This window comes from Lycium barbarum, chromosome 5, assembly GCF_019175385.1.
Source record: "Lycium barbarum isolate Lr01 chromosome 5, ASM1917538v2, whole genome shotgun sequence".
Lineage (NCBI taxonomy): Eukaryota > Viridiplantae > Streptophyta > Magnoliopsida > Solanales > Solanaceae > Lycium > Lycium barbarum.
The window spans coordinates 6,754,534-6,826,622 of record NC_083341.1 but is presented as its reverse complement, the minus strand read 5'-3'; the positions used below and the strand labels follow the sequence as shown (position 1 = coordinate 6,826,622).

The following is a 72,089-nucleotide window of genomic DNA, read 5'->3' as shown; positions in this document are numbered from 1 at the left end:
TGCCACAAGAATGTACTTGTTACTGTAGGAGCTTACAAATGGACCCATAAAATCAATTCCCCATACATAGAACAATTCAACTTCGAGAATCGATGTCATTGGTAGCTCATGCCTTCTTGATATGACCTCATGCCTCCGACATTGAATACAAGCTTTTACAAAGTCATGAGCATCTTGATAGATTGTCGGCCAATAGAAATCACTTTGAAAAACCTTGGCTGTCATTCTTGAGCTACTATGATGTCCACAACCGGTGATGAGTGACAAGCTTCGATGATGGGCATCATTTCTACTTCGGGTATGCACCTCCTTATGATATTTTCGGCGCAAACCCTGAATAGATATGGCTCATCCCAATAGAATTTTCGAGCATCACTCAAAAACTTCTTCTTTTGGTGGAAGTTCAAATCCACCGGCAAAATGTCACTTGCATGGAAGTTCGCAAAATTGGCATACCAAGGGATCATGTCATGCGACCCCACCATTACTTGGTCATCCGGAAATGACAGATTGATTTATAGGCCATCCAATGGACGCCCACCCTATTCAAGACGAGAAAAGTGGCCCGCCACTTGATTTTCACACCCCTTTCTATCTTTAACTTCAAAGTCAAACTCTTGCAAGAGAAGGACCCAACATATCAACCTCGGTTTTGCATCTTTATTTGTCATGAGGTAACGTAGAGCTGCATGATCGATGTGAACAATCACATGGGTACCCAAGAAATAAGCCCGAAACTTCTCGAAAGCAAACACAATAGCCAGCAACTCTTGTTCCGTGACAGTGTAATTTAATTGGGCACCGTTCAGAGTTTTGCTTGTGTAGTAAATTGGGTGGAAGATCTTATCACACTTTTGTCCAAGAACAACCCCCATAGCAAATCCACTAGCATCGCACATTAACTCAAAGGGTTGAGACCAATCCGGGGCAATGATGATAGGAGCCGATGTGAGTCTCTCGTTTAAAACCTCAAATGCCTTTAAACAAGCATAATCAAATACTAACTTCGACTCCTTCTCCAACAATTTGCATAGAGGGTTGGCTATTTTCGAGAAATCCTTGACGAATTTTCTATAAAACCCAGCATGCCGAGGAAACTACGAACACCTTTAACAGAAATTGGAGGGGGAAGCTTAATAATAACCTCAATTTTGACTTGATCAACCTCAAGCCCCTTTTCCGAAATCTTGTGTCCTAAGATGATGCCTTCTCTAACCATGAAGAGGCACTTCTCCCAGTTTAGAACCAAATTTGTCTCTTTACATCATTTCAATACTTGGGCAAGATTCTCCAAACATTCATCAAAGGAATCCCCAACCACGGAAAAGTCATCCATGAAGATTTCAATGGACGCCTCTACCATATCGGAGAAAATAGACATCATGCAACGTTGAAATGTCGCGGGTGCATTACATAACCCAAAAGGCATTCTCTTGAAAGCAAAGGTCCCATAAGGACAATGAAGGTAGTTTTCTCTTGATCCTCGGGAGCAATGGTGATTTGGTTGTACCCGGAATACCCATCAGGGAAACAATAATAATCTCTTCCCGCAAGCCTATCAAGAATTTAATCCATGAATGGCATTGGGAAGTGGTCCTTTTTGGTCCACTTATTCAGCTTACGATAATCCATGCAAACCCGCCATCCGGTAACCTTACGAGTGGGGATTAACTCATTTTTATCATTCGCAATCACGGTGATCCCACCCTTATTGGGCACGCATTAAACCGGACACACCCATGAGCTATCCGAAATGGGGTACACAACCCCGATATCCGACCATTTGATTATCTCAACCTTGACAACCTCTTACATAGGAGGATTTAACCTCCTTTGATGTTCAACTCTTGGCTCACAGTCTTCATCAAGATGAATTTTATGAGTAAAAATACCGGGTAGAATACCATGAATATCCACAATACTCCACCCAATAGCTTTTTATATCTTCTCAAGATCACTATCACCCTCTCTCTTTGATTATTCGTCAACCGAGCAGATATAATCACGGGCAATGTGTTGTTGGGTCCAAGAAACTCATACCTCAACTGTGAATGAAGGGGTTTGAGTTCCAAAGTAGGAGGCTCAATAATTGAAGGTTTTACAGGAGGATTTGCTCAATTTTCCAAGTCAAGATCGAGTCTATTTGGATTGAGGTGGTAAGCCCCATTCCAATCAATGCATTGACGGTCTCCTCAAATTCTTTTTCATCGTCCCGTTCATAGTTCATTATCATCGGAACTAACATATCACCTATATGCACATGTTCTATGGTTGTCTCAATTGCTTCATCAATTCTGTCAATAACCGACACAACACTCATATCCGCCGGTTGTTTCATCGACTTGGAGTTATGGAACGTGATCTCTTCATCATTCATTCTAAATTTTAGATCACCTATTTCCACATCTACGAGGACACGCCCTGTTGCTAAGAATGGTCTTCCCAAGATTATGGGAACTTCAAAGTCAACTTCACAATCCAAGATTACAAAATCGGTTGGAAAAATTAAATTGATCCACTCTCACTAGCACATCATAAAGAATACCAATAGGCCTCTTTACAGTTCTATCTGCCATAAGTAATCTCATCGTGGTAGGGCGGAGGGTGCCCAATCCCAACTTGTTGAATATAGAAAGCGGCATCAAATTGATGTTTGCTCCAAGATAACATAAAGCTTTGGCAAACTTGTATTTACCTATGGTACATTGAATTGTGAATGCTCCGGGGTCTTCTTTTTTGTGCACCAAAGCTTTGGTGACTATTGCACTATAATGTTGAGTGCCCCCCAATGTGTCAATGCCAGGACTCCTTCTTTTAGTCATGAGATCTTTCATGAACTTTGCATAACCGGGCATTTGTTCAAGTGCCTCAACCAATGGAATATTTATTGAGAGATCATTTAGTCGTTCAATAAACTTGAGGAACTTTTCATCTTCCGCTTTCTTTGTCAATCGTTGGGGAAAATTAGGGGGAGGCCTCATAACGGGCGGTGAAGCACTTGGTACCTCCTCCGTCGCTTCCTTGCTTTCCGAGGCATCATTGATTTCCGGAAAGTCCTTGTTAACAATGGGCTTTTCAATACCAGCCCGCATATTCTTTGGGTTCGCTTTTTCTTCAATAACCATGGGTTTTTCAACCATTTTATCTTCATCACCCAACGCATCCTCTTTCACCAACTCATTTTCCCCAATTGTTTTCCCACTCCTAGTAGTAATTGCATTGCATTTATGATCACCATCATTCCTTGGATTTGCAACTGTGTCACTAAGGAGTGAGCCTTTCTGCCTTTGGTTTAGGATTGCCGAGATTTGGCCAAGTTGAGACTCCAATTGTTTAATGGAGGTGGAGTGTGAACTTACAACTTGACCCATGGATTTGACCTCATCTTTAGTCTCCTTGCAAAAGGTGTCGGTGGACTCCACTTACCTCAATACCCTTGATAACATATCTTTGAACTAGTGGGGTCTCTATTGGGCGGTTGAACAGAGCTTGGTTGATTTCCCTTTGGAGGGACATACGTATTTATGCTCCGATGATTGTTGTAATTGCTATTGTAACCCCCTTGATTGTTGTCACGATTATCTCTCCAATTAGAGTGACATTTCTCTTTGTTCCAACCTTGATTCCCTTTACCTTGCCGCCAAGATCCTTTACTCGGACCTTGGTATTTCGGACGGGAGCCTTTCCTTAGATTGTCGACATAACTCGCTTCCTCATCAAACATTTGGAAACATTGTTCGTCCGGAGGACTCCCTTCACAGAATTCTACCGCGTTTACCTTTTTGCTTCCGCCACCCATGACATGTTTTGTCAGAAGGTCCATTTGGGTGACAAGTTTGGCCGTGGACTCATCTCTCTCTTCCTCCTTCTTAATCATCTCACGAGTGAGCACATGTTTGGAGGAACTTCCTCCACCCACTTCTGAATTCCTAGTGTGCCATGCCTCATTAGTCTCGGCCAATTTATCCAATAATTCACAAACGGTGGCATAAGAATTATCCATAATATACCCCTCTGCAATGTTGTTCGCCACTGATTTGTTGACCGAATCCAGAGACCTATAAAATGTTTGTAGAAGCACACCATCGGGCAACCCATGCTTGGGACACCTTTTGACTTTCTTTTTAAAACGACTCTAAGTTTCATGGAAAACATCATCAGGAAGTTGACGAAAGTTGTTGATTTTATCACGGAGTTGTAACATCCGCGATGGAGGGAAGAACTTCTTGAGGAATGATTCGGTCAATTCCTCCCAAGTAGTGATGGACCCGGATGGAAGATCATCTAACCAAGCTGTGGCTTCCTTCGTTAAGGAGTACGGGAAGAGTCATAACTTGACTGCTTCAGTTGAGACGCCCGGGTACACATTGGTGGAGCAGACCCCAAGAAAGTTCCTAAGGTGCCTATTCGGGTCATCTTTAGGTAGACCACCCAATAGGCCCTTAGTGTTGACCAGGTGCAACATTGTGTTGTTTATATGGAAACTCGAGTTTCCAATCAGAGGCGGGGCTAAATTGCGGCTGCATAGCCTGCCCCCGCAGCTTCTTCACCAACCGCTGCTGGTGGATTTTGGACAGGGATACCATCTTCCTCCATATTTCCTGCACAACACACAACAACAAAAGGAAATAAGAAAAGAAATAAAGACTAAAATTAAAGTTTTACACTAGTTAGTAACTTTCTAAACCGTATTCCCCGACAATGGTGCCAAAATTTGATACGCCCAAATTACACCTTTAATATCAGGAGTAAGCAGTCGTTGTCAAATATAGAATCCAACGAGGTTGGGGTCGAATCCCACAGAGAATACAATGAATAAATATACTTAATAAGTGCAACACCCGACTATTAGTCTATATTTCAAGGGAAAGGGGAATATAATAAGTGGTTTGATTGTTGTTTGTTCATTAAGGACTAAGAATGGTTATAAGATGTAAACTATTGGTGAATGAACTAAGGTTGTGGTTCCAATGGAAAGTACTGCGATTGGGTATCAATTCAACTTATTTATATGCCTAAGTGCATTAAACCAAGGGTCACGCGAATCTTGCCAAAAGTTTTCCAATCAATTAGCAAATTTCATCCTAGGCTTTTCCAAGCCCTAGAATGTTTTGTAAGAGAACTCTCATGTAGCCTCAACTAGCTTTCATATTCCTAGCTCAAGCTATTAAACGGATTTAATGACCCAAATTGTTGCTATTAACTCTTTTCCTAACCTCTACTTTCTTTTCCAAGCAAAGTAATGGTATTAAGGCACAAGTAATGTTGTACACCATCACAAGACATTAATGTTTGAAGAGTTAATAGAAAAAACCATTAGCATATAAATGTACTATGATTATGAAACCCAATCACATAACTAACACATTTGGTCCCACAACCTTAGCTAAAAAGATTAGCTACTAATATTCATTAAAGGTAAAGCAATAAAATAAAGTGTATTCATAAAGCTTACAAAAGTATTGAATGGAGAAGATGACAAAAGCCAAAGGAATCTTAAAAGCTTCACCAACCAATAATAAATGAGCTCCACAAAAATCTAGGCTAAAAAACTGTAGAATAATGAGTCCATAACCTTAGAAAATCTATTTATAAAATGTCCAAAACGGAAATAATTTTCAGACAAAAATGCCCCTGCACATCTGGTGCGAATCGCACCTGGTGTCGCATGTGCAACCTGCGAGTCGCAGGTTGCACCAAAGCATCGCAGGTGTAGCACCTTCAATCATCTGTGGAGCAGCATCTGCGACATAGGATGCGATTCGCATGTTCCACCTGCGACTCGCATGTGGTGTCTCATGTGGTGCCACATGTCCTGTCTTCTTTTGGCCATCTCTGTCAACAGATGTTGCACCACCTGCGACTCGCAGTTGATGTCGCATGTGGTGCCGCATGTCCTGTCTTCTTTTGGCCATCACTGTTAGCAAATGCTGCACCACCTGCGACTCGCAGGCATGACCTGCTATTCGCAGGTGATGCCCTGGTTCAGCTCAACTGGATTTTTTCTTTATTTGCTTCAAGTAGCTTCCGGCACATGTTATTCTACAAATTGACACAAAAACACGAGAAACGACATCAAAAGTACTTGGGGATTTACAAAAGACTCAGTAGTTGGCGTCGAATGTGCTGTAATTTCACGACTCATCAGTCATAAGAAGGAATATCTTTTTTTGATGAAGATAAGAAAGAAAATCTAGAAAACCTTAGAAAAATTGCTTATGAACTCTTTAAATCAAAACCCAACTAGGCCAGTCAACAAAAGATTACTTACTAGGAAAATGTTGTCTTAGGAGCGATTTGGACATGGTTTCATATCATGATTGCTTATGAACTCTTTAAATCAAAACCCAACTAGGCCAGTCAACAAAAGATTACTTACTAGGAAAATGTTGTCTTAGGAGCGATTTGGACATGGTTTCATATCATGATTGGTTTGAAGCCATGCGATGAATTCATGATTTGAAATTATATTTGGACATGCAATTTGAATTTCTTAAGTTATATTTTTTCTATATTTTAAGGATATTTTTACGGCTAAAACAGTAAGTAAAATAATTGCGAATTTAAACGAAAGTACAAACAAAAGTTGAAGACGTTTTATTCAAACATTGAAATCACACATGGAATTTTACAGAGAAGAAAGGGGAAAAGGCTATTTCGAAGTCGGGGGTGATTTTCGAATGCCTTTCTAGTTACAATTTGAGAGTCTTATATAGACCTCGAAAATAATTAACATCTCCTGGATGGTTACAAGTGGACAGCTATCTTTAAATATGCCTTCTACTTTTGCTTTTGAAAAGCTGGACGGCAAAGTTGTCAGCCACTTTTCTGTTGTAAAGTTTGGACGACTACTTTTGAAAAGTTGTCGTCCATCTGTTTCTACCTCTTTATTTTCCGAAGGGATAAATACCTTTTATCCTGATTCTTGATAATGAAGATATGCTTGGGTCATTCCTTGTGGGTCCACCATGTCGCCATTATCTTCTGCTGATGAAGATGTCGTATCCAGTAGTTCTTGGACATCATCAATATTGTTTAGAGCTTCTAGGAGCTTCTTTTTTAATTCTGCCTTGGATTCGATTAATCCCGTCCTGCTGCTGGATGGCTTTGGATTCTTGATTTTCAAATTCTTATACTCCGGTGTCCATCCTTTGATTTTGATGGTTTAAACTAAGTATTTAATTCTTGATATTTCAGCTATGTCAAAAGACCAACTGGTGATGTAAGAAATTCTTTTTCTTATGTAATATTGACATAATTTAATATGATCCGGTAAGGTGGAAATCTCTTGTTCCTTCTGGAATATTTTGTAATGAATTTTGAAGCTTTTAGGCATTGTTGCCTCATTACCTCCAAATCTTTCCCACCAAGTGTAGAACCATCTAGGGATTATTGACTTATACATTTGTTCGCTGTATTTTATGAACCATGTGTGAGAAATAGGTCGTACATGCAGAAAATTGTACCATGCCCATTCATAATCATAGTAATTATAGGTCTGAGGCCTATGTTGTTTTGATAATACGATTGGAGTATGTAGATGATCTACTTTCCAATCAAAGGGACTAATAATCTTGTTTATGGTGAACTTTGAATATGCAAGACCGTTTTGGCCGTACTTATTACTCAAAGTGTGTTCAATAGTTATTGACCCTGTGTCTGTCAGGATAAATTCGCAATATCTCCTACTCTTGATAGGATCATTGGTTTCAATATAGTCAAAATTGGTATAGCAAGGTTTTAGTAGATCTTCAACCTTCCAGTCTGAATAATATTTATCTAATGCCATAACAGAGAGCATGAACTCTTCAGTGGTTGCCTGCTGTTTATCTTCCTTCTTTGAGGGAGTGTTGGGATTAACTGCTTGAGCGAAAGACTCTGGGGTCTTCATTTCATAGCAATCACTGGTTTGGATTTTCCCTTTACCTGTTGCTGAGCTGGTAGAGGGTTGTTGCATCCTTTGGAATGGTGATGATGGTTCTGTTTGGGGAATAGAACCAAGAATGGTTAATTTTTTGTTTTGGATTGGAAATGTGAGCCTCATGGGCCTGGTTAAGTTTGGGAATTCAGCTAAGGCTAAATACCTGTTATCATTCGGTTTTTATTAGGTTTTTTCTAGAAAGGGGAGGTTGGGGCTCTTGGCCTCATGGTTACCCTGTAAAAATTCCCTTGTCAGAAAATCTGGTAAAGAGTTTAAATCTCCTTTTATAAATTCGATTTCAAAATCAAAAATTGATAGTAAGGCTTGACATCTGGCACAAATTTGTTTAGAAACAAGATTTTTAACATCTTTTTGTAAAATCTCTTTTGCTGATTATCAATCAACTCTTAATAAAAATTTCTTATTTATCAAATCATCTTGGAATTTCGTAATACATAGTACTATAGATAAAATCTCTTTTTGAACAATACTATAATTCTTTTGTGCAGGATTCCAGATCCCTGACGTAAAACGAACTAGTTGTTCTATAGACTCTGGGGAAGTTCTTTGTTTAAGAATTCCACCGTATCCTTCGTTAGAAGCATCAGTTTCTACTATCATGAAAGCATCTGGGTTTAGAATACCTATACATGGAAGTTTTTTGACAATAGTCTTGATTTTTCTAACTGTTTCTGTTTATTTTAGACTCCATGGGACTGAATTCTTCCTAAGACTTTTGTAGAGAGGTTCACAAATTTTTCTAATATTAGGGTTAAAGTCTGCAACATAATTAAGACTTCCTAAAAACCTTTGTAACTGGGTTTTGTCCGGAATTTCATCTGAAAATTTAGAAGAGAACTCTATGGCTCTACAAATGGGTTTATAAGTACCTTGGTATAAGTCGTGTCCTAAAAATCTAATTGTTGTTTGAAACAATTTAATCTTTTTAGCACTTACTACTAAACCTAACAATCTTAAATAAAGTATTCAGATGTTTAAAGTGAGAGTCTATGTCTTCAGAAAATATTAATACATCATCTATATAGACAATAGACATATTGCTATAGGGATTAAAAATATTATTCATAATATTTTCAGACGGGACATTTTTTAACCCAAAAGTCATAACATTCCATTCATATTGTCCAAAAGGGACATTGAATGTAGTTTTGTATTTATCTTTTTCAGCAACTTGTATTTGCCAGAATCTTGATTTCATATCAAACTTACTATAGATGTTCGCTTTGTAAGTTCTTTTTAAATAAATATCTTTTATTAGGTATCGGGCACCTAATCCATTGTAGCACCTTGTTTAAAGGTTTGTAGTTTATAACTAATCTCGGAGATCCTCTTTCTTTTTCGGCATTTTTATTTACATAAAATGCCGAACAACTCCAAGGGGATCTAGAGGGTCTTATTATCCTTTTTTGTAAAAGGTCAATGATTTCATTTTTGCAAGTTTCCATTAACTCGTGGTTCATTTGGATAGGCCTTGCCTTTGTGGGGATGACCTGTTCATTGAATCCATCAATATATAGTAACTCAACAGTGTATCACTTTCTTTCCCCAAAAGCGTTTCGTAATTATGAACAAACTTCATGTTCAAGTTTTCTTGAAAGTTTGCTATTTTTCTTTCTATCTTAATTGTATTTAACATATTACTTTTAGGTATAAGATCTAATTAATCTAAACTATAACTATTAAATATAATTACCTACTACTAGTTTGCTGTTTATGTAATAGATTCTTTTATTTACTCCTTTCAGATTAAAAAAGAGTGTTCACTTAGCTTTTTTCTTAGCTAAAAAAGAACGTTTACTTATCAAATTAAGAAAGAATTAACCTTAATTTTTAAGATTTGCCCTGTTAAGTGCTATCATCAAATTTCAATACTTATTTAATTAGAGATAATTTAATTAAATTACTTATCTTTTTTAGAAGTTAATATTTTTTTAATAAAATATGTAAATAGTTAATTGAGCATTTTTTTTTGGCTTAATACCTAGATGGACCCTTAAACTTGGCATGTTTTGTAAGATAGGCATATAAACTTATAAGGTGGCCAGATAGACACTTAAACTTACTCAAAGTGTATTTTTCAAGTTTTTCAGTTGTTTTGAAAACAAAAACTATATTTTTCAAACACTCACAATTTTCATGGCCAAACAAGCCCTAAATATATCACAAAATATTTTTTTTAAAATGCAAAAATAAGGCAAACGCATATACATGAGATTATAAATGTGCACTTAAACCAATAAATACTCGCTAATCGCAATTTTGCAGCTTTCAATTAACTCGGATTTTTTTTTACACTTGAATAATTAAAAAACAATAACTTTAACCAATAAAAATCCTTAAAAAAGGAAATTTCAAATTAAGAAATTTCTAAGTTCATTATTTCAAGTGTAAAAGAAATTTCAAATTAAGAAAACTGTAAAGCCGAGAAGAAAATCCTTAAAAAAAAAGAAATTTCTTAATTTGAAATTCTTTTTTTAAGGATTTTTATTGGTTAAAGTTATTGTTTTTTAATTATTCAAGTGTAAAAAAAAACCGAGTTAATTGAAAGCTGCAAAATTGCGATTAGCGAGTATTTATTGGTTTAAGTGCACATTTATAGTCTCATGTATATGCGTTTGCCTTATTTTTGCATTTTAAAAAAAAATATTTTGTGATATATTTAGGGCTTGTTTGGCCATGAAAATTGTGAGTGTTTGAAAAATATAGTTTTTGTTTTCAAAACAACTGAAAAATTTGAAAAATACACTTTGAGTAAGTTTAAGTGTCTATCTGGTCACCTTATAAGTTTATATGCTAAGTTTATATGCCTATCTTACAAAACATGCCAAATTTAAGGGTCCATCTGGATATTAAGCTTTTTTTTTATATGAATCTGTGTCTTTTACTACTAAATTTTTATCTTTGTTGACTGTGTCGACTACTTTAAGTTAGATGGAGATGCAGGCCTCGAAATGTGCAGCACTTTAATTTGGATAGTATTTAAGCTTTTCGGGGAAGCTAATACGAGCAAGCAACAACAAAATTATGAAAGGACCATTTATTTACGTTGCACGACACTGAACTTGACCATCCTTTGCTATTTACACATTGATTCTTCATTTTTAAGTTACCTCGTTTTGTCTTTTTTGTTTTTCTATTCTTCCTTATGGCCCTAGTAGGTCAAAATAGTACGTCTAGACTCGTGAAAGGAAGACAATTTATTAGGGGTTTGTTTTACTAAATTATATTTTGAAAATCTAAATTTTACTATTAATATTTTATGTAGTTACTTAATAATAATGATAACATTGAAAGAAATAATTAATCTCGCTTGATTTGTTAAAATGAATCAGTAAAAAAACAATTCTAATACAAGGAACAAGTAAAGAAAAAGGGAGTAGCTAAGTAACTGAGTTTTTTAAAGCAAAAGATTGTTGTCATGAAAGGAGCATGAAAGTCTTATTCTATACGAAAGAAGGAAAAAGTAAACTGAAAAGTGAAAATATTACTACTACTAATATTATCTTTTGTACGGGAAAAAGAAAGAAAAATGAAAGTGAACAAGATCAACAAAGATGTCGCTTTAATGACAATGCTTCAACGTTGTTTCAAAAAAGTTGGGTGGAATATGGGTCCCATATAGCAAGAGAGAATATCATAATTACTCACTCAACTATTTACGCGTTTTTAAAAAAAAATATTAGGTAAAAATAAATAATTTAACTAAATTACTTCTAATTAAATAGATATTTATATTTAATCACTTAACATTTAATAAGTGTAAATTTAAAAATATAAAATTAATTATTTCTTAATTTGAAAATAAGCACTCTTTTTTAACAAAAAAATAAAGGCTTATGAAACAGGAAAAGTTTATTATGTGGCTCACACAACCAACATTAGTTGTGTGAGGCTCTTTTTTGTGAGACAAAAAAGTGGATCTACATCTTACACTTTTGAGTTCATAAATTTTAGGTTCACTTTTTTATTTCACAAGGAGAAATCTCACATAACTAATGTCAATGGTGTGACACACATATTAAATAACTAAGATCAGTTGTGTGAGACATGTAGTAAATTTTTTCATTTGGACTACTTTTGGGGTGAAAAAACCATAGGTCTTTTCTTTTCACCTTATTAAAAACCACTTAAGTACTACTCCAATGGATTCAATCAATTGGAATCCTTCCCCATCAGCTTTAGCTAAATAATTGTGTTTTTAAAGCTTTCATCTATCTAAGAGACTATGAAAGTCTTCTTATGAAAGAATATATAATATGAAAATTAAGAAAAAGTAAATTTGTAATGCACTAAATTAAAGCTGTCGCTTTAACCAATAGTTAAGTTTGTTCCATGTGGAAGATGGACCCCAGAAATTTCACTAACCGGAATATTTTTTTTGATGAAGATAAGAAAGAAAATCAAGAAAACCTTAGAAAAATTGCTTATGAACGCTTTAAATCAAAACCCAACTAGGCCAGTCAACAAAAGATTACTTACTAGGAAAGAGTTGTCCTAGGAGCGATTTGGACATGGTTTCAAATCATGATTGGTTTGAAGCCATGTGATGAATTCATAATTTGAAATTATATTTGGACATGTAATTTGAATTTCTTAAATTATATTTTTTCTTATAGACATAGAAACCCCATAAGTTGTGAAAACTATTAAATGTTCTCAATTTTTATACAATCTTATCAAATGAGCAAGTCATGATTCATAACAAAATTAATTCGCTACTAGAGAGTCTTTCTAAAAAATACAACATCAATTGATCAAATGTTAGTTCAATAAAAAAGGAAATTTAACATTAATAATAATGTAACTATTCTTTAATATAATCCCCCCACATGGTAGACATAAATAAAGGTTGATAACTAGTTGGTGGGAGTAATTGTCTAAATAAAGGTTGATAAATAGTTGGTGGGAGTAATTGTTAAAAACATCTACCAATTTATAAGTTTTTTTTAATACAAAATATAAACTTATGGGTCAAGTTTTATGTTTAAAAACTTTGAAACTATGGTTTGAAATTTCAAATCATCCAAAAAGGCATGATTTGGGGTTTCAAACCATGGTTTAAAACCATGAGATGAAATACATGTCCAAACGCTGATTTCATCTCATGATTTCAAACCGTGGTTTCAAATCATATGTCCAAGCGCCTACTTAGGAGCCGTTTGAACGTGGTTTGAAATCATGGATTCAAACCATGATTTGAAATCATGTTTGGACATGTAATTTGGATGTCTTAAGTTATATTTTCTCTTATAAACATAAAAATCCACAAGTTGTGAAAACTATCAAAACATTCTTAATTCTTATATAATCTTACCAAATGACCAAGTCATAGTTCATAACAAAACTAATAAGCTACAAGAAGGCCTTTCTAAAAAATACAACATCAATTGATCAAATTTTAGTTCAATGAAAACGAAAATTTAACATGAATAGTAATGTAACTACTCTTTAATATAATCCTCCCACATTGTAGACATAAATAAAGGTTGGTGAAAGTTAATGAGGTTAGTAAATGGTTGATGGGAGTAATTGTTAAAAATATTTACTAACTTATAGGTCTTTTTTTTTTATAAAATATAAACTTATGGGTCAAGTTTTATATTTAAATTTTTTGAAACCATAAGATGAAATGCATGTCCAATCGCTGGTTTCGTCTCATGATTTCAATTCATGGTTCCAAACCGCATGTTCAAACGTCTACTTAGGTCCCCCCCCCCCCCCCCCCCCCGCGCCCCTCTATGTATGGACTCTGAATTTGAATAGTTCAGATCTCAACTCGTTATAATTTCTTTGTAACCATTTACTTGATCTAGTTCAAATTATTAAGATATTTTTTTCCCAAACATATGTAGTTCATTTAAAGATTTTTATAAATTTAATATTTAGTCTCCATTTATTCTATTATTATGCACAATCACTACCTCCGATCACCACCAATAACTATCTCATGGCACATTATTAACACCAATAACCACCTTATAACTATCATTTCTAACCATCATCATCACCACAAGCTACAACAACTACTAGTAACTCTTGTGTATAAAGAAATAACATTTTAACATCTTATATTTTTAGGTCTACAAATTTTAGGTCCACTTTTTATCTCACAAAATGAAGTCTCACATGACTAATGTCAATTGTATGAGACACATATTAAACAATTAAAGTCAATTGTGTGAGGCACGTAAAGAAACTTAATCCAAAGTTCTTTTCTTTTCACCTTATTAAAAAGGCCACCTGTCAAATTAGGCGCACTTTATTGTCACATAAGGGTAGGAAGAAAAAATAGTAAATAAACATAAGGCAACTTAACGATGAAGAATCAACGTGTAAATAGCAACAAGAGTCAAGCTCAATGTCATGTATGTAAACGAATGGCCCCAACTTCTGGTCCTTTCACAAGTGGAACATTGGAGTCATGGCACAATTGTCACTGTATGATTTATAGATCACGAATTCAAATCGTAAAACCAATAACTAATGTATGTGTCAGGATAAAATTAAGCCTATATAAATACGGAATGCTTCCTGCATCTAACAATTCTTTTTCCCGATCCTTTCATAGTTTTCTTGTTGCTTCTTGGTTTGGATTTCCAAAAAGCTCTACACATTCTCAGAACAAGAGTGCTGCACATTTCCAGACTTACATATACGTCTCACTTAAAGTAATAGACCTCTCAGTCAACAGAGATAAATATAAGAAGTAATGCCTTGTGCCAGCTTGTTACGATTAATTGAAACTAGTAGAAAAGGATTAATCCCTCCAATTAAAAAAGAATGTCCGCTTAATTATTTGGACATTTTTAGAAATTATTAATTCCTAAGCAAAAATAGGCAATTTGACTAAATTATTCATAATTAATAGGTATTAGAATTTGATCACTTAACACTTAATAAAGACAAATTTAAAAATATAAGATTAATTTTTTCTTAATTTAGTAAATGAACACTCTTTTTGAATAAAAAGAAAATAAAAGCTAAGTGAACATTCTTTTTAAATCGAAAAGAATAACTATGAAAAGCAGAGATGGATGGAGCACTATAACTTGGGGTTCAATTGAACCCCAAACATTTAATGCGGAGTATAAATTTATATGTAAAAATTTATTAAAATTATAATAAATAATAGATATGAACTCATAATTTTAGAAATATAATGATTTAGTGCTAAAAATTTAACATATTGAACTATTAAAATTAAACTTTTAGATCTGTGTATGATGAGAGGAGAACTCATTAATCTTTTCAAACCGAAGAAAATAACTTTGAAACGAGAACTCATTAAATAGTCATTCAAAAAGGAAACGCCCGCATTCGTCAACTCATTAAATAATCTTTGGAACTAACTACATTGCTGTGCAAAACGAGGTGAGCTTTGACCAATACTTAAAATATCAAAATGTCCTAATTGATTTAACTTCGAAGACTAATTAAATTAACTCTCATAAAAGGAAAAAAAATAATACTATCTATTTTGAGAAGGAGGGAGTCACAATTATTGCATTGTGAGAAAAATAAATTGTATTTTTGAGCTTCGTCATATTTTTACTTTGTTAACCCGCAAGGGTAGTTCAGTTGGTTGAGCATGATGCTTCCGTAATGGAGGTTTTAAGTATTTAAAGGATTTTTTTTTTGGGTCGAGTCAGCATGAATTAGCCTATACGCACCCGAAGGATGAAACTAATCCCTTTTTTCATATATTAAGGACTATTTCGATTATCTTTTATATTTGAAGAACTAAAAAAAATGAATATTTTTTCATACATTAAGGACAATTTCGATTACGTGGTATATATGAAGGACGAAACTGATCACTTTTTTTATATATACATTAAGGATTATTTTGGTTATACCTAGTATATATGAAAGATTCAAATAGTCCAACCCCCATATATTAAGGACCATTTTGGTCATTTTCTCAAGTATGGATGGAGGGAGTACTAGGTGACATGGTTCGGGTAACACCAAATTTTCCTATGTAAGGAGCATCCACAAGTTAACTAAAGTTATGCCGGACCCGACATACTTATGCCTTATGAGGCAGACTTTTAGTTTAAGACATAAATAAAAGTCTGCCTTATAAGGCAGAACTTTTCCTTAAGGCATAGTATAGTTATGCCCGATGAGGAAGACTTTTAGTTAAGGCATAACCAAAAGTTGTCCCATAAGGCAAGACCTTTTCCTGAAGGCATAGACTTTGCCTTATAAGGCAAACTTTTAGTTATGCCCTAAGGAAAAGTTTCGCCTTATGACACATGCTTTTAATTATATCTGATGAGTCACACTTTTAGTTAAGGCATAACTAAAAGTTTACCTTGAAAAGTATATATATATATATATATTTTAACTTTTGACTGAGCGGGGGTTCGAATCCGGAACCACATGTATTCGCCCACCTTTCCAAGCGAAGGGCTAACCTTAAAGATCATAAATATGAGGGGCAAAATTTAAAGACCACAAATACGAGGGACAAAATTTACAGACCACTCCAAAAGAAGGCATTCCACGCAAAAAAAAAAAAAAAAAGAATATATAGCCACTAAACTAATCCCAGTCGTTAGCCATAAAATTAAATAAGATAGATTTTAAATAAAACGCCAATTAGTTCTTTTAGATAACGTCTGTAAGTAATATGCAATTAATTGTGGCATTATTGATCCGGAACAGTGACATAGCTTTAGAACACAAGACTGGTAAAAATGATCCCACAACTCTTCGACTTGAGAACTTTTACACTTAGTGTTTTCGTGCGTTATCATATCGTAAGGTGGATAACATGCTAAAACGGTAATGTTATGAGGTATTTAAATAGTATGATAGTTGTATGTTAAGTTTTGTAATCAAATGAGTTATAATGCGGAAGTCGACAAAGATAGTCGCAAGTTATGGCGGTACATTTGCTGGAATTTAGGGGCAGATGTTATAGAGCTTTTCTCTCAATCTACTTGGAGTTATGGGGTGATCTATCCACCAAATTAAAGGTCTATGAGTCTACTTTCCATCGCATTTAGCCGTTTATCAATTCGACATCAGAGCAGAGAGATTTTGCATTTCCATCCAAGGGTGCACATAGCCACGGGATAGCGAAGTAGAGTCGACGGCTGCACTTTTGCCTTGTATACAGGGGCGGAGCCACATTTTGATAAGTTGATATGCTACCAACTTATTTCTTCTTTAATCTTAGATTGTTGCTATGATTTGATTGAGAAAATAGTGCATTTAATATCGCTTACTTCCATTTTATAGGTTCATATGATTGAGAAGAGCTTTGGAAGAAACCAAGTAAAAAATAAGTAAAAAAGAGGCCAAATTGAAGAAATGACAAAAATGGCTAAAACTGAAAAAAGGGGACAGATTTGCAAAATCTGGAGAGTTTTGTAAAATCTGAGAATATGGGGTTGTTTTGGTCTTATTTTTTGATTGGAAAATTGTGAAACTATAAAAGGAAGCCTTGAAGGCAAATATCATCATCTTTGGCATTTTTTTACACCATACTTTAAAGTTGAAGATTGAAGATTTGGTTGAGTACTTTCTTGAACCTTTACTTCATTTTTTTAATTTCTTGCTTTTTTAATGAGTATCTAAGTATATAGTATTTATTTTCTTCACTTGAATCTTATTTATGAAAATATTCTATGATTAAAGTGTTGGATGAAACTCTTGTTTTGCTTATGTATTGAATGATTTTTATTACTAATGAAGCAAGTTAATGTTGTTTTAATTAATTTTATTATTTTAATGTTTCTTAAGGGATTAATTAACCCTAAGACCGCCCATTTACTTCGATTTGAGCTCGAGAGAGGAAGATTGAAGTTGAGAAAGATTAACCGACAAGAATTTGGGGCTTTAAAACCCATCTAATAATTTGAGCTAGAGATAGGAAAGTTACTTGAGATTATTTTGATTGTGCTTAATATCACACTCTAAGGCTTAAGAAAGCTTAGAGCGAAATTCATTGATTTGGTGGAGAGACTTTTGATGAGATTTTAGAGATCATTATTTAATTAGCATGGACTCACTCATAGTTGTAAAATCATGAAATACGGATCGTTACTTGAGCGTAATTTTTCTTGTATCCATACTTGTGGTCATTGATCATTTTACGCGCTTTCTAATTAGTGCTATATTTGTTAGTTGTTAAAACAAAAAATCAAATATCGAAAAAGTGTTTGGCTTAGGGTAGTTGGTGATAATTGCTTTTTTGTTTAAATCTCCTATTATATTGTTTCGGTGAGATCGATCCCGATTCATAATTGGATAAATTATATTGCATATGATTGGATACACTTTCTCTTTAAATAGTGGATTTTGTACATTATCAAAAGCCGAGGGGTTTTTTTGGCAGAAAAAAAATACTATTCATACATAGTTAAAATTATTTTTTATTTATATATAGTAGACATTAAATCCCTTTTGACTTTTCCGTATGTTTACGTTTTTATATTTTGAACTTCTTAGTAAAAATGTTGTCTCCGTCACTGCTTTTATATATATATATATATATATATATATATATATATATATAAGGCCTTTCAGCATTTTTACCTTCATTTTGTCATCTCCAAGATCTGGAAACCTTAGTACATCCTTCTTTAGCTATTTTGCTTCTCGAATGAAAATTTCGCCTTAAAGTAATTTATAGTTTGAAGTGTTCTACCATCACTCGAGGTATGCTTTAACCTTCTTTGCATCTCATTGAACTCTACGAACATTTAGACCTAGAAAATTGGAAGAAATTTCCATAAGAATAGGTTCTTACTAACTCTTATGAATATAGCGTAATTGTTGGGCTGTTTCGTGTAGATTTGAAGTGAGGAGGAGTAGAAAAGTAATATTTGGTAGGATTTTACGGAAAACTAAGCTACAAATGAGCCTATAAACTAGCACCCGCAAGTTGCTAGTTTAAATGTCTAAATGAAGATTTCTATAAGTTATGAACTTGGTTTTGATCCCGAATGGTTCATATGGTGTAGGAAATCGGCCCGTTCTTGTAAATGACTTACAAAGAAAAATATAATCCCGTATTCCCATAGTCTTTGTCCATTGCTCAAAAATGAACTAGTATTCCTTTGAGTCATTCATTTCGTCAAATGCTTATGTCGATCATAATTCATGATAATTGAAAGGCAATCCTTGCTTCATGTGAAATGTAAATTTTGTATTTCTCATGTTCCCTGGATTGGTTGTTTCGTAATTTGAAAGATAAAAGACGTAGCGACAATAACGATAGTCGGAGGATAACGACGATAGGTCTCTTTGACTCTTTCGATGATGTCCCTTCTGAGGTCGGTCTTACACACACACGCGCACACACACATATATATATATATATATATATATATATACACACACTCTTTGATTTCTCATTAATCTTCCAAATATCAATACTCTTTGATTTCTCAGGATGAGTCGGAAGCAAGTCGAGTTTCCTACGCTCAAAGATGTGCTCAAAGATGTGCCAGAAGACATAATATTTTCTCTGTTTCCAGTTAACAGTTGGAGTGATGACATCCTAGATAATGCAGAAGGATATACAATACCCCAATTGTCTGATGCCGAGATAGACAATCTCTTGTTGGAACTTAAGAATAGTATTTTAACTAAGAAAACTACGGGGTATGAGAGTCGAATGATTGTTGCAGCTTCTTGTTATCTCAGAAAACCTAACACTAGAAACTCGTTGTTACTTACAGAGAGAGTGTTTGGAGAGGAGAACTTAGACTGGAAACCTACACTAAGTCCTGCAAGAGCCAGTGGAAGCACGAGAGAAGATATTAGAGGCAAAGGATCTGTTAAAACTCAAGTCTTAGAAAACAGAGAGAGTCTCTCACCAAGTGATCGGTCTTTCGGTTTGTTCATAGCAAGTTTTCTCTATAAGGCCATGGTGAAAGCCCCTGAAAATGTAAGAAATACCTGGGAAGCCTGTCATCGGACATACTCAAAATTCTTTGAGGGAGAACTGCCTAAGAAGTGGGTAAGTCCTTCAGTAGAATGGCTGGAGAATATCAAAAACCAATTTAGCTTTGATAGGAAATCTACAAACACAGCAATAAAGATTGTGGTCAGAGTTGAGCGTGACTACAATGAAGCTGACACTCCAGAAGCAGAAATGATTCGATATCTCTTTAGTCTTCCACTTTCCTACTCGGGGATGCATGCTTATAAACTGTTTTGTGATGTCAAAGACAAAACCAAGCAAGAGAATGAGTGGCTGTTGTCTATACTTCTTCATCCGTTAACCAAAAATGCCCTATTGGAGATTAGGGCGATACTGAATAACTGGGAGTTAAGGCCAGGGAGAACTAACACAGCAGTCAGATATGCTAGAATATTGGGACCGCAGTATTTTCCTGCTCTACAGACCAAGAATTGTCTTGCCTTAGTGTACTGTTTGGCCCAAATTCTTCTCCACTATGAGTCAACAAGTGAATATTCTGACCCGACAAAGATAGTTGGATTGGATAAATTGAGTGATAAGCTCAAGGCAACAATGAAAGGAGCAGCTGGTGCTATAGTCAATGAGGCTCGTATTAGGAACAAGGGAGCATAATCTGATGTGATGTCTAAAGCTTTCACCGAAAGACCTGAGAAAAATAAAGTTACTGTTCAAGAACCCAAAAGCAGAGTCCCGTTGGAACAAGTATTATAAAAGGAATAATTGATATGTTTCCATGTAAGTATTGTAATGAGTGTGTAAGTTTATTACTATTCTATATTGTAATGAGTGTGTAAGTTTATTACTATTTTATATTACTAGTATATGTACCCGCGTGAGCGGATTGTATCAAAGGAAAAAGAGCAGAGAAAGGTAATCGGTAAAAACATGTATATATGAATCATGTTTGACGTATGGCAGATTTTATATTCTCATTTTTTTTATACAAGTCTTATTACATGCTAACAGTGTATATGGTGTATGTAGCTACTACTACTTCAGTACTGATTACTTTTTGCTCATGCTATTAAGAGGATTCAAGTTTAGATAGATGAGTGTGTTGATGCTGTTTGCTCAATAGTCTAACGACATCAAGGTATAATATCAGCGGGTACATATGGATTTTGGTGCGAAAAATGAAATAAAAAATTAGTGTAAGATTTAAAGTATGGCTTTTGCCTTGTAAAAACTTGCACCCGCTTGATGTTGTTTCTAAAACAAAATCACCTTACTCCTTAACAGAAGTATTCTATAAATTAGGAAAAGATCTACTCAAAATTCAAAAGACAACTATGTTTCTTCAAGCAAGAATCTCCTGTAATGTGTCAATATATAAAGGATTATGTTGACTCGCAATTGCCCGACTCCAACTTTTGGTGAATGTAATTCGCTCCATGTCTACTATAGCTCGGAGATATCTCCCTTGTATCATGCATTAATAATTCTTGCCAAGTCCAAAAAATAGAAAAATATAAGAATTAAAATAAATAATCTTTCAACCAAATTGGCAAATATGCATTCCAAATGATATCTCTAAGTAATACCGAAATTTTTCTGGATGAAAACGATAAGATGATGAATACGTATGCGCCAAATTTCCCCCAACCCGCTTCACTCCAATTAAACATGTTTATTCAACAATATGAATCAATTTAGTATTTGTTGATTGTGATTGCAAAGACTGGATTGTCATCCTAATAACAAAATATGAGGAGGAATCTGGTGGAAGCCGAAAGTTTCGAGAAAAAGTGAGAAAAAAAAGATTTCACAAAATACCAGCAATGTCAACAATGTACGTGAATAAACCAAATAAACGAATAAAACATGATTCTCTCCGCAACAAAAGAACGCAAACACCCTCCGCCCTCATTAGCCAGGGGCAACTTATGTTGCTCATCATTGCATCATGTGTGCACAACTTTTCCTACATCATCCTAGAACCTTGCTTCTAATAGAAAGAAGCTGGTTCACATCTAGGAGCATATCCACATTTAGAAGTGTTGTACTCTCACTGCATGCCAGTAAGCTTCCCAATTGCGGCCTTCTAACGGAAAGAAACCATCAATTTAGGGCATTCCCTGTTATACCAAAAAGAAGGGACACAATCAAACATCTCTAGCTAATTTTGTCAATAAATTGATATTCCTAAAAAGTATACTATACTTACAAAAGCTGTGTAAACATAGCTGCTACACTTCTCGTAGCTTTTATTCCACTCCTTAGCCACACCGAGAGTGCATAGTGCAGTAAAGATTGTAGCAGCTGCTAGCATTGTTCCTGAACATCGAAGTGATCAATCAACAGCCTTTTCAGCAGGAACAAATATGCACAACTGAATACAGAACTTAATTATCAGACTAAGAAAGCTATAATAGTCATTATTTTTACATGAAGAGTTACTACAATACTTTGAACGTGAATCCTGTTAGGATTTGAATCCCAAATCCGACCTTTGGAAGCAGGTTCCCAGGAAAAATTGGAGGGTCACAGCTGGACCACTTAAATACCAACCTCCTTAGACAGAACCTACTTACGCTGTGATGTAAGCGAAGATTAAATAGCACACACAGATTTATAGTGGTTCACCCTCAATGTGAGAGCTACGTCCACGTTGCTGCTGCAGATCTTATTAAAGAAGAAATATTACAAGTGTTTACAACACTCAACCTCACAACCCCAATCCCAATTACACTCAAGAATTTTATCACAGAAAATTCTCTCAAAGACCTCTTACTTAGGCCTTTCACTAAGAGTATTTCTCTTAGATTTTTTTTTTCTCTCTTTGGGATGTGTTTAGCAAATGATCTTGATGATGTCTTACAAATGAACCATAAGCTACCTATTTATAGGAATGAATTTCCTATGATGAGGTAAGCGCTTACATCACGACTATCATGAGGTAAGCGCTTACATCACGACTAAGATGAGGTAAGCGCTTACATCACGACTAAGATGAGGTAAGCGCTTACATCACGACTATGTGAGACCCAACAAATCCTACAAAGACAGTTCTCAACATCGTGTGAAATGCAAAGGAGATAAAGCTCAGTTGAGTATCCAAAAGTAAGCAGTAGGCACAAAATCTGAAGCAAAATAAACACTGTTTTAGCGCCATTGTTAATCACAAATCATAAACGTCCAAATTTTATAGATGAAATTGTCAGTGACCGTACTTAGTATGTCACAACAAATTTTGAATCAGGAATCAAGAATGCATAATAAAGGCAAAAGTGCAGAACTTATTGTTTCTGCAACCAACACGATAGTAATAGATAATGCTCTTCTAAATAAAAGTAATTAAGTAGTTCCATACTCCACAAAAAACTTAAACAGCATATCAATGATACTAAACCAAACTCTTCGGTGTAGGGTGTGTCACCAGACCTTGAGCAAAATCTTTCCAGTACCCAACACAAAAACTACATCTGTAGTGCCAAAGTATGTTAATTTTTTGGTGGTTTGCATTAAAATGGCTAACTGTTCATCATGTAAGAAAACCACAACACACACTCCCTAACCCGAAAAAAGGCAAGAGTACCACTAGTATATGTACCTTAAGGACTGTAAGGACCCTGCAGAAGCATACTCAAATAAGAAAAGACCAGCAAAATAAGAAAATAGTATTACAAAATTCAGAACCTTAAAAAAAAAAGGTGTGGTTTTCACAATTTTTTACTTGAAACTGAAGAATAACTCTAGCAAGCATCCAACTCAATACCAAATATACCGACATTCTATTTGCTGGTTAGAATAATTCTTTTTTAGATTTTACAAAGTTAATACCTTTGATGTTTGTATTTCTTCCCATCAACTTCCAGCCACATATGCCCTGACAAACTCGCGGGAGCAACCTCTCTTTGAATAATCACTTCAAATCTGCAACGTCCTTATCTACTGATGAGTTAGTTGTTAAACCTTCTCATCATGTCAAATATCTTTTGCTTTTATGTTTTTTTTTATAATATCTGTTTTCAATCTAAATAGAGGGCATCAAAGCTTATAGCCAGGTACTGTAAAATTTCTTAAATGCTAAATCCTAAACCTTGTGCCACAGAACTTTACAAATAAAATGATTAATTGATGGTAGGAAAGCTGGATTATTTCAACATCTCAGAAAAAGTAAGGAACAGTTTTACTAAGTCTGGAAGAGATTTACTTATCAAGGATAGTGGATAATAAAAACTAAACATAATCAACTCGATAAATTCATAGAGTTCGTAATCTGATTATCATTTATACCTTTTGGTTTTTCGTCTCGAAAATGATTTAAGAATTCCTGCCCTTGAACTATCCTCTTCTCGTTTAAAGATGATTGAAACTTTACAAATATGTAAAACGGTTAGTTCCTTTAAGGTAACCTTATATTAATCCTCTTTATCCTTGTCGATATACTCGTTTCTAAAAGGATTCAAGAATTATCACAATCAGACTAATTCTAAGAAAACTATCAAGCCACCCGAAAAAGATAGCAAGAACGAATTAAAACTGATACATACCAAAATATGTAGTGCCAAAGTATGTTACTATGAAAGAGAAAAGGAATGGATACATACCAAAGCAGGCCAAAGAAATTCTAATTCTACAGATTTGTTTCCAGACAACGGAAAAAAAAAATGAACCGAAACTGAAAGGGAAAAGGAATTGAGAGTACCACTTGTTGTAAAATTGAAAGTTGAATAACTTCTATTTGTACATATCTGCTGAATCACAAACTCAATATAAGGCCTACATGATAATACAGAGATATGGCGATTAAAACTTTTAAAAAAGATGTTCATGCCTTCACTTGTTATCAGGCGATGACAACGATTTTTTAGCCTACCCTGATTATAGGTTGAACTTTCATCCATTGTCTTAAGGAGTTAGAGAAAAAAGACCTCCAAACTTGAAAGCCTTCATATAGCTCATTAAATAAATAACCAATTCCATCCCATTAAAAACCTTCATAAACAAACATGTAGCTGAAACATGTTGGGCAACTTACCTGGGAAAACTGGAGCTTGGATGCTGGTGATAGATTTGAAGTGGCAAGGAAACCGCAAGTGTGGAGGAAAAATTTGAAAAGGTCTCTGCATGTAATGTTAATAACTTTGGATTGCAGTTATCTGGTTTTTTTTCTTTACTTTGTAAGTCTTGAAGTTGTGTTGTATGGTTATCTAAAAAATTTGTAAACATGGGTTTTTGCAGTTATCTATTTGCAGTTATTTTAATTTTTTAATCTTCTGACACGCTCATTCCCCTTGCAACTTTTATTTAAATGTTGCATTGTTTTATTTTATTTATTGTGTATTTTTAAATTCAATTTTTTGTGGTGATGACAATTGTCATCCTATTCATTTTTTGCCTCTTCTATTCTATATAGATATATACATATAAGCCAAAAAAAAAAAAGGAGAAAACACAGAAACTTAGAAATATAAGGACAAATGCATGATTAAAAGATATTCAAGGAGCGAAATGTACCGAGTAGGATTGTTAAAATTTGATATACAACAACCATCCAAAACTTTAAAAAAAAAAATTTATATTTTTCGATAATTTTTCTACGATATACCCCCCTCTATATTTGGTATCAGAGCCAAAAAAATTTTGGACCATAGTTTCTACGAGACAACATAGTTTTATTAAATATATAAGATTACATTATCTTATTACACATCTTACCCGCCAAAAACTCAAAAGTACTAGAAAAATAAAAAAATTACTAATAGAATACGTTAATTATTTAGAAACAACCAATCGTGTAGAATTAGAAAATAATATAGACACTTTAAATTTTAAAAATTATCTTCTTTGGGAGATATACAGTGCAACAGAAGAGATACATGGAGGAGTAGGGACTTAGTAGCTCAGTTGGTTGGCTACCTGAACTTTCACCTCGTTAGTGAGGGTTCGAATTCCCATATTGTAATCCCCTCCCCATTTCCCCTTCCCCTACTCCCATGTAATTTATAAAAAAAAAAAACATAGAGGAGAAGATTATATAAGATTTATAAAAGAGAAAAGTGAGCTTTATTCCCTTAGGATAATATACGCATGATCACTATCTAGAAGTAAAAGACGAATTAAATAGGTTTTACCAATATATTAGATTAAGTAACTCTAAAATTAATCAACAAAGGCTACAAGAATTAATAGATATAATATAAGGATTAAAATAGAGATTATTAGAATATATAAAATCTAGAAGATCCTCTAAGAAGCAAACACCAAAACGCTTTAAGCCTTAGTAAACTTTCCTATATGAAAAAACATCCTTTGACTAAACAAATAGCTATTAATTACTGGTATTTACATAGAGATATAAAATATAGACAAGAGCTCAAGAAAATAGAAAAGGTTTTGAAAGCAATTTTAGAAGTAATAAATACATAAGAGTTATTATCATTAATAGTAAATAGAGTTTTACGAAGTATTATAAACGAAAATACAATATCTGCCATAATTTGGGAATTAAAAGGAATAAGAGACGATATAAAAAGAATAGAAAAGAGAATTAAGTTTTAAAAAGAAAATAAAGTGTGGATTTCACTAGGATAATAGACAAATCAGACACAATAGATACATTAAAATTTTTAGAATACTTAGATTTAAGAATATATCCAGAAAAGAAATATAAAATCTTAAAAGACCATACAGTTATAATGTGTAATTTCAATAGCGGAGAACACATATTACACAATGAAGATAAACAATACAATACCTTAATAGATTTAATAATAAATTTTAGTGAAAAATCTCAAGAAAGTAATAAGAATATAGCTAGAATATTAGATGTAATAGAATCTTTACAAAATAAACAAAATGAAGATTTTAGAAAGATTAGAACAAACCTTTGATTTTTTAAAAAGCACAAGAATTAAAGATAGATAGAAAGATTCAATTTCTAAACAACAAGTTCAATCTAGAAAAACTACCTACAAAGAACGAAATAGAAAGACTAATTAGAACTATCACAGAAAAGCCTAAAAAATTAGAGATCAAGACAACCCAATTGGTAGCAAAGATAACACAACAAGTAGAAGTTTTAACTAGTGATATTAGCGAATTAAAAAAGACAATAGAAACGTTAAAAGAAATTTTTCTTTCATGAACAAATTAGAAAACCCAATATATAAAGACGCATTACAATTAACAACTAAATTTCAGGCTAACACAGAAGGATTTACATATTACGTTCCTAGTGCTAAATTTGTACGTTCCTAATGCTAAATTTGATCAAATAATAATAAAACAAAATAATACTATAATAGCATTACTATTAGAAGTTAACAATAAATTAGATAAAATTATTAAAGATAAAGAAGTAAGAACTAATACAGAAGCTCCAAGAAATAAAGAAGTAGATGATTTGATAGAACAGTTAAAAGGGATAGAAATAACACCTCAAAACTAAAAAGTTAAAATAGTTAGAAAACCGCAAAAAGGGACCTTCTTCCAAGTCGGTCAAGAAACGAAGAAAGACCAAGAGTAAGTTTTTCAGATAATATAATAGGTAATAATATGTTGTCGTGAATTTTAACTAGAAGAAAATCAACAATTAGATGAGGTAATAGACATAGATAGAGATATACAAAATTTTCAGCAAAATCAATTAAGATTACTTAACCCAAAGACCTTATATAATATAGGACATTTCTCAAGTACAACACAATTATATAGGCAGTATAGAGAAGAACAATTATCAGCTATAAGAAGTAATGTTACAACAATAAATCTAATTAATCCTAAATCAGTAAGACAAATAAGAAATTCTAAAAAGAGTTTAATGCATATGGGATTAATAGTAATAGGATTAAAATGGTTAACTAGAAAGAACCTAGAAACTAAAGTACTAGTTGCAATTTATGATGACAGATGGTCAGACTCAAAGAAATCCATATTAGGATTAATAGAAGTAGATATGACAAATAATGGAGGAATATTTTATATAAGTCTAGACTTTATGATTAATCTTGCAGAATTTGGAAAAAAAAATAAAATAGGAATACTTATTAAAGGATATGAAGAAATGAATAATGGAAATAATTTATTAATGTGTGTAGCATTTTTAGGAAAAATGACAAATAATAGTAATACTAATTCAAGATTAAAGTAGATGATGTAGTAGAAGTAATGGGAAATAGAGGAATGAAGTTAGTAAAACCCATAAAGATAAATCCTGAAGAATAGGCAGGTTTAGAATGGAATTTAGAAGACCTCAATAAGAAAAAGATATTAAAACAAAAATCTCATTTAATGTACACTAATTTTAAAGGAGAAACCTCAATAAGATTCACAGATTATAATTACGCTACTCAGCGAGAATTAGATGAAGAAAGTACATTAGCAGATACTGACTCTAAATGTATGAACATCAAAATAACACAAGAAGACTTTGAAATAGACATTGTCTTAGAAAAGGCAAGGGAAATTCATAGAAAAGGTAAACAACAATTTCAAATGTAAAGGACGTAAATTAGGAAATTTAACATTGGAAGAAATGATAGAACACTTTAAAAAATGTGAACTAAGAACAGAAAAATTATCACCTCAATCAGTAAAGAGAGAAAGGCAGACGAATTTCATAAGAATTTTTTTTGTCCCTGCATGTATAGACCTTTTCCTTAATTGAATTGCCCCCAAAATTAAGGGTGAAGTATTATACACATCTACAAAAGTACAAATGAGGACTTCAAACATCCATCCCGTTAAACTCCTCATTTGTTCATTCCCATTAACCTATACTCCTCATTTGTTCATTTCCATTAACCTATGCCTTGTTTCTTTTGCTTATACTAAAGTTTGGCATGTATAGACTTCTTCTCCCGGTAAAAAAGGACTTGCCCGAAATCGGAAAAGTTCACCAATAGGTTGGGCAAGATCTATTAAACTTTTTTCCCTAACAGTGGCCACTAAATTACATATCCATCAACATTTCAAGTGTAACTAAAACGCAAAGACCAGAACTCGATGATTACTGACATGGTTTTGGGATGTCAACAATCTTGATCGCCTCAAGATGTACCAATCAGTCCCGTTGCTTTGCATCTTTTTTGTTATGTACTTCCTTCTGCATTCAAAAAATCTACAACAATGGTTAACTTCCACGGTTCTCAAACCAGAAGTTGATATCGAGCATAATATGGAGTCAACAAAAGATCACATAATTTTTCAATAGATTAGAAAGATCTCTTAAACTTGTTTTCCCGAGAAACAAATGGCCGCTAAATTACATGTCTATTTACATTCAAAATGAAAAGACAAAAGCAGAGATCGGAAATCCATGAATACTCAAATGGTTTTAGGATATCAATAGTTTATCCGGGGAAAGTTTGAGGAAATGAACAAATACGTAATGTAAAACCCTACAGTCATCATATTGATTAACTATAATTAAGTGCTAAAAGATTATGTAAAGAAACATATAATAAACCAATTGAAGCAAAAATTTAACTTGGACGAAAAAGAGGAGAAGGAAGAGATTACCAACTAATGACGATAATGATTGATCTTTTGCTCCAATTACTGAAATGTTTCTATTCCATTTTGTGATGGAACCTGCAAGCAAGTGAAGACAAATGACCAAAAGGTTGAGATTTTGGTGACAATGTGTACTGAAACAGAGCAAAAAATGCGTGGTTTTGGGGTTTCATGTAATAAAGAAGGATTAGGCGTGGTTTCTTTGGAAGCTCTGGGGTTTCATGGAATAGAAAAAGAATAGGCGTGGTTTTGGTTGTGTTTGGGTGTAACTGATAGGCCACCATTAGCATTACTGAAGAAACAGTTCATAAAAAATATGTAGAAGGCGAAACTGTTTAGCCATGAAATAAGCGGTAGGTTTTTTTTTTTTTTTTTTTTGTAGAAGTGAGAAGGAATTGACCGATAGCCCCAACTAACGGAGGAAAAAGATAAATGAATTATCTAGGCAGTAAGAGGCTTTTTTTAACCACGATATTTATTTTTGATTTGCACATTAAGTAGAGAGAATGTGTGAAAACATAAAGTAGATTTTTTGGAACTACAAAAAATCCTAGATATTTAGTAATGATTCTAGAATAGCCTAGTATAGTATCTTGGACAAATATCTTGAAGAAATTTCTAGATAGTCTAGATTATTGCAAGAAGATAAGGTTTGCTAGATTTTTCTTATAGATGTATCTAGAAGAGTGTCTAGAACCATCCTTAGACAAGTATAAATAGGAGTGAACTTGATCATTTATAACTAAGTAATTCAAGTAATTCAAGTAATTCAAGAAAGTCTTTCTTCCATAACCAAGTTCTCCTATCTAAAATTTTCTTTCTCCTTTCGAAAGCTTCCTCTTTTTTAGTTGAATCTTTCAATCTTAGTAACGATCTTGGGCTAGCAGAAGGTTTCTCCGATTTACTTTTCTTCTGCTATATTTCTCTATATGGTATCAGAGCCATAACCATATACGTTGGCTTCTGGATATATTTTCAAGATCGGGTTAGTGGTCGATTCAATTGTTTTTTTCTAAATGGATGTGTGTGGTCGTGCTAATGGACTGGGGATGGAATTATTGAACCGGTACAACTACAAGGTATGGAAGACCTGTTTGGAGTCCTACCTTGTTGGCGAGGATTTGTGGGAGGTTGTCAATGGGAGTAACACAAATCCTCCTGCCGATGCACTGGAAAATAATGACGCACGTAAGAAGTGGAAGCAGATTAATGCCAAGGCGGAGTTCATCCTGAAGAGGTCCATCTCTCCCAGTTTATTTGATCATATTATAAGGTGTAAATCAGCTCATGAAATATGGAGGACCCTTGATCGTTTGTTCAACAAGAAGGATGAAGCTCGGCTACAGATTTTGGAGAACGAATTGGGCAACACCATTCAAGATAATCTTTCTATTGCTGAGTACTTCTTGAAGATTAAAAACTTATGTTCTGAAATATCTCTATTAAATCCGGACAAGGCTATTTCTGAAGCACGAATGAGAAGAATTATCATTCGTGATTTGAAGTCAAAATATATTCCTTTTGTTACATCAATTCAAGGATGGGCTCAACAACCATCCTTAGAGGAATTTGAGAATTTGTTATCGTCACAGGAGTTATTAGCCAAACAGTTGGCTGGTGTATCTGTCAAAGAAGGTGAAGGAAATGCATCTTTGTTGGATATGACGAAAGGAAAAAGGGCTGGAAGTGCATGAACCCGAAAACTCATCGCTTCATTGTTTCTCGTGATGTCGTATTTGATGAAGTCTCCTCGTATTATGGAGCAGCTTCAGAAGGAGAGGGTTTTAAAATCTTGAATCCTGGAGTTCCAAGCTTACCCATCACAGGTATTTCCTCGGATAGTACAGCTGCAGAGGAGCTAGGAGAAAGGGGGAGCCCGGGAACTCAACAATATGAAGCTCAACAAGAAGATAATTCACGTGATTCACAAAGACCAAGAAGAACTATTGTTAAGCCAGCCCGCTTCAGAGATGAAAATTTTGTTAGTACATATTCTTGCTTCTTTGTAGGACCTATTGACGATTGTAGGACCTATTGACGATGAAGAACCTTCCTCGTTTGAAGAAGCTAAATGAGTCAAAGAGTGGGAGCTTGCTATGAATGATGAAATGGAGGCTTTAATGAAAAATCAAACTTGGAGTCTTGTACCAAAGCCCAAAGACGTACAACCCATATCTTGCAAATGGGTTTACAAAATTAAAAGAAGAGCAGATGGCAGCATAAACAGATATAAAGCAAGGCTGGTTGCTCGAGGATTTTCTCAAAAGTATGGTGAAGACTACGAAGAAACCTTCAGTCCGGTGGCTAAGATGATCTCAGTTCGAGTTGTATTAGCTATGGCAGCATCGTACGGTTGGAAATTATGGCAACTTGATGTGAAGAATGCCTTCTTGTACGGGGAACTTGACAAAGATATCTATATGGATCAACCACCCAGATATGTCTCTAACTTATATCCTGATTATGTCTGCAAGCTTAAGAAAGCACTTTATGGACTCAAGCAGGCTCCACGAGCATGGTATGGAAAAATTGCACAATATCTGCATTTTTGTGGATATGCTGCATCACATTCAGATCCTAGCTTGTTTGTTAAGAAACATGGAGACTTGTATGTTGTTGTTCTGTTATATGTGGATGACATGATAATAACAGGAAACAATGATGATGAAGTTGTGAGGCTTCAAGAGGAGCTTGCTATAAGATTTGATATCAAGAAGCTGGGTGATGAGTCGTGAAATTACGCGATATTCGACGCTAATTCCTTAAGCTTTTGTGACTCCTTAAGCACTTTTGTTGTTACTTTTTGTGTTTTTATGTTGTTTTGTAGGAAAAGATGCCCGAAGAGCATAAAAGAGCAAAATGGATCAAAATGGACCAAAATGGAACAAAATAGAGCAAAACAAGCCAAGTAGCTGAAATGAGTGATCGGAAGATACCAAGTGAAAAGAAAGTCAAAAAGAGGTCAAACTGGACATTTTTGCAAAACTGTCAAAACTGGACAGTTTTGCAAAAACGGGACAGATTTGCAAAACTGTCAAAAAGTGGACAGTTTTGCAAAAACGGGCAGAATTGCAAAAACAGAAATATGGGGGCATATTTTGACATTTTTTGGACTTGGAAAAATTGGGGGGAGCTACAAAAGAGAGGCTAGGGCAAAACATTTTCTATCTTTGGTCATTTTGCAAGTTTTGGAGGCTAGGGTTTTCACCTACACCATTGGAGGAGAAGATTGGAGCACTTTAATGAGATAATTCTTAAACCTTTCTTCAACTCCTTGTTTTGTATTGAATATTTTAGTGTGTAGTATTTCATTTCTAGACTTGAATCTCGTTTATGAAAGTATTCTTGATTAAAGTTTGGTTTGAAACTCTTGTTATGCTTATGTATTGAATGATTCTTATTGCTATAGAAGTGGGTCTTTGTTGATTTAATTAATCTCGTTCTTGAATGTTTCCAAAGGGATTAGCTAACCCTAGGACTCACCCATTTACTTAGATTGAGCTTGGAAAAGGAAATCTAGGTTGGGAAAGATTAATTAACAAGAATTTGGGTCATTAAACTCATCTAATAACTTGAGCTCGGAAGAGGATAGTTACTTGAGGTTAAATTGATTGTGCCTAATATCACACTCTAAGGCTTGGAAAAGCTTAGAGTGAAATTCATTGATTTGGTTGGAAGACTTTCAATGAGATTTTAGAAATCATTATCTATTGACATAAACCCGTTCTTAGTTGTAAAATCGTGAAATACATTGGATCGTTACTTGAGTGTAATATCCTATTATCCATGCTTGTGGCCATTGATCATTTTACTCGCTTTCTAGGTAATTTTACATTTCCGCATTAGTTATAATTTTCTCAAAAACCCAAAATATTATTTATCGTTTGGCTTTAGCGTAGTTGGTGAAAGTTCCTTACTTTCTTAATCGCCTAGCATATTGTTCCCTGTGGGATCGACCCCGACTCATAGTTGGGTAAATATATTGCATACGACCGTGTACACTTTCTCTTTGAGGAGTGTATTTGGACGTTATCACTGGGAGAGCTACATCATTTCTTGGCTTAGAAGTGACAAACACGAGTAAAGGGATCTTTGTTACCCAAGAAGGGTATGCCAAGAAGCTTGTTGACAGGTTTGGGATAAAACAAAGCAAAAAGTGTCCTACTCCTCTTGAGACTAACACGAGGTTAAGGCGTGAAGAAGGCTCACTTCTTGCAGATCCCAAGCCTTTTCGAGCTCTTGTTGGAAGTCTTTTGTATTTGACTATTACAAGACCAGATATTGCTTTTTCTGTTGGATATGTCAGCAGATTTATGCAATCACCAAGAAAGCCTCATTTGGAAGCTGCAAAGAGGATTTTGAAATACATCAACTCAACATCAAATATGGGCCCACTCTTCCAAAAGAAAAATGATTTGGTATTAATTGGATATACTGACGCCGATTTTGGTGGTGATATGGATGATCGAAAATCTATGTCAGGCTATATTTTTCTTTGTGGTGGAACAAGTGTTTCTTGGTGCAGCAAGAAGCAAGACTCAATTTCTTTATCAACTACGAAGGCGCAATATAAAGCAGCAGCTCTTACTGCTCAAGAATGTGTATGGCTCCAAAGACTTGCTGAAGATTTGCATCTATCTATATCAAAGTCAACTGCTATTTTCGAAGATATTCAAAGTGCCATCAAGCTTACAAACAATCCGGTATTCCATGCCAGAACTAAGCACATTGAGGTGGAACATCATTTCATCAGAGAAAAAGTTCTTGATGGAACTATAAATACTTTGGAAGTGCGAAGTTAGGAGAATATTGCTGATATCTTCACCAAGTCACTTCCTAAAGCTTCATTCGAGTTCTTTCACGACAAGCTTGGTCTAGTTCCAAAAATTCACTTTAAGGGGGAGTGTGAAAACATAAAGTAGATTTTTTGGAACTACAAAAAAATCCTAGATATTTAGTAATGATTCTAGAATAGCCTAGTATAGTATCTTGGACAAATATCTTGAAGAAATTTCTAGATAGTCTAGATTATTGCAAGAAGATAAGGTTTGCTAGATTTTTCTCATAGATATATCTAGAAGAGTGTCTAGAACCATCCTTAGACAAGTATAAATAGGAGTGAACTTGATCATTTGTAACTAAGTAATTCAAGTAATTCAAGAAAGTCTTTCTTCCATAACCAAGTTTTCCTATCTAAAATTTTCTTTCTCCTTTCGAAAGCTTCCTCTTCTTTAGTTGAATCTTCCAATCTTAGTAACGATCTTGGGCTAGCAGAAGGTTTCTCCGATTTACTTTTCTTCTGTTATATTTCTCTACAGAATGCACCCATGTATATAATATATTAGTAATATAAAATCTGAAGTATGTTTTATCATTTCTTTAGTATGCTTGTTCTTTTCTACTTCTTCTTATGCTTAAATTATACTATTTCTTAAGGATTAAATAATCACTGGTGTAGGACTAAATAATCACTGGTATACTATGATTAACTAATTTTAGGACTCAATATTTATCTTTTAACTTAAATTCAAATACGTCCGTATAATTGGAAATCATCTTTTAATAAAATAGTTAATATAAAAAATCTGTACACATCTTAGTATTTTAAGCATGCAAATTATTAAGCTATAACATAAAATGGAGAAAGGAAATATTAGCCGAGAAGAACTCCCCCGGGGTGAGCGTTCGGGTCATCGGATTGGATATGAAATTTTCGGTTTGAATATTTGATTTTCGGATTGAAAAAATTACAATCAAAATCCAATCCAAATAAGTTTGGATGGATTGGATATTTTAAGTTCGGTTTCGGATTATTCGATTTGGATATTTCGGATTTGACTCTTCAGACTTAAAGGCAAACTTACTAGGAACGAAATTCATGTGTTAGTTTCACAGAGGTAAATCTAAATCTTAATTGCTCAGTAAAAAAAGACTTCCAGTTCAAATTAGGATTAACAAATCCAAGTCATGTCCAACATAGTCAATCCATACCAAATAAAAGCATTTTTGAAAAGTATAAATGAACAAAATAAAATTTAAGTAGTCATCTGGAAAAATAACAAAGAATTCTACAGTGGGTGGCACTAATAGGAGACTTTTGAGACTTGAGAAGTAAGAAAACCCTATATTATATTTGATTTAGTGGAGAATTATATATTGGACTTCATATTTTAATGGGTAAAGCCTTAGCTACTAATCTATTGGATCTTTAGAAAATAGACTTATTAGTAATGGACACATATGATATAGGTAGGTCTAGATATAGGACATAAAAATTTTGGATTTTCGGAGTACTAAATTCATATCCAATCTGAAATTCATAAATTTTAAAAATAAAATCAAAAGTTCAATCCATAATCCAAATATTTAAAAAGATCAAATTTGAATTTGAATTTCGGGTTGGCTCAATCTCTAAACTCTCCACCAAACTCTTTGGACGAATAATATGTCACCCTCCTTTACTAAACGAATTGGCGCTGTCGTATCCCAATAACTTCAACACTTCTTGCGATCCTTTCACGTTTCCCATCATCCTCACTTCATACGATCCTTCCATGTTTCCCAATAACAACTTCAACACTCTTAACGAAATACTAGCAATATATGCCCGTGCGATGCACGGGCTGAAAATGTCTATTCACTTTAATTAGTCAGTCTTTAAGATTTGTATTTTGAAAATAACTTTTAAAAATATTTTAATTGTTATTATATATACAAAAAAAAAATTATGTACCATTACTTTAGTTGTAATTAAAAGCCTTTGAGATGGAAAGAGTCAGACTTTTTTTTATCATTATCATGACAATGAAAGTTGTTCATTGATATAAAAGAAATTAGTAAGAATATGAGGGAAAATTAATATTTTGATTCTAAAAAATTCTTTTAAATTCTTTAATATTTTATATGTATACCGACAGGTTGATATCCATTTCAATTAAGTAACTGTTCAGATCCAAACATAAGAACCATTTTGTTGTATATATTGAATTAAAATATTTTTATTAAATTAATTAAAAAATATATTATAAATTTTTTATATTAATTGTTACAAAGAAATCAAAATTAGAAAGATATATGTTATATCATTAATCACCAAATTTTAATTCTGAAATGAAAATATAAAGTAATACATTCTATAAATGTAAAGAAATAATAATTAGAGACTGAAAATGAGAGTAAATAAGTAAAGTGTTGACAACGAAGGAAAACGAGGATAAATGTCACTCCCTCCCTTTACTTTTACTTGTCAACGTTAACATATCAAGGAAAAAAAATTCTTCTTCTTATTTTATCCTTCACATTAATTATTCATTTTCAAATCATTTTCTAAGGCTATTGAGATTATACACCAATAAATATGGATATTATGATAAAATATATACTTTATTTATTAATTTTCAAAGAACGTGAAAGTCAAAAGTGAACAAGTTATGTGTAGGAGCATTAAAATAACTTTTGGTACAAATTTGCATTGCTATTGTTCATCCTCTCTTCATGTTTAAAGTATTGACAAAGAAGGAAAACGAGGATAATAGAAATAGAAAAGAAGATAAATATCTAATAGAAAAATAGACATATATTTTTAGTAATGTGGCCAAGTAATATGGACGAAAGGAGTACTTCATTCTTATTAATTCTTAAAAAACGTGAAAAGTCAAGTATAGTAATGTGACCAAGTAATATAGGACGGAAGGAGTACTTCATTTATTAATCCTTAAATAATGTAAAAAGTCAAAAGTGAACAAGTAAAAGTGCACGGAGAAATAACTATGTGACGGAGAATTAAAACAGAAGTGCACACGTGTATACATGAAAAGAGAATAAATATTCAGTACTATGACATATATCCACGTGTGATTTATTAATTCTCAAAGAATGTGAAAAGTCAAAAATGATCAAATTAAAGTGCACGGAGGAAATAAATTTGTGTAAGAGAATTAAAATTGAACTGCATATGTCTATACATGAGAAGAGAATAAATATTCAGTTAGAACATAAAAGATCAAAAGTGAACAAGTAAACGTGCACGGAGAAAATAAATGTGTCGGAGAATTAAATTTGAAGTGCATACGTCTATATATGAGAAGGGAATTAACTATTAAGTACTATGACACATGTCTACGTTAATATGGATGAAGGGAGTACTTCATTTTTATTAATTCTTAAAGAGCGTAAAAAGTCAATTATAGTAATGTAGCCAAGTAATAGGGAACGGAAGGAGTACTTCATTTATTAATTCTTAAATAATGTGAAAAGTCAAAAAGAACAAGTAAAAGTGCACGGAGAAATAAATATGTGTCGGAGAATTAGAATAGAAGTGCACACGTGTATACATGAGAAGAGAATAAATATTCAGTATTATGACATATATCCACGTGGGATTTATTAATTCTCAAAGAATGTCAAAAGTCAAAAGTGAACAAATTAAAGTGCATGGAGAGAATAAATTTGTGTAAGAGAATTAAAATTGAACTGCATATGTCTATACATGATAATAGATTAAATATTCAGCTAGAACACGAAAAGTCAAAAGTGAACAAGTAAAAGTACACGGAGGAAATAAATGTGTCGGAGAATTAAATTTAAAGTGCATACGTCTATACATGAGAAGAGAATAAATATTAAGTACTATGACACATGTCTACACGAGATATAAAAATAGTTGGATAAAGTATACAAATTATATAGCTCATGATACAAGAATTTAATGCGCGTACAATTCGTGAAGTTGTCAGTACAAGCTTGGGGAGCCGTGTTCCTCCCCCCCCCCCACACCAAGCCGCTTATATATATATTGTAAATAAAAGAGTGTTAATATTATATTCACTTAGAAATTTATTATATTGTTTTGTTAATAATTCCCTTAACCAAAACTTAATATTATGGATGGAACGGACATGCTGACATGCTTGAGAAAATCAAATCTTAAGAAGACGTTAAAGTTAATCTGTCAAAGGATTCAATTTAATTTGGATCATAATTTGAATTGAATTCACGGTGAATTGTAGAATTTTTTTTTTCCAAAAATTTTCTATTTCCTATTTTATTGGAGTGTTGTCCTAAACTGCTAATTGGCTTCTAAGTTTTTTTCTTATAATTTTTTTTTATTATTTTTTTTTAAATTCAAATGGATAAATAGATAAGTCAACCACTCTCACTTCAATTTTTTTTTAAAGTTTAAACCGTGCATGTAGGGGTGCTCATGGCTCGGTTTAAGTCGTTTATCCTCTAAAAGATGATCAAATCAACTTAGTCGATTTTTCAAATGTTAAAATCAAATCAAATTAATTAAGTCGGTTTTTTATTGCTTCGGTTTTTCGGGGTTTTCAGTTTTTTGGCGGTTTTTATTTAAATATATGGCAATATACGTCCAAACACGTATTAAATTGACTATTTTCTAGCACAACACTGCCAAATCAGTTACTCCTATTTGAGAAAAGAAGGAAATATAAACCTAATCAAAACCTAATCAAGTTATATATGTACTTTTTCCAAAAACTTGTATGCATCATCCAAGAATTTAGCCATTTTTAAGGAACATAAAAAAAGTTCTTACAATGAATTTGTTTTTGCACATAAAATAAAGATCTATTTGTGGTATATCAAGATATCTTGATGAGTAATTAAAGAACCCAAAAACTAGTTATTTTGAACAAGAAATAGATTCTTAGAATTATCAAAATAAAAATACCAAATTAAACTAGAAAGTAAACACAAAAATTGGATTATTATAAAAGCAAACACATAGATTACGAGTCAAGAGTGCAAAAGATTAATATCGTAAAGTTTCAAACATTTTCTATACATACATACATATATATATATATATATATATATATATATATATATATATTGTCAGTTTGATTAGGTTATTTTATTAATATTTTTTAAAAGAGAAGACTTGTTTAAAAGGAAACTATTTTCCTCTCTTTGAGATAAAACAATAGCAATATTTAAGCATCAGTTGATATTTTCAATTTTAATTCGATTAATTTAGAGGTGTAAAATATTTTTTATTTTTTATCAAATTTTGATTTGGATAATTTTAATTCAAATCATTAAATTAATTTTACATGTTTAAAACGAAACAAAGTAGAAATTGATTTTCTATTTAAACGAAGAAATACTATTTTTTAATTTTTGGTAAATATTCTCGGTTTAGTTCATCTTACTTGTCATATTGTCTTTTGCATGCTTTTTTAAGAAAACGTCGATTAGAATTATAATTTGACTAATTTACCTTATTCATTATTTGATCTCCATTTGATATATTTGTTTTACGACATTAATCTCTTTTCACATTTATTAAAGTAAGAATAAAAATAAAAAAGTAATTAAATTCTATCTTATTTTAAAATATAAATATTTTAAGTATATTTATTTTAGTGAACATAACAAATAAATGACATGACGGAATATCAAATACAACAGTTTAATATCTAGATTAGATCTCAGGCTAATATAAAAAAAAAAACTATATCGTTTGACTACTTAACTTTTTGAAGAAAAACAATATCATTTGCTCTCACTAATTGATTGATACGCACGTGGCAATGAATCCATCATTATTGACTTAATGAGATACTTTGGAAATCACATAAATATTGTTTGATTTTTTAATATGGCGTGCACTTTTTTTTTTGGACATTATTAATTTGCACTATTTTTATGCATATATATATACACACACACTATGTTCAAAACACGATTAATATAACATTGTAGTTTGTACTCCGTATCTAAAACTTTAGTATATTAGTGTTTACTACGAATACAAAGTCTGCATTTTTTTTATATTTCTTTTTTTAATATAGGGTTCACTTTTTTTTATATTGCTTGATTTTGTTAATATGGGGTCCACTTTTTTTTTTACAGTGAGTTTGGAGATGGTGGGTTCCATTTTTTTTATTTTTATATTGCTTGATGTTGTTTAGTATGAGGTCCACCCTTTATGGGGTGCACTTTTTTTTTTGTTGACATTATTAGTTTGTACTATTTTTATGCATATAATATATATACATATATTATGTTCAAAACATGATTAATATAACATTATAGTTTGTGTTCCGTATCTAAAACTTTATTATATTAGTGTTTACTACGAATACAAAGCCAACACTTTTTTTTAACATTATATTTTTTTAATATAGGGTTCACTTTTTTTTAATTTTTATATTGCTTGATTTTGATAATATAGGGTCCACTTTTTTTTCTCATGAGTTTGGAGATGGTGAGTTCCATTTTTTTTCTTCATTTTTTTTAATTGCTCGGTGTTATTTAGTATGGGGCCCACCTTTTTTTTAAGGGACAACGGACGACGAAACATGGGTCTAAACCCATGCTTTATATAGTTTCTCCTTTTTATTTTATTTTTTATTTTTTATATTGGTTGGTGTTGTTTAGTATGGGGCCCACCCTTTTGGACATTATTAGTTTGCACTATTTTTATGCATATATATATATATATATATATATATATATGTTCAAAACACGATTGATATAACATTGTAATTTGTGCTCCGTATCTAAAACTTTATTATATTAGTGTTTGTTATGAATACAAAGTCTGCACTTTTATTTTTTTGACATTTTTTTTAATATGGGATTCACTTTTTTTATATATATATATTGCTTGATTTTGTTAATATGGGATACTATGTTCAAAACACAATTAATATAATATTGTAGTTTGTGCTCCGTATTTAAAACTTTATTATATTAGTGTTTGCTACGAATACGCACGTGACAATGAATCTATCATTATTGACTTAATGAGATACTTTGGAAATTACATGAATATTGTTTGATTTTTTAATACGAGGTGCACTTTTTTTTTGACATTAATTAATTTGCTTTATTTTTATGCATATATATATATATGGGGCTCACAATTCTTTTTTTAACATTGTTTATTTTTTTAATATTATTTATTTTTGTTAATATGGGGTCCACTTCTTTTTATTCCTGCAAGTTTGGATGTGGTGGGTTCCACTTTTTTTTTAAAATACTGGCTGGTGTTTAATATGGGGCCCATAATTTTTTTTTTTACAATTTTTTTATGGGCCTATTTAATATGGGGCCCAAATTTTATTTTATTTTTTAATATTAGTTGTTGTTTAATAGATATGGGGCCCATAATTTTTTTTTTAATTGCAGTACATTAATTGGCATTTTTACTTTAATTTATTGCTTGACCAAAACAAACTCATTGATTTATGCCAAATATATGTAATTTTTTCTGGAAAGAAATTCCCATCCATTTTAGCGATATTGCTTGGTGTTGTTTAGTATGGGGCCACCCTTTTGGACATTATTAGTTTGCACTATTTTTATGCATATAATATATATATATATATATATATATACTATGTTCAAAACACGATTGATATAACATTATAATTTGTGCTCCGTATCTAAAACTTTATTATATTAGAGTTTGCTACGAATACAAAGTTTGCACTTTTTTTTTTGACATTATTTATTTTTTTAATATGGGATGCACTTTTTTTTTTATATTGCTTGATTTTGTCAATATGGGATACTATGTTCAAAACACGATTAATATAATATTGTAGTTTGTGCTCCGTATTTAAAACTTTATTATATTAGTATTTGCTACGAATACACACGTGACAATAAATCCATCATTATTGACTTAATGAGATACTTTGGAAATTACATGAATATTGTTTGATTTTTTAATACGGGATGCATTTTTTTTTTGACATTATTAATTTGCACTATTTTTATGCATATATATATATATATATATATATATATATATATATATATACAATTTTTTTTATGGGCCTCTTTAATATGGGGCCCAATTTGTTTTTTCTGGGGCCCACAACGGATGACGAAAAAGTTATTCCCGCTCACTCTTCTTAATAGTTAGTTGTTGTTTAATATATATGGGACACACAATTGTTTTTTAATTGCAGTAGATTTATTTGCATTTTTACTTTAATTTATTGCTTGACCAAAACAAACTCATTGATTTACGCCAAATATATGTAATTTTTTCTGGAAAGAAATTCCCATCCATTTTAGATATATTGCTTGGTGTTGTTTAGTATGGGGCCACCCTTTTGGACATTATTAGTTTGCACTATTTTTATGCATATAATATATATATATATATATATATATATATATACTATGTTCAAAACACGATTGATATAACATTGTAATTTGTGCTCCGTATTTAAAACTTTATTAGATTAGTGTTTGTTACGAATACACACGTGACAATGAATCCATCATTATTGACTTAACGAGATACTTTGGAAATTACATGAATATTGTTTGATTTTTTAATACGGGGTGCACTTTTTTTTTGACATTATTAATTTGCACTATTTTTATGCATATATATATATACAATTTTTTTTATATATGTTATGTTCAAAACACGATTGATATAACATTGTAATTTGTGCTCCGTATCTAAAACATTATTATATTAGTGTTTGCTACGAATATAAAGTCTGCACTTTTTTTTTTTGACATTGTTTATTTTTTTAATATGGGATTCACTTTTTTTTTTATATATATATATAGTGCTTGATTTTGTCAATATGAGATACTATGTTCAAAACACGATTAATATAATATTGTAATTTGTGTTCCGTATTTAAAAATTTATTATATTAGTGTTTGCTACGAATACACACGTGACAATGAATCCATCATTATTGACTTAATGAGATACTTTGAAAATTACATGAATATTGTTTGATTTTTTAATACGGGGATCACTTTTTTTTTTACATTATTAATTTGCACTATTTTTATGCATATATATACCATTTTTTTTTTACAATTTTTTTTATGGGCCTCTATAATATGGGGCCCAATTTTTTTTATGGGGGCCCACAACGGACGACGAAAAAGTGATTCCCACTCACTCTTCTTAATAGTAGTAATATATATATATATATAGAGAGAGAGAGAGAGAGAGATTGATGATTCTTAAGTGTCGTAGAGGCTTCATAAATAAAGTCGAGATTGTATTTTGACAATGAGTATTCATATGCAGGGGCGGAGCCACATAAGGCCGAGGGGGCCGAACCCCCTTCGACGGAATATATATATATATAGATTGATGATTCTTAAGTGTCGTAGAGGCTTCATAAATAAAGTCGAGATTGTATTTTGACAATGAGTATTCATATGCAGGGGCGGAGCCACATAAGACCGAGGGGGCCGAACCCCCTTCGATGGAAAAAAATACTGTTTATACATAATTAAAATTATATTTTATATGTATATAGTAGATGTTGAACCCCTTTGGCTTCTTCTTATGTTTACTTTTTTATATTTGAACCCCCTTAGTGAAAATCGTGACTCTGTTCGGATGTTATTTGTAAATAACTCATATTACTATGCTTTATTGAGGTTGATATGTGGGCCATTTGAGGGCTGCTTGATATATTACTATTCATTTATGAGAATAAAAGTTTGGTACTTATAATTTTTATTAAGTGACACTACTAGCCTACCACCACTGATACTTTACTAATGTGTCCCATAATTATGTCTGCATGCCAGTTATATAATTAGCTCGCCAAGTGACCCTGCAACTAATAATGCATGTTATATTGATAGTTTGGTACTCCTAATATAGTGCACAATTAATGTAGTCCATATAGTCCCCACAGAAATAAATTGGATATTAAAGAAAGAGACTAATTGTTACTGCTACTGTATTTTTTGTATGAGTTAAAAATGATATAAAAATCAGATGCATGCTTATTTTACGATGATAATAAGATGCGGTAATTTTGAAAATCAAAATAAAAAATACATGGTTCTGAGTCACTACAATTATAGGATTTGAACCTTGAGAAATATAAAGATCTAAAGACATCATGAGAATTTTCTATTGTTGTTTACCCTATAAAAGCCTTCTAAACATAAAGCATCCTCGTTAAAAGGACAATCGATACATTAAGCTCCCATTATTTGTAAGGTTCAGGTAAGATTGACCTCTATTAGGTTTGTCGTACATATCCTTAACTTGTATTTCAAACAAGAAGTTATTTCTACGTTTGAACCGGTGACTTTCTGGTCACACAACTCTTAAAATATCCTCATCATTCCTCCATATTAATTCCAGCTCATTGCCATGTAGGTATATTGGGAAAATTAAGCTGCTGGCACTTACGGGGGATGGATGTAGGATTTAAGTTATGAGTTCCGCAAAATTCAATAGCTTTGCACGAATCCTATATATGTGTTAAGAAGTTTGCTAAATACGTATTAATATTAAATTTATTCAAGTTATTAGCATTTGAGGTCTTTGTCCTGAAATTTAGAACCCATAAAGCTCAAATCCTAAATTTGCCTCTACACACTAGAGGATGCAACTTGGCTACATTCTACTAGCTATCCTAACAATAGAGTCTAATTCTCTCCAAACAACGCCTAATTATCCAATTTACATTCTAGTTCTTGTCGCTATAGCCTATATATAGTACTATAGCATCACAACTTGTCTCCCTTATACACTTTTTCCCTGTAGTAATGTCATAGCATGTAGGGTAATTAGGGGTCACAAAGTCTTGATTCTCGTTCTTGCTGTTTCATTTACATCTTATTTTGTCTTCTCAAAGGAAAAAAAAAAACGGGGAGCTTAGATTTTAGATTTTTTTTTTTAACAAGGAATTCAGAAAATACTCATATTAGCACTAATTGGAGATTTGATTTTGTAATTCATTACAAGTAGTATTTTACTTATATGACGCTTTTAACATGTGAAAAATAAATAACACAAATGATCTTTGTCAGGTCATTTTCTGCTATCAGTAGGTATAAATCATTTTTTCTTGAGCAACAAGTATTTAAGTTGCATAGTTGGTCATATTAGTTATCCTTTTATCTGGGCCTGCTTCTAAAACATTCTCCTCCCTTCTCCTTTTGTTTTAGGCCCTCTTGTTATTGTCTGACTGAGCTCCAAGCCATTTCAAATCTTCCAATTATCCATTTCGAGTTCCTTTTAGGAAAAATTACGTGTTATAGCTACTTTTAGTACAGAATTAGTGATATTAACTATATTTTGTTTTAATTACTAATAACAACTAAATAGTTTTTGAATTTAATTAATATAGCTACACAGTAACTTTCAGTTACTGGTGCACAAATACACCTAAAATTTAACACCCCCAACTTCATATCCCCCTTTTAATGGTAACAATATTAATCACTTAATATACATTATCATTCTCTCTCTTTTTTCATAATTTTTTTACTTTCTCTATTCTCACTCACTACCCATTTTAAATTTTTCGTTTCTCAAATCCCTAAAAAATTCTCTCTCCTTCTATCAACCATCACCACCACGGGTGGCAGCCGCCCCTCTCTCAATTTTTTTTTTTTGGTTTCCATGATTTCTAGCTTTGTGGACAAATTAAACATAAGAAGGTAATTAACCTTTTCATTTTCTTTTTTATGTGAATGATGTTCCAACTAGAATGATCATTCATTATGGTGGTGGGCTTATCTCCCATTGTGGGCAAGTTGTAGCTATAAATGCCAAGACTTTTGGGCTGTGGACCAATGCCCATAAATTTGGACCGAGTTGCATTGGATCTGTGGCTAGGGTTTTTTTGGTGGTCTAGGGTTTTTTAGGGTTTTGAAAAGATGAAAAATATATGTATTTGTGTATGTTCTATGATATAGCTACCAATTGTTGTGGTTGGTGGTCTATTTATGTAAGTTTTTCTATATTTCTGTGTATTCTGTTCAAATTAATTTCATCAGTTCATCTAGTTTCAAATACATGAGTAACGAAAATACATTGTAAGTTTTCTATATATTTGTGTATTTTGTTCAAATTAATCCATCAAATACATGTGATGCAAATTGTTACTCAGACAAATACATGAGATTTAATATAAAAATACATGGGGTTTGATTGGCAACTTCAAATACATTGGTTATGCTATCAAATACATGGGGTTTGATTTGTAACTTCAAATACATGGTTATGCTATCAAATACATGTGTAAATCAAAACGAAATCAATATTGAAAATTTCAAATACATTACCCCTAAAATACATGGGTGATGCAAATTGTTACTCACACAAATACATGAGATTTAATATAAAATACATGGGGTTTGATTGGAAACTTCAAATACATTGGTTATGATATCAAATACATGGGTAAATCAAGAACGAAATCAATATTGAAAACTTCAAATATATTGGCTATTGAATGTTTTCAAATTTTAAATTTTTGATTTTTTATGTTTGAATGTTGAAGATTGGCTGAAGGAATAGACAATGGTTATGGAAAAGTAATCTAAAATATGATTTTGTGGAAGAGTATGGTAAAAAATACCAATTAATAGCTAATTAATTGATCCAACCGTTATGGCCTTAAATCAAGGGATATGTTTTATTTTTTTACTGTGTTACTATGTATTTATAAACATCAAATACATCCGAAAAAATACCTTAATTTGGGAAAACATAACTACAAATGGTAACTTTTAAAAGATAGCTATAAATGATAGGAAACTACCTTGTTGGTGAGACTCGATTCCCCACCCCTGTGCAATAAAAAGTGGTTTTTTATAATATTTGAACCATAGAAAATGCAAGTATTACAAGGAAAAACTTAAACAAAATATTCTGTTATATATGAAGATCACTTAATAACAATAATAACATCTCAGTCCCACACAAAGTGTAAATCCTCCTAGAAAAGCTTTCTATTTTCAAAAATTTAATAACCAAGCCCTGGTTGCCTTATTTTCTGCATCTGTGAGTAAATGTATATAGACTTGCCTCTTCACTTGCTAGCAGTTCACAAGATCGTTTTAAATAGTGGTAGATACCATCCAATCAACATAACAACCAATCCGATTCACATTTGGGTAAGTTCATTTCAATTACTTTTTCTGCATTCTTTATCGTTTTTCAGCTTTTACAAGACTTTTATACAGATTTCCGTAGCCTAATTTTATTATTGTTAAATGATGTAGTTAGTTAACTCTAATTTGCAGACAGCTTTAATTTTTGACTCTTGAAATTAGAGTTTGCTCGATTAAGCCAAGAAACCTACAAGAAGCAGCAAAGTCTCATTCTTTGCATAATCGTCAAATAACACGCGGGACATAAAGATCTACAGGTGGAAATCGATTGCTTACTTCGACTAAACTTATTAAAGAGGAGGACATTAATGCCATCTTCTTAAGGCTATTTTTGAAACTTATAAGTATTTGCTATCAATTTACATGTCTGGAAGGAGGTGAATAAAGGTACAGATTTTGTAGCAAATGAAGGTCACGGGCATGAAGAAAAGTTGATAATCTGGGAAGTTGCGCTCAAGTAAATGAAATTTCTTTCCTTGGTGATTGTGATTTAAGCCATGTATTTAGCTTACGAAAGAATTTAACTAGTACTCATTCCGGATCAAAAAGAGTGTCCACTTAGCCATTTGAATATTCCTTAAGAAAAATATTAATTTCTAGAAAAAATAAATAATTTGATTAAACTGCCCTTAATTAATTAAATATGTATTGGGATTTAATCACATTACACTTAATAGGGGCAAATTTGGAAAGATAAAGTAAATTCTTTCTTGATTTGATAAATGAACACTCTTTTTTACCCTAAAAAAAAAGCTAAGTGGACACTCTTTTTGATCCAGAAGGAATAGTTTATTTAGTCTTTCCAATATACCAAAAAAAGTCAAATAACTAATAGCTTTTCAAAAATCTTTCGTTGGCATATAATTTAACTACCTTTCTATATAGCTTACGAAAGATTTTAACTTGTTTATTTATTCTTTCTGAATTTAGCTTGTTTATTTATTCTTTCCAATATTGCCAAAGTCAATTAATTAGCCTGTAACTTGTCAAAAAACTTTTGGTGGCATATAATTTGACTACTTCCTAATTCGGTCCCATAAAAACTTTTGGTCACAACATCATCAAATCCAAACACAATCATAACGTGGAAAAACCAAGGAAAGTGACCATATCAAGTGTTTGGTTAATGGACCATTGTCCTTTGGTTGATTAATTGATTTCACGCCAACCGGAGAAAAACTTAAAAGTGCGAGATGAATGCTATTGACAGAATTGAAGTTCCCTGGTGGCCAAAATTTGACCTTAAATTATACCTAACACCTTCAGTTTCTAGTTACTATCTCCGTTCCAATTTAAGTGATTATGTTAGACTTTAAGTGATTATGTTAGACTGCATATGAAGTTTAAGAAAGAATTTACTTTTAAAATTTTGTGAGTATTAATTAGTACTGACCAAGCTAGGTATACGGAAACAAAAATATCTGAATAAATTAGTGCAAAATAAAAACTCTTAACCAATTCCTTAGAGGACACCTACAGTTAGAAAAATAGGTAAACATATATAATTGAAGAAAAAATGGCCTTGAGGCGAGGATAAATCGATTTTCTTTAAAGAGATATTGCTCGTATACAGATTGAGAAAAATACAAGTAATTCCCTTCAGAATATAAAAAACTGTGTTTATACCTGCTGATTTTTCTATATACTAAGTCAAGAGTGTTCTTATATTTATAGAGTTTGAGAGATGATTTTCAGAATAGTCATGTCCTTTCATGAACAGATGTGTCTATTTAATTTAGGACTTCTATTACATACTATCTAACATCTGCTATAATGGAAGTAGTAATATTTGAATAATCTTGTGGGAAATTTTAAATATAAATTTTTGTAGTCCCTGGCTTCATTTGTTCAGGGATCTTTGTCGCTGTGCATGTCAAGAATTTATGCATTTAATTACAAGAATATCGTTTAAAGTATAACAGAATGTTCCTTCTTAATTCAAACAAATCAAATGAGAGGAGTTTATTGCTTATACAGTCAGTTACTATTAACATTTTTGTAATAAAGTCGCTTTTCTTGATTTAACCAAAAAAATAAAGGTTACTTTTCAAACACCTCCATTGATTCACTTGTGAAAATTAGTCTCAAGCTAACGATATACTTTCTTTGATAGAGCATATTGTATTTTGTCATGGTGGGACCTATATATAAGGCTATAAGAAGCAATATTAGAGCCCGTTTGGATTGACTTCTAAGCCGTTTTTAATTTTTTTGAGTGTTTGGCTGGCCAGCTTATAAGTCATTTTGTGCTAAAATAAACCCAAAAAATAATTGAGTCCGTTTTGGCTTACCTTATCTAAAGCAGCTTATAAGCCAAAAAAAAAAATTGAGCTACTCCAACTTATTTTTTTTTTGGATTATAAGCTATTTTCAGCTTATAAGCTATTTTTTTAAGCTCATCCAAACAGGCTCTTAATCAATTTTTAGATTTTGTTTAAAAGAATTTTATGTCAAAACATTGACGTGTTACTAGTACCTTTATATTCACCAAATACTAGTATCTGATAGGTTACTTTCAATGTAATTCAAACGTATATTATCCATACGAAAAAACAATCTCTCAACATACCACACGATAAATCATGTCCAAAGGCGTAAACCTTTGTTCACAAATGAAGAAGGTTACCTACAGTATACATCCATAACCTCCCTGCACAATCTCAGGATTTGAATTCGAAATTTTACTCCCATTTATTTGAATTGATTTATTGGCTATGATAGTAACTATATATTTATTTAGTACTATATATATATATATATATATATATATATATATATATATATATATATATGATTTGCTAGATTCAGATGAACACATAACTTATACATTACATTCGCTTCTGGATATATATACCATGAATTTGATGGATATAATTAATATTTTATTAATTAATAATCTTCAGTGTAAAATCATAGCTAAAAGAATATTTACTAAAACCGATTAATTGAAGTTCCAACTGAACCCATTTTGTAGAATCTTTTCCCTTCCTAAAGGAATCAATATATGGTATTCTCCATTTTGTCCTTTCCTAAGATCATAAAAACAAAAGGAGAAGTATTTGAGAGATTCTTTTTATTTTTGTTGAGACGTTATTTTGATGCTACATATGTAAAGTGAAAAGAGATGACGTTCCAACTTTGTAGTCCACATATTATACCAAATCTTCCAACACCACACAGTGTACCTACTTAACAATCAAACAATTCAATGCCTTATATGGTAAACAACTAAACAACAAGAACAAAATATTTACAATGCCTCTTCAATATAGTCCCTTTGTGTGGAACACTTAATAAACCTAGCTTCCTTTCTATTTTGTACCAAACATCATCACTCTTTGTAAACATTTAATTTTATTCATGCAATTAATAACTTTTCTGCCTAAACTAAAACTTTATTCGGTGGTCACACCCTCAACCTCACACTAATACCTGGCCAGAAACCTCGGTCTCCTAGCCCCTAGGTATGTTCGGTAAGATATTTTTCAAGAAAATAAGTGAGTTTTTCATTTATTTTGTAATGTTTAGTATGTAAATAGAAAATATTATCCCATAACAACAAAAGAAATTGTATTAGTTACGAACTTCGTCGTTAATTCGTCGCCAACAATCATTTTTGATAATGTTTTGTCGCTAAATATGATTAGAGACAAATTTTACCGTTTAGCTATAGAATTAGCTAGCAGTAGCAATATTTATATACTCTAATTTAAGCAAACACTATAAGGGTAAATGTAGGATATTGGATGGGTGCACGGAGGAGTTAATCAGCATGGAAAGCTACTGTTGCAACTTTTTTCCCGGATTCCACAAGGAAAGTCATTTTTCTGATTTTTAAGAATATTGTTTTTCCTTTCAAGCACACATGTTTTTTTTTTTTTTAAGGTGTTTTTTTTTCCTCTTATTTAGAGCTAATAGGAAGTAGAAGACTCAAGTAAACTACAGTATAAACACTCGGCAGAATAATTTTTAACGACTCCGATGGTGACGTCCTAATTAGATATTGCAATGCTAATTAAAATTTATTCTATATATGATATATTGGAACATGTTTGTATCAGTGTTCAATTATGGAATAGTTTAAAGATACTTTCTAATTTACCACATCAGAACACTATTATACGTGTCGTACTCTTGTCGTGACATTTATTTTCATTATCATGCCTAAAAATGATAAAAACCCAATTCATTGGGTTGATTAACTGGCTAAAAGGCATGACGTTTTATTATTATGAGAAGTAGGTAGCATAAGTGGCGGATGGAGCTTTTAAATAAAAGTTCGCCCAAACCCAATATTTTTATGGCGGATAGATTAATATATTGTCTATTTTAGCTGTTTGGCATAACTTGATTAGCCATAAAATTTCAGGAAAAAAATAAGACCCCTTATTATTCATAGTATTAAATATGTCATTACGTTTCTGTGGTGATAAGACTTTTGAAACGTTAATCTTAATTAAACATGACACAATATTTATGTGGCTGTAAAAACGCTTTTCATTAAGATAAAATGAAAAGCTCAAAGTTACTTATTTTCAAATATAGAAATGTAGCGAACAAATAAAAAATAGTATCAAACAAATTGAAAGATTATAAGGAGTACTTGAAATTCCATCAAAATTTCAACTAATATTAATTGTGAGCCCATAATTCTAAAAGTACAATGACCTCAATGTCTTTTTTCATTAGTGAACTCATTACTAAAAATCTTACAAGTTAAACCCATCAAAATTCAGATTCTGAATCCAGACAAAATAAATGGTTAATTGCTTGGAAAATGAGAGTTGGGAAAAAGAAGCACAAAATAAATTAAAAAAAAAGAAAAAGAGAAAAATATCACGTGCTAACCGGCCTCAAAAAGTTGCTCAAGCACGTGAATACTAGCTACCAGTTTGATATGAAAATTTCTTCTATAAATACATCCAAACCCCATGCAAACACTTCAAACACAATCCATTTTATCTTCTTCACTAGCTATAGCTAGTAATACATTTGTACAATAGTTGGTATTTTCATAAACATACACCAAATTTCTTAGTAAAAATACTATATTTTTCCGGCGAAAATGGTCACCGTCGAGGAGGTACGAAAGGCGCAACGTGCACAAGGTCCGGCCACCATCATGGCCATTGGCACAGCCACTCCTTCGAATTGTGTTGATCAAAGCACCTATCCTGATTATTATTTTCGAGTCACTAATAGTGAGCATATGACTGAGCTTAAGGAGAAATTTAAGCGCATGTGTAAGTTACAAATTTATTTTAGTAGTACTATCATATAATATAACTGCAGTTTTGATGATAACATGTGTTTGTAGATTATAATTAAAGAAAGATACCTACGTATACCAAAACTATGCATGTTCTTGATTTTTTTTTTCTCCTTTCTTTCTTTTCTGCCGCAGGTAAATGATATACTAGTAATTATGTAGTGTTCCTAAATAGCGTACCATGTGATATGCTTTTTTTTTTATGCTGACTGAATCCTATATTACATTCCTTAATAATATTGATGATATTCCTTAATATTGGATTTAGACAATTCTAAAATTATACCCCAATTGGTTTGACCAAAAAAAAAAAGAAAAAATTGGTTTGACCTTTTGTTTGTTATCTGATCTATTTTTTAAAATGTTTTCTTCTCTTAAAAATTAATAAATAGTGTAAGTATGTTTGAATCCCTTTGGGCAATAAGCGATTAAAAGGTTTACATTGGGATGGTCACATTTTCCTTTATAATTAGCTTCTCCGAGATGAAGTTTAGATTCTTTGAATGAAACAAGATTCGAAGGAAGCTGAGCTTTTGTTTTAGTTCTTTGTTATCTTTGCAATTAGTAGGATTTATATTATCATAATTAACTTTTTGACTTTTGATTAGGCGCAATTTGTTCATTCAATGATTTTAAGTTTAAGAACTATACATACTCGAAGTTTATTGATGACTTTAGGTTTTCCATGTAATGCAGGTGACAAATCTATGATTAAGAAGAGGTACATGCACTTAACTGAAGAAATCCTAAAAGAAAACCCCAATATTTGTGAATACATGGCTCCTTCTATTGATGCTAGGCAAGACATAGTGGTGGTTGAAGTGCCAAAACTAGGCAAAGAAGCAGCCCAAAAGGCCATCAAAGAATGGGGCCAACCCAAGTCCAAGATTACCCATTTGGTATTTTGCACCACTAGTGGGGTGGACATGCCTGGGGCCGACTACCAGCTCACTAAGCTTCTTGGGCTTCGACCCTCGGTTAAGAGGTTCATGATGTACCAACAAGGTTGTTTTGCTGGTGGTACTGTTATCCGATTGGCCAAGGACTTAGCCGAAAACAACAAGGGTGCTCGAGTCCTTGTTGTTTGCTCAGAGATCACTGCAGTTACTTTTCGTGGCCCAAGTGACACTCATTTGGATAGTATGGTTGGACAAGCCTTATTTGGGGATGGGGCAGGTGCACTCATTGTAGGTTCTGATCCATTACCAGAGGTTGAAAGGCCTTTATTCGAGCTTGTCTCAGCAGCCCAAACTCTGCTCCCAGACAGTGAAGGTGCTATCGATGGGCACCTTCGTGAAGTTGGGCTAACATTTCACTTACTCAAAGATGTTCCTGGATTGATCTCAAAGAACATTGAGAAGAGCTTGATGGAAGCATTCCAACCATTGGGCATTTCTGATTGGAACTCTCTCTTTTGGATTGCTCACCCAGGCGGGCCGGCAATTCTGGACCAAGTTGAACTAAAGTTGGCCTTAAAGCCTGAAAAACTTCGAGCTACAAGGCAAGTCTTGAGTGACTATGGAAATATGTCTAGTGCTTGTGTTTTGTTTATTTTGGATGAAATGAGGAAGGCCTCAGCCAAAGAAGGGCTTGGTAGCACTGGTGAAGGCCTTGATTGGGGTGTCCTCTTTGGATTTGGGCCTGGGCTAACAGTTGAGACTGTTGTGCTCCATAGTGTCTCTAATTAGTATGCTGGGTATTAATTTCTATTGTGGGGGTGATCGAAGTATTAAATTGATTTTCTATGTAATCTTAAATTTCTTTTATATATATTGTACTATGTATTTGCTTTGTTTTCAATTGAACTTTAATTTGCAAATAATGTTATTTGTAATGCATATTATGTACAAAAAGAAGTCCATTTCTCCCTCTCCTTTTTTCTTGCTTTAAATCTTTTTTGTTTTAGTTAAAATTTTAAGTAGCATTTGGAAGTTCCATTGGACATCGGTTGCTTACTTTTTGTTTCCAAAAGAAGAAGAAATTGAGATTTTTTTTAAGTATAAGTAAACTATCATATTCCGAATGAGTTTTTTAGTATAAGTAAGTTAATAAACTATCATATTTTGAATGAGACAACATACATTTGTTTGGGACAAGTTTTCATGATATAATTTTCCTAAGATACGATGAAACCTAACCTTATAGGAGAACTCGATAGCATACAAAACCCCATTTTTAATTATAAAAGATCATGTAAAAACTATGCATTCATGGTGTAATTGTGATCTAATATTCCATTATAGAGGAGCTTTGATCATGGAAGAAGAAACATATATTTTGGGAATTTTCAACTGACACATCTCATTGAGAGATCAGTCCTATATATACAATGAACTAACAGATTAACTTAGGCAAAATATCTAATGGACTAATTACATCATCTAAGCTAATACAACAATTTAACTTAATTAACTTCTAACAGCTCATGTTGAGCTGTGCACAGCTGTCACAACTTCCAGCTGTGCAGTAACTGAACTAACAGAAATAACAGACTAACAGAATTTCGGAAATGCTAACTACAATCTAACCACTAAGTTTTCACTCTACACTTTAATACTCCCCCTCAAGCTGGAGGATGAAGAATGTTGAATACTCCAATCTTGCCAAGCAAATGATCATGTTGAATCCTGGTAAGGCTTTTAGTTAGCAAATCAGCCTGCTGCTCCTTGGTGTTCACATGGACTGCTTGCACTGACCCTTCCTTGATCTTGTCTCTAATGAAATGACAATCAATTTCTATGTTCTTGGTCCTTTCATGAAATATGGGATTAGCTACAATTTGAATTGCAGACTTACTATCACTGAAGATGGTAATATGCCTGTAAATCTGCACATTTAGTTCTTTGAATAGTCTTTGCAACCATGTGATTTTTGCTACTACTGCTGCCAAAATTCTATACTCAGCCTCTGCTGAGCTTCTAGAAACTGTTTGTTGCTTCTTCGATTTCCAAGAGATCAAGGATTCTCTAAACTTTGACTGCAAAACCAGTGACAGACCTCCTTGTGTTTGGACAAGAATCCCAGTTAGCATCACACCAGTGCATCTGTGAGTTTGATATGCCATTGTCTTGAGGCTTGTTTTAGACCATATAATGACTTTAACAATTTGCATACGTTGTGCTCCCTCTATCTTCTAAAACCTTCTGGAATTTCCATGTACACTTCTTCCTTAGGATCACCTTGAAGGAAGGCATTGCACACATCCATCTGGAACATGTTCCATCCTCTAGAAGCATCTAATGCTATAACAGATCTCACTGCCACCATCTTGGCAACTGGTGAGAATGTATCATGATAGTCCAAGCCTTCTCTTTGACTATAGACCTTGGCTATTAGTCTTGCCTTGAATCTTTCAATTTCATCATTTCCTTTATATTTGATGTTATATATCCATTTGGATCCAACTATATTCTTCCCTCTGGGCAGGTTAACTACTTCCTATGTCTTGTTCTCCTCCAGAGCCTGTACTTCTTGTTTTATAGCATCAATCCATCTTTGATCCTTAGTTGCATCTCTGAAGTGTTGTGGTTCTGTTGAACTTGAGAATTTGGCTAAATAGATTTGGTACTTAGGAGAATCCTCGTCATATGACAAATAGTTTGTTATAGGATACAAACTGGTGCTTTCTTTCTTTTGAGTGGCATAGTCCTTCATCCAAATGGGCTCTTTGGGATTTTCTTGTGTATGATGGTACATTGGTGGAGCTGTCTGGTGCTTCATCTAGTACCTGTGTGGTTACAAGTCCTTTATCGGCATTATTTGTGACTGCATCATCATGTTGCTCTCCTGATGCACCAGTTGCAGGTTCAACTGAGTTGTGTGAGTTGAGTGTTGCATCATCTGTCACATCATCCCCAGCACTTTGATTCGAGTCTGCTGCTCCTTCCTCTATATCTGCATCAGTGCTTTGATCGGATGCTTCTCCTTCCTCCATATTTGCATCAGTGTTTGAACCGGCGCTACAAAAAAATGGGTAATTTGCTGAAGGTTGAAAGTTGCAATTCGCGGAGGTTTTAGCCTTCACTAGTTTCTAGAAGAGGCTAAAACCTCCGCGAATTACAACTTTCAACCTCCAGCAAATTACCCATTTTTTTGTAGTGCGGTTTGTGATTGTTGTGGTATAGTCATGTACATTAGTGGAGATTGTTGTTCCTCCACTAAGTGTGAATGCTCCATGTTGCACTATCTTTCCGATTCACTGCATTGTTCAATTTTTTAAAAGGAAATACTGATTCCTTGAATGTGACATCCGTGCTGACAAAAAAAGTGTTAGTAGAAATGTCAAATAGTAAGTATCCCTTTTGTGTTCCTGAGTATCCCATCAAAACATCTTTCTTGGCTCTTTCTGTAGACTTGTCTCCCTTTACCAAATTGGTTGCATAGCACAAGTAGCCAAATACTCTCAAATGAGCAATTGCATTCCTTTTCTTGTGCAACATATCATAAGGTGTGTGACCATGTAAAACACTAGATGGCAATCTGTTTATCAGGTAAGTTGCTCCTTTGACACATAATCCCCAGAACCTGATGGGAATGTTAGCTTGAAACCTCAAAGCCCTTGCAGTCTCCAAAATGTGTCTATGCTTCCTCTCTGCTCTACCATTTTGTTGTGGTGTATGGACACAACTACTTTGGTGTATGATTCCATATTGTTGTAAAAAATCTCTACATTGGCTATTAATGAACTCAGTTCCATTATCTGATCTTATAGTTTTAATAGGGCCATTAAACTGATTTTGGACCATAGATAGAAATATTTTCAGAACTGCTATGACTTCAGATTTGAATTGAGATAAATCCAAGTATATCTAATATGATCATCAACAATTGTCAGAAAATAAGATTTATGCTTCCTCTCTACTCTACCATTTTTTTATGTTGTATGGACGCAACTACTTTGGTGTATGATTCCATATTGTTGTAAAAAATCTCTACATTGGCTATTGTTGACACCTGATTTTTGACCTCCAATAATTTTATTTAATTGCCCACAGTTCTTGGATCTCAAAAGGAGTGAAATATGTATTTTTTAAATCCGATTATGCAAAATTATTTTGATAATATTTTGCCATTTCGTTTGGAAAAATAACTTGAAATATATATTGTAAGTCATTTGAAAACAATTTACATATTTTACTATTAATATTAAAGTATTTGTCAAGTTTGATCAGAAAATAACTTAAAACAATTATTCAATTAATTTTCCAATTTATCAAGTATCAAATTATCAAATATTTTACTCTGTTTAATTCAATAAATTTGATTAATTAAATAAATAATCATTTTACCTTTCAATTTCTAATTTTTCGCATTATTAATTTGCATTTGCAATTTTTAATTAATCATAATTAATTAGATGTTTAATTGAGGTTATATTTGAAAATTGCTTATTATGTGATTAGTTGTGGCTACAATTGAAAACAACAACAACAACAACCCAGTGAAATCCCACATCTTGGGGTCTAGGGAGGGTAGAATGTACGCAGACCTTACTCCTACCAAGGTAGGATGGCTGTTTCCGAGAAACCCTCGGCTTGAAAGGTTATTTAAATTGTTATTTAATTATGATCATAATTGAAATAACCAATTTTATGGTTTAGATCAATTAAGACTATGTTTGCAATTTAAGTCCTTTTATGCAATTCGCCGTGTCTTTAAAATGATTAATTGATTAATTAGTTTTAACTTGGTCATAATTGAAAGGTTTAATTAATTGACTTTTTAAATTTTGGCGATTTATTAAACAACATGTTTTCCTTGGCATATATACACATACATATACATGGATATACATGCATATACATATATATATATATATATATATATGTATATCGTGTATATGTATATATACAATAGGGCCGCCCCTTTTTTTTTTTTTTTATGGCTAGTCCAGTCCAGATAGGACCAGACCAGGCCCATCTCGGCTATAAGCCACCAAACAGACCCCAAAGGGTCTCATTTTTGTAGAAGGAGTTTCTACAAACCCTAAGCTGCGCCACATGCTCTCTTTCCTGCGTCATTTTGCCGATAATGGCAAAAATGGAGGTGTACGTATGTATGCTTTCAATTGAATATCAATCCATACATTGAAACAAGAAAAGTATTCAAAGGGAAAACGAAAAGAGAGAGTTAAATATTATGCCCCCGTTCTGATTTGAGTGTTTAAGTTTGACTTGGCATACAACTTAAAAAAGAAAAAGAGACTTTTGAATCTTGTGATACTAAAATTAAAAATGTGCGTAGTATACTAAAATGTTATTTAAATTTTGTGATTTTAAATTTGCCATGTATGATGTTTGAATTGTTAACTTATTAAATATAAAAAGAAATATTTTTTTTGAAACAGACCAAAAGAAAAAGTAAGATACTTAAATTGAAACGGAGGGAGTACTGGTAGTTACTCCTAATTAATATCGTAGATGGTTTTCTGTATTGATTTAATCCTTTAGGTAGTTACTCCTAATTAATATCGTGATCGAATAATATTATATGATTATTTTATGCTGCAGGGATCAATAAAAGAAGAGAAAAGTAAATTCATTTAATATTCCTCTATACAACCCATCTCCTGCGGAAGTAACATGTATATATAGTTGAGAAAGAGGGATCTTTCACCATTGATGTCTTGGAAACTTCAGAAATGCGTAGGAATTCATCTGATGATGAGAAGTACAATATGTCGCCACAAATACAAAGAGATAATTGACAGTGATAGCATGGCGAAAGAGAAGAATATGTTCGTAAATATGCCTGTATCCCTGGCCAAAACAAACTAGGACATGCAATATATATATATATATATATATATATATATGTCATGTGTGTGTGTGTTCCCCTTTGTTATTTCCTACGTTTGAAATTTCAGTTGTTTGTCATGTAATTGTTGGAAAAAATATACTGTAATTTTTATATATATCCCAAAAAGAATAAGTTATAACATATTGTTTATTCTCTACTATATTAAAAGCCACTTTTACCATAGTACTCGATCGGTTCAAAAAGGATGTCCACTTAGCCTTTATTTTTTGGTTAAAAAAGAGTATCCACTTACCAAATTAAGAAAAATTTAACTTTATTTTTCAGATTTGCCCTTATTACGTGTTAAGTGATCAAATCCAAATAGGGAAAATAACAGTCGCATGTCTATTTGGAGAAACTATTTACCCAAAATGGCTCATATTTATAATATTACCCGAAATGACCCTTTTAAACATTATTATTCACTTATACACAATGTTTATACATTGTTTACAGTAAGTGCATAATGTTATATCTCGTGTGTATAAACGTTGTTGGAAAAAAAAAGATTGGCTATGCAGATGTAAGTTGAAATATGGCTACGTGAATGTAATATTTTATGCTGAATTATATATTATTTAAATTATCCTATCTTAATACCTATTTAATTAGAAGTAATTTAATTAAATTATCTGTTTTTGCTTAGAAATTAGTATTTCCTTAACGGGTGACAAATGACTAGGCAGACAATACTTTTTGAACCGGTGGGAGTAATATATTTTTAATGTCACTTATGCATTTGTAATAGATCTTTGATTAACCGTTGAATAGCTTTTATGGCTTTTATTATTCTTTAATACCAGGACGTTCCTCTTCCTATCTGTACTTTAGCCTCTGCCAGTTTTATCGCTTATATGATTTCCTTTCGCTTCACTTTTAGATAAGTGAAAAAATATCATGACAAATTCTTTGTCTCATATTACGTTACGTTGAGTTCTCTTTCCTATTGAATCTTTGTTGCTTCTTCTCCTAGTTTATATTTGAAAAACTTAACTATTGAATTCTGAGGATATATTTTTATAGGTGAAATATCCTTAAGATAGTATCCTTGAGACACCTCAAGCTACGAGAATTCTAACTTTTTTCCGTAAGATTTTTCAATAATAATAATAATAACATCTAGCCTTATCTTTTTAGAGATTATGATAATGAATAAATGAAATGAAATGTTTGTGATTAAGGATCAATTCTTTCTATTTTATTTTCTTTTCAATGAAAATCTACGATATACAACCTAAGTACTGACCTTTCCTGTCAAAGCTATCATAAAAAAATATGACTTTTAATATTCTTTTGTGCTTTTATTATTGCCTGTGATTCCATGGTTGGCAAAAGTACACATTTTAAACCCAAATTAAACCATAAGACACATGGAAGCAGATTTAAAAAATCTCTTAATAACTACTATTATATAAATTAAGAGTTAATTTCTCAAATGATCATGAAATTTGTAGAAAAGTCTCACTAAAGTAACTTTTGAATTTTTTTGGACAATAAGATCATCAAACTATATCTTTATTTCCAAAAAAGTAAAACAATCTATTTTTGGACATAAGACCCCTTAACTTATTTTTAAATCATAATACCCATTTGAATATTTCTATTTTATTTTCAAAATATGAAAATATTAATTCGAACAAAAATTAAAACATTGCAAAACTGTGTCTAAATTAGACAATAAAAAGACACAGTTGAATGATAGTAGAGTTGAGCACAGTGGTTAACTATATGTTTTTTGACTGAATGTAAATAATTTTCCCTGGTATATGAAAAAAATTATTATCAAAAAAATTAGTTACTATTTCTATTTTCTTGGATATGAACTTGTGATATTTGATATTAGGGAAAAGGGCCTGATTTACCCCTCTACTATCGGAAATAGTCCACATTTACCCCCGTTATACTTTCGGTGCAAATTTACCCCTACCGTTACCTAAGTAGCAATATTTGCCCCCATTTGGATGGCAGTCCACCGTGGCAATTAAACTTCCACGTGGCCTAACATTTAGATGAGGTGGCATGGCACCTCACGACCCTCTCCCATCTCCATTTCTTTCTCTACCTCCAACCAAAGCCACCTCCAACCACCATTGAAGCCACACAATTTTTACAAATCAGATTCAAGTAACCACACCACCAACCACCCTCAAACACTTGAAGACCGCCGCAACCACACCACCAAAACAACCTTAACTCTAGCGAACCCATCTCCACAACCACCACACGCCACTGCCCCGTCCTCTCTCTCTCACCTTTTCGATACACCATAGCACCACCCCAAGACAACCAAACAACCTTTTCCCCCTTTCTCCTTCATCTCAACCCAAATGAAAAGAACCCATTACCAATCAAAATCTCTACCCTGTCATACCATTTCCCCTCTCAAACCCTAACTCAATCTTCCCACCGCCGCCCTCAAATTCATTCGAAATAACCCTCTTATTTTCAAAACTTTCAAGCATTCAATACCCAAATATTGTTTTTTTACACAATGATGAAACCCTTTTTCTTAATCTTTCACATCATCGTAAAGATTTAGCAAAAAGATTAGCAATAATGTTAATGCTAACAAGAGTTAAAAGACATTCTTTTATGTTATTGAAAGATTTAAAGTTTTTATCTAAAAGAATCTTCATATTTGTCAAATGGGTTTTAAGAATTTTAATGGTTGTGAGGTTTTTGGGTTGGAGTTAGATAAATGGACAGTATCTGGGTAAAGTGATAGTAGTGGCGGTTATGGTGATTCCTGTGAGATGGGTTAGTGAAATAGAAGATATAATTGTTGGACGAGATGGTGGTGGGGTGTGGCTTTAATGGTGGTTGGAGGTGGCTTTGGTTGGAGGTAGAAGAAAGAAATGGAGAGGGAAGAGGGTAGTGAGGTGGCATGCCACCTTCAAATGTCGGGCCACGTGGAAGTTTAATTGCCACGGTGGACTGCCATCCAAACGGGGGCCAAATATTGCTACTTAGGTAACGGTAGGGGCAAATTTGCACCGTAACGGGGGATAAATGTGGACTATTTCCAATAGTAGAGGGGCAAATCAGGCCCTTTTCCCTTGATATTAATTAAGTTATATAAATAAGTGGATTACAATTAATATATACATTTTATATTTTTAGAAAGTAGTTATCCAACACGTTGTTTCCTTGAGAAAATTTATCCAAATGTTCTACATGCATCATCCATATATATAACGACTCTTGTGTTTCAATTATGTCCAAGCACTTCCATTCAGTAAAATCTTTAACTTCCGGTTTTGAGCAATAGGAAAATATCAAAATAGTTCAAAAGAAGTTGATATAACAAAGAAAACCTTATAGCATACTTATAGTTTGAACGATTATATTGTTTTATTCTTATAGCTTGAAAAAATACGTTAGAATATTTCAATTTTATTATTAAAATATAAAAAGATTAATTTAAACAAGAATTTCGGAGTATCGAAAAATTGTGCTTTGCAATGAATTTTATAATTTAAAAATGGGTTAAGGGGTCTTATGTCCAAAAATAGTTTGTTTTACTTTATTGGAAACAAGAACATAGTTTGATGACTTTATTGTCCAAAAAATTCAAAAGTTACTTTATCGAGACTTTTTTTACAAATTCAATGACTATTTAAGGAATTGAAAGGGATCCGGATTGACCGCCAAAGAGGATTTTACCCAAATATTCGATAACTTTTTTATCAAAATAAATTAAAAAAAAACGCAGAAAAGATGTTGAAATATGAGGATATATATAATATTCACACAAATAAAGAAATTAACCCCCACATGGAGGTTGCTGCTTTCCTGGCAACCTCCACGTATATAGAGACGAAAAATTACTTGGGAATTTAATCGTATATGGATATGTGTGTGATAAATGAATTCAATAAGCTGACTATCAGGGGTGTACAAACCAAATCGATAAACCGAGAAAAAAAGTTGAATAGTAGTTTGGTTTGATTTGATTTGGTGTTAAAAAAAAAATCCGACCACAATTGGTTTGGTTTTAACTAAAAAAGTCAAACCGAAGCAATCAACCCGACATTACATGTATTCAATTTTTAAAATATTTTATACATAAAAATATTTATTTGTAATGTAATTTATAAATATTTCTTAATTTTTTTTGTATTTTTTTTTTATCTATTATCATATTATTCAAGCTTGAACTTAAAATTTTGAATGTCAATGTTTTATATCCTATGGATGTTAATAACTCATATAAAATCCAAACCAAAACCAACACAACTAAAAGAAATTCAATTTACCACTAGGAATAACAATAATGTTGGATATCTATTCTTTAGTTTTGTATAATTGGTTTAGAGAGTGAAAATACATAACTTAAGTTTTTTTTCTTGTCATGTAATTAATACTTATTAGCCATACTTATTTTAGCATGACTTAGTATTTTTAGATTATTGTCATTTTCCTTATTGCTTATTAATTAGCAATATTTATTTTAACTGATTTTATTATCTTTTGTTGAATATTTTAATACAATGTCATCACTCTTCACATTTTGTATTATTTTCTTATGAAACACCTTAATTATATAGTTGTATCTTACTAGGACTAAAGAAATATTTGAAGTAAAAGTTATATGTTTTGTATCAAGACTATTCCGAAAAAAAACTCGAAAAACCCGAGAAAACCAAATAATCCGAAAAAACCCGAGGTTGAAAAACTCGAATTTTATTGGTTTGATTTGATGTATAAATTTAAAAACCCAACACAATCGGTTTAGTGTTTAAAAAATCTGAACCAACCCGATCCATGTGCACCGTACTGACTATTAAGGATCCTTCATGTGACGGATTTGCTGAGATCGTAAATAATCATTTATAAAAAGGGGGTTCGAATAGAATAAACCGATCATTTTGCTTGGTCAACTATTAAAACTTATAAGTATTAATTACTACTATTTCTTGTGTACCAGTTTACGTGAAATCACAGTTCAAATTTTGAAAGTCAAACAAATCTTTTTTTAACGTATTTTTTTTATATATCTTTTGAATATTTTAAATTATCAATTAGTATGATGTATAATATTTTTTAAATATTTAAATTTTATTAGAAAAAACTTAAAGATTCCATCCGAATTCACGGTCAAAATTAAAAGGTTTGATTCTCAAAATTTGAACAGTGTCACATAATTGAAATCTGAGGAAATACTATATATATATATATATATATATATAGTGATCCCCCCGTTGAAACATCGCTAAGCCGAAAGTAGTGCATAACGTACGTAAACACAGAAAAGAATCAAAGATGGAAATTGCTAAAGTTCTTCACATGAATGGAGGAACCGGAGATGATAGCTATGCAAAAAATTCTCTGCTTCAGGTATCATCACACATCTTTTTCATTTTTCTATATATAAACAACAATTTTCTCTTGAGTTCAACTTATAATACATATTGATAATTTTATGCTCAAAGATTTTTAACATGTTGTAATCCAGAGACGGATACGGGATTTGGTTTTATAGGTTATTATAGCAATTTCAAATTAATATACAATAATAACTGGATTCATAGTCAAATATGTGTAGTGAATGTATTAATATATATACATGATTTGCACGAATGCTATTGAGCTTCATAAGCTACAAGTTAGATTCTACTCTGCTTATAACAGTTAACTTGATTTACTTAAACCGAATTGCCGGTTCCAGTTTTTCATAGGTTACAAGTTAAGTTTGCCTCTGCTTATAACAATTAACTTGCTTAGCTTTTTGAATTGCTAATTCCATTATTTTTAATTGTTGGTTACAATTAATTTATCATTTAATTGAACTGATAGCATAAAAGTTCAAGGGCGAATGTAGTCGAGGATTACGAATTCATCCGAAGTTATTGTATTTGGCTCAAATTCTGTACATAACAACAACAACATATCCAGTGTAATAATCTTCGAACCTAGCTAGTAAATCAAATGAGTTATGTTACTTTAAACTCAAATACATAATGCTCAAATTCTAATTTGTCTCTGTAAAAATTCTTTTACATAGTAAATACAACATAAAAGTTAAACTCATTTCCTTTTGATTTACGTTGAATTATGTGCAGCAAAAGGTGATCCTCATGACAAAATAAAATAAAATAACAGATGAAGCTATATTTGCTCTCTACCACAACCTTTCACCAGAAACTATATGCATTGCAGACTTAGGTTGTTCCTCTGGACCTAACACTTTCTTGCCTGTCTCCCAACTCATTAAAACTATTCATGAAGAATGCATAAACAATGGCCAACAGTCGCCAGAATTTCATGTTTTCTTGAATGATCTTCCTGGCAATGATTTCAATACCATATTCCGATTGTTGCCCGCATCCACGAAGATTTGAAGAAACAAAATATGGGACAAGATGGACTTGGTCAACCAAAATGTTTTGTGACAGGAGTTGCTGGTTCATTTTATACTAGACTTTTTCCTTCCAAAAGGCTGCATTTTGTCCACTCCTCTTATAGTCTCCACTGGCTTTCTCAGGTATATTTTGATATATATCTCTAGGGGCGGAACCAGAACATTTGACAAGGGGGTTCAAGAAAATTAAAAAAATAAACACGCGAAGAAATCAAAACAAACACAATTCTCTATTAAAAGTGCAAGTATATTACTACAACTGTACACGACGAGGTTTCATTCCTTGAAATGTTTTTATAATAACATCATTATAGATCCTATTAAACACATCTTTTTCTACATAAGGCACCAAGCAACCACTAAAATAACTCTTATTCATTTGTTTTAGGATACTCTTTAAGCCGAGGTTGACAAGGACCTCTCCTAAGGTATTCTCTTCGAATGACATCACGATGATTTGGATGAAAGTCCAAGATTTGAGTTCTTTCACCCGGATCATGCTTTAAAGAATTCAAATCAAATTCCTGAGAAGAAAGCAATGGTACTTCTGAGTGGTTGACATTTTCTTCTAGATTAGGTTGATCATGAGAGTCCAAACTTGATTTTGGAACTTTGGTAAAATAATTCTTCACTGACTTTTGAGACTGAATTATAATAAAAAAATTAGTTAGAATTAAAGGCACAATGTCAATCTTAAAAGCCAATAAAATAAAGCCTATTTAAGGACATCTAACTGTGAGAATAAAAACTCAATCTTGTATATAGCAATACAGCAAAAAATAATCAGTAACCTTAAGCATATCCCATATTATAATATAGGATCATAACCTACTTTAACACTGATTTATGAGTATAAACATCAAAAGTTATCGAATCAAAGACTAAAGCCACAGGAAAACTGGAAGAACTATGTTCCTAGTGGTTCACTTGTTCAAAGTTTTGAGGAAAAATATTTGCTTAGGCTATAGATGATCCTATATTTAGAAAAACTCTACCAAATGTCTCAATAAGCAAGAAAACAACTTAACCACAAATTCACAATCCAGATTCCAGCACACATAAAAGGGAATTGATTACTAAATAAAAATCTACACTCTGATTCTTTTATTAGCTAAAAATAAATATCTAGAAGACCAATTTTGCAAACAAACAACATTTAAGAATTAAAACAATCAAGGCTTGGGGTTCATGGATGGAAAATGGGTCAGCTACCCATTTCACAAAATGGGTTGATTAACAACTAACAAGAAACAATAATGGGTTTATTGTGATTTTGAGTATGGTAAAAAAAAAAAAAAGAAAAAAAAAACCTTGGAATTGGAAGCCATGGGCGAAGGCAGCAACACAATTGAGTTGACAAAGAAGTGAAGAACAATGTTAACACTTTTGAAATTAGGGATTCTTTTATCCCCAATGGCTCACGTTTCTAGTTGTTTTTGCTGAACTTCATTTGGGCTGGATTTGTTCCGGCTATTCTTTTGCTTTTGTCTTGGTTTTTACTTTTGTTGACTATTATATTTTAATAATATCCCTCCACTAAGTTTCCTTTGTGGTTGCTTTAAAAAAAAAATAGAGTCCAACGACGTCGTTTTTGTTAATCTTTTTTTTTTTTTAAAAGGGACTGGATGAAAAATGTTAAAAAAGGTGTCATTGCCAAGAATCGAACCCGCGACCGCGGGCTCAATCACAGGCGCCTCATCCACTGATCCAGAATCTCCCTTTGGTAAGGGGATGCAAAAATAATATTTGTACATGAATAAAAAAATTCACCATATATATTTAGTGCAATTTTCCGACGAAGGGGGTTCGGTTGCCACCCCTCGCACCCCTGTAGCTCCGCCCATGTATATCTCATATAATTTTTTTCTTGTAAAACCATATCGTAACCAGAATTCATTAACCTGACTAATCCAAATTTACTCTATATAAATTTGAAATTACGGAATTCAGTTTACAAGATCTGCTCATGTTCTTTTCAACTGACTATTATATGTGGTTTTTTATGCTTTCTGTGAAGTTTATCTTATGGATAGTCACTCAGCTTTTACCTTATTGTATCAAAGTTACTAAAGTATTTTTCTAAATTTATTTTATGGATAAGATAAAGAAAAATAAAAAGAAAATGACTATCCATAAGTTAAATTGTTTTCGTTTATCTAAAAAGTTAATGATTTCACAAAATCTAAAAAAATAATAATATACAATAAGATCATATATATATATATATAAAGCTAACTCTACGTTTTGATTCACCTATGATAGGTGCCTAATGGAATAGAGAATAACAAGGGGGATATTTATGCAGCAACTACAAGCCCACCAAGCGCTCATAAAGCATATTATGAGCAATATGAAAGAGATTTTGTAACTTTTCTCATGTATCGCTCGGAAGAATTAGTGAAAGGTGGACGTATGATATTGACCATGCAGGGCAAAGAAAATGAAGATCATTTTAGCAAAGGGTGTCGCTACTTGTTGGAGCCTTTGGCCAGGGCCCTCAAAGAGCTAGTTGCAGGGGTAATATCAAATTGTTAAAATATACAGGCGATCGTGGACATAAAATAAAATTTTAACATAATTTGAATATATATTTAAAATACTATGAAAACATTATATCTTTTGCACTTTTCCCTCCGTTTTATTTTATATGGAACTGTTTGACTAATAATACGAAAGAAATAAAAACTTCTTAAACCTATAATTTAAATATGTTATGCATTTTTGTGGCTATATATAAAGTATGTCATTTATGGTAAAATACAAATTTTATAATTAGAGTGTTTTAAAGGGAAAATTACGCTCTAAGTCTACCGGAGAAAATATTTAGGCCACGTCGACCATATTTTGGGTCATACCCGATTTAGCCTATATTTGTGTATAAACACCTTTTATCTTGGTCTCTCCCGATAACCTCTGAACGCGTGGCCTCAGTTGGCTGAGTCTCCACCTATTCTTTCTATCTGGAATGTGCCACAGTTCAACCGTAGACATAGAGCATAATTTTTCCTTTTATGAACCCCTCTTCAGCTCCAACCTTAGCTAAACTTCTTAAGTTATGCATGAGCTCGACCATTTAATTAGCTTGGGAACATACAACCTGTATCCGAGTTATAGCAGGTATCTTTATGAGCTTATATATTACTTAATTATCTTCTAGGCTAATTAGTTTCCTCTCTTAAGTTTGTTATGAGCTTGAATAATCACAAAGCATTTACGAAGCTTTATAAATTATATACTCCTATTATTAGTATATAAAAGTTAAACTCAACTAAAATAGGGGAAATTTCATTTATACACAATTTATGGGTCAAAATTACATATTCATAGCCCATATTTTAAATTACAAACCTACCGTCCAACATTTTATGGCCCAACTTGAATATTCAACTTTATACACCTGGAGTAGACAATGTATCAACCTTGTATAAAAGTGTATAATAATGTATAAGAGGTGTTCATACACACTTTTACACTGGATATACATGATTATACAAATTTATACAAGAGGTGCATAACACTTTCAACTAGTATACAATATTATACAAACTCATACAAGAGGTGTTTATACATAATGTATAAGAGGTGTTTATACACATTTCTACACCATATAAAAGTGTATAATAATGTATAAAAATGTTTATACACATTTTAAACGTTTTTTTAAGCAACCAAATTTCGTGGGATACTTATTAACAATAAACAAAAGCAAAAACATAAAATTTAAACATAGGAATCCAACAGTGGTACCAAACTAAGAAAAAGTGGCTAAAGCATGTAAAAGAAAAAAAATTGGCTACAACGGGTAATTAATTTACCTAAAGTGATATGCAGTGATATTTTCCCAATAAAATAATGAATGCAGGGCTCGGTAGAAGAAGAGAAAGTGGATTCATTCAACATTCCTGGATACTGTCCATGTCCTGCAGAAGTGATTTAAATAGTTGAGAAGGAAGGATCTTTCACCGTTAGTTGCTCAGAACTCCATTTAGATGCTTCTGGTGAAATTATGGCACAATGTGTGAGAGCTTTTGCTGAACCTTTACTTGTCAGTCATTTTGGTGATGTTAATGAATTGATGGATAATGTGTTCCATAAGTGTAAAGAGATCTATGCCAATGGCATGACGAAAGAAGAGGCTATGTTCACAAATGTCATTGTCTGCTTGACCAAAACAATTAGGCAATCATCCTAGAATTATATGTCGGTAAGAACTTATCTGCATCAAATGTTTAGATCAAACCAATATATGCATGACATGTGTTTGATTATAGAGTTCTTTTACTTAACCATTATTGAGTAACATGTATTTTTCCTTCATTAAGTCACATAACCATATTGATAAGTTATATTGATTTGTGTGCTAGTGTTGTTGGGCCTCGTTGATCTTTTTCGAAGCACGTGGAGTTCTCAGTAGAAGTGAGCCATCCTCGGTTCGTGGTTAGTACAATACTCCCACCCACCAAGCTGCAAACATTTTGTCAGCCACCCAAGTAACTCTATTCGTCTTTATTTTAGTCTCCAACAGACCAACTAAATCCACATTTAAATCATCACAAAGGAACTTTACCTCCTATTTTGAGAGGCCATTTTGGCCTCTCACTAAGCCTGTCAATTGGATCGGGACGGGTAAACTCGGCCCACCATCGGCCTGGCACGGACCTGGCTAAGGGAGGTAATGGGCTGGGCTAGCCTGGTGGGATTTAGTAGGGCGCTGGGCCAGACAAGGTGGACAACCCGGTAGCCCGCCCATCAGTGAGCTAGGGTGATGGCCCACCAGGGCACCGGCCCGGCCCGACCCACTTGAATTTAAAAAAAAAAAGAAGCTAAAATTATCAACTAATAGCCAAATAAATCTTACGTCATATAATAATTATCAACTATTATGCAGAGCATATAGATTTGTAATACTACCGTTTGAAGTTTGATCTGTTGGAAGCTAGACCGCATTTACAACAACTAGCTTCTTTAATTGGACAACGACTAATTTTTTTTTTTTTAGTTTAGCAAACTTATCATTAGATGTAAATGTCTATTTTAGTATTAGATTTTTTTTATTACAGTATTAAAAACTAAAACTCGGCCCGGTCAACTAACTAAAACCCGGCCCGGTTAGCCCGCGGGGTACCCCTATCTGGGTAGGGGCTGGGCCGGACACCCCTTTCTCTCCCCAAGCCCGGCCCTTAACTGCGACTCGGCCCGACTCCACCCCTAGTGTGGGCCACGTTTAAACGGCTCGGCCCATTTGACAGGTTTACCTCTCACCTTTCAACATATGCATTAACCATCCCCATTTAGAACACTGCATATTTCTAAGCACTACTTATAACCGTCGAATCTCTGATATATTGTTTTTCAGAAAAGTTAGTTAAGATAATTTTTATCTTTTATTTTTCTCCTTTTTTGTTATCTTTCTCGTGTTGGTTTTTTTTCCCTTTTTGTTAGCAAAAACGATCATTAAAATAAGAAAAATTTATTTGTCATAGCTATCTCTAAGACTTATTTATGAATAATAACTACCTTATTTTTTATTTAATTTTTGTAACTTTATTTTTTCAAAATTACATTTCATAACTGGTCCAGTAACTTTTGAAATACATTTACCTCTTTATTCTCCCTCACTACACATTTAAGATTTATCATTTTCTCTAAACCCTAAAAAAAATTCTCTCTCCTCTTTCAGCCACCAACCAACAACAACCAGATCTCAGACGCGCCAACCAATAACCACAACCACCCCTTGACGTCGTGGACACAGTCGTCGCCAGATCTGGCGGACTGAATTTTTATTCGTCGATGCCTTTTGCCTATGTTTTCACCGGCGGTGACGGTGACGCGGCCAACCAATAACCTGCTGATAGGCTTCCTCTTCCATTATGAATAGATTCGTTAGAGTTGACATTTCTTTAACACCTAATCGATATTGGCAGATCTAATAGATTCATATGGAGTAATTTTTTATCATTTGAATTCACAATGAAATAGTTGGATATCTTAGGTAGGAAGTTTTGTCAGGAGCTTTGATATTTTCATATGAGCTCTTTCTGCATATTTTCCTTTCCCTATTTTTTCCGTTAATTGGTATAGGTTGGATGTGGTGGAGGTGAGGGCTATGAGCGAGCTGACAACATGGGAGGCAACAATAGACGAATGAATCGTGGTGGTGGGATGCCAAATGGAACTGCCAAAAATATGACACCGCGGATTTCTGCTACAGCTTGAGAAGTAGTTTCAGGCAAATAAGTCAGCTAATTTTAGTAATTTTTTATCATTTGAATTAGTGGTGGTCGAGGGGGCGGCGGTGAAGCTCCGGTTCAGCTCGGTAGGGTTTGTGGTTGTGGAGGTTATATTTTTTTTTTTGTTATAGTGTATTTTGTTTTTGTATTCACTTTGTATTTCGAAGGAGAAAATGTATATTCGTCATTTTTTTTAGTGTATT

The 72,089-nt window shown here is 32.7% G+C and overlaps 3 protein-coding genes, 2 long non-coding RNA genes and 1 pseudogene across 6 annotated transcripts; 4 read left to right on the top strand and 2 right to left on the bottom strand.

Moving 5' to 3' along the window:
• The first annotated feature begins 17,380 nt into the window (after nt 1–17,380).
• LOC132640284 (uncharacterized) lies at nt 17,381–20,795 on the top strand. Of its 2 annotated transcripts, none has more exons than XM_060356809.1 (2): nt 17,381–17,470; nt 19,349–20,795. In XM_060356809.1, the coding sequence occupies exon 2, from the start codon at nt 19,350–19,352 to the stop codon at nt 20,493–20,495; it is 1,146 nt and encodes a 381-aa protein (XP_060212792.1). In that variant the 5' UTR covers nt 17,381–17,470; nt 19,349; the 3' UTR covers nt 20,496–20,795. The 2 variants fall into 2 exon arrangements, with proteins under 2 accessions (XP_060212792.1, XP_060212791.1); XM_060356808.1 differs by lacking the exon at nt 17,381–17,470 and adding an exon at nt 18,456–18,613.
• Nucleotides 20,796–20,923: 128 nt separating this feature from the next.
• Nucleotides 20,924–25,776, bottom strand: LOC132640285 (uncharacterized). The gene is made up of 3 exons (XR_009582197.1): nt 23,664–25,776; nt 22,048–22,212; nt 20,924–21,958 (listed from the first exon to the last, which is right to left on the bottom strand). It is a non-coding gene; the product is annotated as an uncharacterized LOC132640285 (long non-coding RNA).
• A 4,582-nt stretch (nt 25,777–30,358) lies between these two features.
• On the top strand, nt 30,359–31,036 carry LOC132639140 (uncharacterized). Its single transcript, XM_060355625.1, has one exon. It carries the CDS (start codon nt 30,359–30,361, stop codon nt 31,034–31,036), a length of 678 nt encoding a protein of 225 aa, XP_060211608.1.
• Nucleotides 31,037–52,160: 21,124 nt separating this feature from the next.
• LOC132640283 (chalcone synthase 2) lies at nt 52,161–54,366 on the top strand. The gene is made up of 2 exons (XM_060356807.1): nt 52,161–52,468; nt 53,191–54,366. Exons 1-2 carry the CDS (start codon nt 52,291–52,293, stop codon nt 54,180–54,182), a joined length of 1,170 nt encoding a protein of 389 aa, XP_060212790.1. The 5' UTR covers nt 52,161–52,290; the 3' UTR covers nt 54,183–54,366.
• Nucleotides 54,367–64,554: 10,188 nt separating this feature from the next.
• LOC132639139 (S-adenosyl-L-methionine:benzoic acid/salicylic acid carboxyl methyltransferase 3-like) lies at nt 64,555–69,845 on the top strand (annotated as a pseudogene).
• On the bottom strand, nt 66,008–67,391 carry LOC132642243 (uncharacterized). The gene is made up of 2 exons (XR_009583073.1): nt 66,964–67,391; nt 66,008–66,297 (listed from the first exon to the last, which is right to left on the bottom strand). It is a non-coding gene; the product is annotated as an uncharacterized LOC132642243 (long non-coding RNA).
• Nucleotides 69,846–72,089: the final 2,244 nt, after the last annotated feature.

Excerpts from the sequence above, each read along its gene's own strand:
- LOC132640283 (XM_060356807.1), top strand. The coding sequence starts at position 52,291 with ATGGTCACCGTCGAGGAGGTACGAAAGGCGCAACGTGCACAAGGTCCG. Across the intron at positions 52,469-53,190 it reads GGAGAAATTTAAGCGCATGT|GTGACAAATCTATGATTAAG; the intron begins GTAAGTTACAAA and ends CATGTAATGCAG.
- LOC132640284 (XM_060356809.1), top strand. The coding sequence starts at position 19,350 with ATGAGTCGGAAGCAAGTCGAGTTTCCTACGCTCAAAGATGTGCTCAAA.
- LOC132639140 (XM_060355625.1), top strand. The coding sequence starts at position 30,359 with ATGGATGTGTGTGGTCGTGCTAATGGACTGGGGATGGAATTATTGAAC.